At 35.9% G+C, this 60,948-nt stretch overlaps 2 protein-coding genes across 2 annotated transcripts; both read left to right on the top strand.

Moving 5' to 3' along the window:
* The first annotated feature begins 283 nt into the window (after positions 1 to 283).
* LOC306883799 (START domain-containing protein 10-like) lies at positions 284 to 8,739 on the top strand. The gene is made up of 6 exons (XM_079439287.1): positions 284 to 699; positions 2,985 to 3,132; positions 3,819 to 3,922; positions 5,636 to 5,753; positions 6,417 to 6,469; positions 7,997 to 8,739. The coding sequence occupies exons 1-6, from the start codon at positions 553 to 555 to the stop codon at positions 8,213 to 8,215; spliced, it is 789 nt and encodes a 262-aa protein (XP_079295413.1). The 5' UTR covers positions 284 to 552; the 3' UTR covers positions 8,216 to 8,739.
* A 2,217-nt stretch (positions 8,740 to 10,956) lies between these two features.
* Positions 10,957 to 45,017, top strand: LOC306883240 (arf-GAP with Rho-GAP domain, ANK repeat and PH domain-containing protein 3-like). The gene is made up of 34 exons (XM_079438364.1): positions 10,957 to 11,100; positions 20,143 to 21,149; positions 21,255 to 21,301; positions 22,440 to 22,531; positions 22,618 to 22,679; positions 24,085 to 24,303; positions 24,572 to 24,641; positions 25,822 to 25,942; positions 26,028 to 26,212; positions 26,479 to 26,585; positions 27,342 to 27,541; positions 27,882 to 27,967; positions 28,097 to 28,279; positions 29,688 to 29,829; positions 30,139 to 30,243; positions 33,138 to 33,294; positions 33,406 to 33,508; positions 33,604 to 33,802; positions 34,346 to 34,409; positions 35,607 to 35,770; positions 35,882 to 36,094; positions 36,881 to 36,986; positions 37,077 to 37,224; positions 37,478 to 37,546; positions 37,706 to 37,780; positions 37,992 to 38,109; positions 38,251 to 38,379; positions 40,161 to 40,297; positions 40,412 to 40,494; positions 40,572 to 40,607; positions 40,954 to 41,017; positions 41,100 to 41,243; positions 41,339 to 41,377; positions 44,081 to 45,017. The coding sequence occupies exons 2-34, from the start codon at positions 20,203 to 20,205 to the stop codon at positions 44,480 to 44,482; spliced, it is 5,016 nt and encodes a 1,671-aa protein (XP_079294490.1). The 5' UTR covers positions 10,957 to 11,100; positions 20,143 to 20,202; the 3' UTR covers positions 44,483 to 45,017.
* Positions 45,018 to 60,948: the final 15,931 nt, after the last annotated feature.

Here is a 60,948-nt window from a genome sequence, read left to right as displayed (position 1 = left end):
AAGAACACAAAAATAGTCCTTCTAGACTTCATTTGGGACGTTTTCCTACTAATCTGTACAAAGCAGACTTTTACTTTTCCCCAGCAAAATATGATAGTAAGGAGTGAGGCTGAGGGAAGGTGATAGGAAACAGTAGACGCTGGCTTCAGGCTACACACCTGCACAGGTTAAAGAAAAGAAATCCTTTGAATTGACAGACATGACACCTGATCCGTGCACCATCAGTCAGTCTGGCCCTTAGACTGCTCCACCTGAAAAACGACATGCAGTAACGTGATGCCTCACTTATATAATGCCTCTCTCCAGTATGGCACTGATACAGGACTGAAGAGGATGCTCAAATACACCTGCTCCAACATGCATTAGATACAACGATACAGAGGTGCAACAGTTAGATTAAACTGAAAACAAAACGCGTTTTATATCCTCTAGCTTTCCAAAACTAACTGGAAATCATCAATAAGTGGAGCAGACAACACAAACGAGCGGATCATTGATGCGAGGAGCTGTTAGCCCTGCAGACCTGTCTATTTCACAGCACCGGGAGGCAAGATGCCAGTCCAGATACCGGACGACACCGATTTCTTATCTTTCCGAGATCAATGTGAAAGTCAGGATGGCTGGGTCGCTCGTTATAGTAAAGGAGGAGTGACGGTTTGGTGTCGAGACGAGGAGTGCAAAACTCTGCAGAAACTCAAGGCAAGTGCGCTGCAATGCGGATCAATAGACGCACACACTCATTTGCTTTCAATCCTCCCTGCATTAGCGTCCAAAACAAGACCAAACTCTAGTATATTTAAATAATATATAAAAAATCACCAGTGTCTAATCGTCTATGAAAAATAGATTCTGTGTAATATTTCTTTGCTTAGTAAACAACCCCTTCATTTACTGGAGAACGCAGCATAATATGGCAAGCTGTTTTAACATGTATTTATAGAACTAACTATATATTTTTTAGCGTTACTTTTACTTTTTTAATGACTAGTAATCCAATAGAGACTAGTAGTCTATCGATTCAATTAGTCACTAGTATTAGGTCTAATTATTTATTTACTACCTGTGTACCTGTGAGCTAGTGTCTCACAAGTGAGTTATATAATAAATAAGTACTGGTAAATCTACTGTTAGCTAAGAAACACACATTAATGAATACTTGTTTATCTGGAATAGAGCTGCAACAATGACCAGCTAGAAACCAGTTGCTATGTCACAAAGCACCAAAGATGGATTTTCCAATATTATTAACATTTTAACAATACTGAGATAATGTTCTACTGGCTCGTGCATTTTAGGAAGCGATTCACTGTAATCACATTTTTGTGTCTAACAACCATTGTATATCGATTCCTAGTTTTATCTTACAGCTCATGCACCTGCATTATTATTATTGACATGTACAATGTTACAAAAGATTTCTATTTCAAATAATGGCTGTCCTTTTGAGCGTTGAGTGTATAGCGGTTTCCACAAAATCAACATAATTGACGTGAATTACATTTGAAAATATATTCAAAGAGTTTCCATAGTTTAAAACGTTTCAAAATATGACTGTTTTTACTGTATTTTTGTTTAAATAAATGCAGCTTTGGTGAGCATCAGAGACTTCCTTCAAAACAATGAAATTATTATTTAGTATTTGTTATATTTATTATTAGTAGTACAAAAAATGTATACAAAGATTCAGCATATGAGCCAAAGACTTGAATATACATTGCCTTTGGAACAGCAGTATAATCTTCGCTGTGCAAAAACAGTAGTACAGTATATCGTTTAAGCTCCTGAACAGTAGCTTTCCTCACAGACTCCAGACCGTTTCGGAGAAATCTTAAAGAAACAAACAGAGATATGGTTATGGGCCATTTGCCCAGGGGAACTCAGCGTACAGTGGAGCAGGCCAGGCCTGACGGCTTCATGATCCACAGTCTCTGAGATGAAAGAGCGGTCTCTCAGGGACGGACTGCACCCATGAGAGGTGCTGAAAAATTAAGAACGGAAAACCGTGGTAACAGCAGGCTCAGATGAGGAAACCTGAGCCCCTCCTGCTGTCTTACCAGAGTTGGGCCTTTCTCTGTGTTTTTTGTGTAAAAGCACTTCTGTTGACCTCTCTGACAATGGCTAAAAGCTGACCCGATGCGAGAACCTATGCATGAGGGCTGTTTCAGCAACGCTTCAGGCAGGTGTGGGGAAATTATTTAGACCTGTAACGCCTGCAAAAATGAAAGGAGATGACAGGTCTTCGTCAATAATTCATGCAGCTCTCCGGGCCACCGATGCGTTCTTTTCATGAATAATTGAGCTTAGGCTTTGACGACATTCCATTCATAGAGACTAAATAAAACTTGTTCCAAGGAACCCAATGGAAATGAGCAGCGACCGATCAAGCTGGGGTTGTAGGGGGTTGGGAATAAATTATTAAATGATGCCAGGGTAGAGTTGATTGGGTTACACGGTTTCTTGAGTCGTAGAGCCATACAATATCTGATCGCATTGCATCTGATGTATTCATGCTCACCTGACCCTCCTCGCAACCCAGGATAAGGTAGCTACAGTATACATGGAAAAAACATGTGAGCTTGAAACACAAATGCAAGCCAACATGCTTAAATCTAAAGCACCACTGTATCTCTCACCCCACCGAGGATCCTTTTATGCTCACTGTTTGCTGTGTCAACTTTGACTCTTTTTGACCTGATGTGTCTGAGTCACACAGAAGGCAGGGCTTTTAAAGATAAGGAAATGAATAGATCTATGTGTAATGGTAGCAGGCCTTTGTCAGCACAGTGAAAAGCTTTCATTTTTCATCTGCCCGGTAACAGAGTGCATTCAAAATCTGTCAGCACTTTATCACGGCTGCACTAGAAGGAAAACTACAGGAGATTTTTCACCGCTCTACATACTCTGTGAACTTTGTATTCAGCTGTAATGGAAAAGTTCTTGAGATTTGAATGACTCAGTGAGACAATGTCTGTTTTTTCTCTTAGATGAGAATCGTGTGCAAGGACGTGACGGCAGAGACTCTCTACGATGTCTTGCACGACACAAGCTACCGGAAAAAATGGGACACCAACATGATCGACACTTTCGATATTGGACGACTGACAGTTAATGCAGATGTGGGATATTACTCCTGTGAGTCACTCCTTTGTTTCTGTCTCAACTGAGCTGTTATTTCCACCGTGTTCCTGGCAAAGCACACAAACACACTTTTTTTTGTTTTTAATTAAGCCCATTTGTTCTTACTAAGAAGATGGTAGGTACAATATAAAAGTTGTGGGTGGCTGCAGTACATTTTATGATGGAGTGCAGTTTCTACAGTTAAATCATTGGGACGTTTATGGTTAAACGAGTGCCTTGTGGTGCTCTCAGATGTACTACGCATGGACATCAGCAATAAACTATAATATCATTGATGAGAGTCATTTAAAGTGACAGTACAAGAGAAGTTTCTTGCAAAATATCACAAAAGAGTGATGAGAGAAAAAATAGTAACCTAAAAATGGTCTTTAAGGTAACAATTGCGGGTTACCACTTTTTACAGTGTATTAAAATACAAAAGGCAGTTCTAATCAACATGCAAAACCATTTTTAAGGAATTTTCAATTAAAATAAGTAAGAAAACAAGGAGAAGATGTTTTAAGCTATGTCGTGAGAACATAAAGCTAAACATCTTGTGAGAGTTAGACTATTTATTTGTTACAGGTGTTTTACCTGTGTTTTGAATTTTATTGCATTGTTGTTTTAGAGTTTAGAAGGTTTTTTTTGCAGTGAGGCAAATTTATCTTCTGCCTCTAAAGCATGTCCTTGTTTATTTACAGGGAAATGTCCAAGTCCATTGAAGAACAGAGACTTTGTCACCATGCGGTCATGGCTTCCTCTTGGCAATGACTATCTGATAATCAACTACTCTGTCAAACACCCGGTATGTCTGTGTTTGGTCTGGATTGTTAGGTCTGTAGAAGCTCTGATTTTAAGAGACATTTTGGCAGAGGTAACAATATAGTCCAGCACAGTATGTCAGTTGGTATGTAGGTCGGCCTTGCAGGTCTTGAGGCGCTTGAAACAGAAGAGGCCTGATCAGTGGCAAACGTCTGACAGAGGTATCAAGTACGGCGTCGGGTGATCAATCCCCGTGTTATAATGAATGATTACATGTCTAGAGTAAACAGGCTTATGTCTTTCATTGTTTTCTCCATGGAAAATCTGACACAAGATGTCTTGAAATAAATCTGATATAAATCAGCTCATTGTAAGGCTCTTTGAAATACTTGATTCTGATTGGTCAGTCGCGGTCAGTGTTGTCCATGACAGTGCTATATATCTGTGTAACTGAAACTTGCATTTCATACAAAGCCAACTGGTGCTACCTTGTGTCTCAATTATTTATGTCTTATGAAATTACTGTGATATAGTTGCAGTAGATATATTTTATAAAGGCTGGAATGCACTACACAACCTTTAAAATCTGAACAGGTTTTAAAACACTACTGTCAACTTTGCAAATATTTAGATTGAAAAACTGGACATCATAAACATCTCTTGATCACTAACAGACTTTCAAGTTGTTCCGAACACAACAAACTCACACAGAAACATGCGCCTCGTTGCAAGGAAACGTATGACAAATAAAAACAAACTCTTGGCGAAACTCACATAGTGTATTCCATCCAGTTAATGTCCAGACACAGGTCAGAATATAAAAGAAACTGAACTCAAATCTATATTTTATGTTTACGTATTTATTTATTCGGTGCATAGCTGTGTAATATGATTCACTTTGGAGTTTATTTTGAGACAGTGATCAACTAGTTAAAGGGATAGTTCACTCAAAAATGAAAATTCTGTCATCATTAACTCGCCCTCATGTTGTTCCAATCCTGTATGAGTTTCTTTTATTCTGCTGAACAGAAAATGTGACCCTGGACCACAAAACCAGTCATAAGGGTCAATTTTTCGAAATTTAGATTTATACATCCATTGATGTATGGTTTGTTAGGATCGGACAATATTTGTCCGAGATACAACTATTTGAAAATCTGGAATCTGAGGGTGCAAAAAAATATAAATATTGAGAAAATCGCCTTTAAAGTTGTCCAAATGAAGTTCTTAGCAATGCATGTTACTAATCAAAAATTAAGTTTTGATATATTTACAATAGGAAATTTACTAAATATCTTCATGGAACGTGATCTTTACTTAATATCCTAATGATTTTTGGCATAAAATAAAAAACTAATTTTTTGACCCATATTTTTGGCTATTGCTACAAATATACCCCAGCGACTTAAGACTGGTTTTGTGGTCCAGGGTCACATATAACATATTTTAAAGAATGTGGGTGACCAGACAGTTGCTGTTCCCCATTGGCTTCCATAGTAAGGAAGTCAATGGAGACCAGCAACTGTTTGCTTCAAAAAAAACAACAACTTCTATTTTCAGCAGAAGAAAGAAACTCATACAGGTCTGGAACAACTTGAGGGTGAGTAAATGATGACAGGATTTCATTTTTGAGTGAACTATCCCTTTAACATCTCAGCTGTTTAGATCAGACTGTTTGTATATCTTATCCAATATCACCACTTTAAACACTGACTCATTCCTATGAAACTAAACACTCACTGTTGCTATTTTTCAGGAATACCCACCAAAGAAGGATTATGTCAGAGCTGTCTCATTACTCACTGGGTACTTGATCCAATCCAGCGGAGCAAACTGCTGCACTCTTTATTACTTGACGCAAGTGGATCCACGAGGTTTATCCATTATCACTATCATTTACAGTAAAATACCTAGATAAATAAAGGTGTCACCTTTAGATATTAGTATGCTGGAGTCACAGCATCAGACCGGCCCTTCTTTTGGTGAAAAAGTACACCACAAACAACATCGACTCTTAGACTGTACACTCTGTTTCAAAGAGCAGTGCCGTTTCATCTTGCTTTCTTAAAGTATGCAGAAATGCATGTGTTTAGACCGAATGTGTATTTCATGGTGTAATTTTATATAATATCTTGAAGGCCTAGCCATCTCTATTTTTCTTCGTGCTCTTGTGCTGTACAGAGTCGGGAAGTCTTTGAAACGCCTACTTTACACATATTTTATGAATTTGCTGAAGTCATGTTTTCCGTGCTGCTCAGAGCGATGGCTTTGATTATTAATGTCTTCCGTTGCTGTGATGCACCAGCTGTTTGTGACCTGTGGGATAGACACTTAGATTCAGTTTATTGCATTTGTACAGCAGACTCCAGGGTCAGAAAGGCAAAATTACAGTGCATAAAACCAGATTAAAAACATCCAAAAATTATTTTACTATTGCAGCTTCATTCAGGGGGTGAATACTTCTATTGCATTAATGGTGATTTTTGTTCTCTGAGCATATATTTAAAGCAATATATTTTTTACCTCCTGTTTTTTAGGGTCTTTACCCAAGTGGGTAGTGAACAGGGCCTCACAATTAGTGGCACCGAAGGTAAGCACATTTTCTTTCTTGATTTTTATTTTGATTTATTTACATAATATGTGTAAAGAAAATAACTTTTCAGCATTTTGAGATTCTAAACATGTTGTTTAAGAATGATACATTCGATATCATTAAAAAATGTGTGGTTGGTAAGATATCTGTAATGTTTTCCCACATGGAAATGTAATATATAGTGCCATATATGTTACCTACAAGGCAATATATAATTTTTACCTACACACATTTTGTGGTTAGATGAGGATATAAGTTTATAACATATATAAAATGCCCATAGTAAAATGTGTATATGTACATAATATTTATATAATGATTTTTATTCATATGGTAATATATGTTGCAACTATATATATGTCAACAATATATTTTTATGCAATTATATGAAACAACAATCAACAATATATTTTTTTATTTTTATTTAAACTTTATTAACAACATATACACAAAAATCTGTAAGTTTTTGTAATATTCTTTTAAAAATATCTGTCTATTTTTTATATTTACTTGTGTAATATCAAAATGTATTGATGGGGTTGTGGATGGATATACATGTACATGACATTTATGTCCAATACAATTATATAGGTTATGTTAATATATGAAATTGTTTCAATTTCTGCTAGATTTGGCATGTGACAATACATTTCATATATGGAAATTTAATATATAGCCTATTTGTGTATGGTTTTAAAAGAAGCCTCTTGTGCTCAAAAACAGTATTATTGTGAAATATTATTGAACTGAATTTTTATTTATATAACTTTTAATAATAATATTTTTTATAATGCAAATTATTCCTTTGATGACCCAAGTTACTCAAAACTCAGCAGCCAAGCTCATGTTGTCAACGGGGCGTCCTTTTTATTTATGAACTATTTATGCAAGAATTCTCTTTTCCAGTCACCCCAAGAGAATATGCCATGGTTTTTGGTGCAATTCCAAGCAACAATCAATCATTTGGTTTGGGACTGTGCTTATTGTAAAATGTTTTGGGTTGACTTTTCCAATTTTTATATCCAAATTTCTGTATAACCCCCAAAATTTAGTTTTTTTGGTTGAATTTAGACCCTTCTCACTGCAAATGTATTATTAAACTATTGCTATTTCTCGCTCAATTTTACATTCATAAATGCAAATTTTCAAAGAAAACTCCTTATTTTGTTATTTTCAGGAAAGATTTTGATGTGTGTGTAAACTCTTAAATAAACTCTAATAATTCTATTGCATGTAAGACTCTTTCATGGTGTAAGTCTTATAAACTAACATAGTATGCTTTGGGTTATTGTTTGTAACCCTCATTGTCTTTTGTTCTTTCTTAGTCTTTGTAATTGTATTTGTTGGTGTGTTATTGCATAATAATAATAATAATAATAAAAGCTCTTTTCCTCTGCTGCCATCCGGTGGTTAGAAACGTGCATCTCATACAAGATGTTTTATAGAAGCCACATGATGTTATGTTTGAAAATAAAAGCATCTGTAAAATGCATAGTCCAGATCTTTCAACATTTTTCTCCACAGGCCATGAAAAAGATTTACAAAGCCTGCCTAAAGTACCCAGAATGGAAGCGGAAACATGAGCCCAATCTGAAGCCGTGGAGATACCCAGAGCAGAACATGCTACCCTGCATCAACGTAGCTGACCTGACAGTGCAGAGAGCAGATTCCCTGGAGAACATCGACGAGAGCAGCGTGAGTGAGGAGAAAGCCCAGCACCACAGTGATGATGATGAGACCTAAGATAACTCACACTGACTCTCCTGTGTTCTGTGTGTATGTGAAAGCGACTCTGTATCATTCTCAGACGAGGATAGTTCCATTGCATACATTCTTTGGATTGAACAAACTAACAATATATTGTTTTGCAGAGATTTAAAGTCCTCCATTCTATGTCCATACACTGAGGAAGGGTCTGGTTAACGTTTCCAGTGCACAATACAGATGTATTGTATTATTGTGACCCATGTAACCTTATTAAATGACTTAAATGGCGCACAACTCATTCTGTGAAGCAGTAATGTAACTGATAAAACACCATCTTTCAGCCCCGCATTCTGAGGTGAAGATTTCCTGTGTGAGATTGCAAGGACTTCCACCCTTTTTTCTTTAAAGTGACAAAGTTCTGTGTATTTCACTGCCTTGAAAAAACCTCAGGGGCTGTAAAAATCAATGATGTGTAGTACATTTGGATCTGTCTGTGTGCTTTTAACTCAGTGGCATTTTTCTCAGTGTCTGAAGAATAAAAAGTTTGCTCTTGTATTTCTAAAACTAGCTTTTTGGAAGTATTATTTGTATATACGAAATAAAAATACAAATATAATGCAATATATTAAATAATACAATCCATAGGAAACAAGTGCTTATATTGTTCAATATCATGCAATATACGCATGTGACATGTACACTGTAAAAAAAAAAAAAATTGTTTCAAAAAGTTGAAACAACATTTTTTTTACAGTGTATGATTATACACTGAAACATAAAAAATATAAAAATGAAGAAAAACTACATTTATCCATGCAATAGCTTTATTGAAACACTCAATTAATTTATTTATTTTTCAAAGGTTTACATAAAGCTGAACACATATTAATACACATTTATTTCACTTTATTGTTTGCATAGTTGCACATTTCATATAAAATAAACAGTAGGTGATGGTATATAAAAAAGGTGTTTACTAAAACAAGTTTTAATCATGACAACATATATAACACAACATATCGTGTACATATATTACACATACATGTTCCCATATAAATGCATTTATAAACCCAGTATCATATTTTTATCACATATACATTACATTTTTTTTTAAGTATTATTGAACATAAAATTACATACAGTTTTATATAAATATAGTCACATCTTTTTTTGATACAGTACTAAAAGCGGCAATTCCTTGTCTATAATTGGATATATTGTAATAAAATTATGCAACACATTCTCTAGATTTTCTGTATACATTAAATAATTGAATATATTGATTGATATTATATAAGGAAATATATTTTCTTTGTGCAAGGGTAAACACTCTACTTTCAACAAATAAATTAATATATAATATTTCTACTAGTACTACTAATACAAATGATATAATAAGTCATGCTGGATATCATAAGTTGTACTCAGCATTTATATCCAACAAGTATTTTTATTTATGATGACCATTTAGAAATGAACTTTTGTACAGGGTTTTGTAGGATTTGTTTGAATAGAAATGCTTTCCTCTTTCTTTTGGCAGTGAGGAAAGTTTATTCACAATGGTATCCTTTTTCTTCATCCATAAACGTACAGCTGGGGACCACTCCTCAAAACCTCTATTGTCTCAGACACTTCCTGCTTCCCATTTGAAACAGTTCCTGCCTACATCAATCAGATTGGGCTGTAGGGGAGAAAAGGAAACTTCATAAGTGAACCCTCCGGCTTTCTCTCACAACAAAGTCCTATTGCTTTTGCAGCACAGACGCCTTTCTTCACATCATCTTCATTTTGAAACCCACACTTATAAACACACCCTACTGTGAACTTACCAGAATACTCATGACGTCACATAATATGACAGTATAAGATTTGCACTGTAGGATTTGCAAGAAATATTCAATAGTGCTATCTAGACACCTATCTAGCAAGGTGTCAGTCAATGTCAGTAAAAAGCACGCTTGGGATATAGCCTATGTGGTGTGTGTGTGTCATTTCAAGCCTTAATTTAATCAAAATATGAAAAGTTCAAATATTATTTAAACATGTCTTTAGGATACACAAAATGATAGCTATTAAACTAGCATTTAAAAGACAAATAGCTGCTATTTTATTCTAGTGCTGTAAAACACAATACATAGGCTAATATAAAGACATTGTGGGGAAAAAATAGGAAAAAAAACAACATTTCTTTTTTTTTTAATTAGCCTACACGATTAGCCTAAATAAAGTAGTAGCCTATTGGTTGTGTTCATATTCCAGAAGGGCCATGTACACATATTTAGAAACAATAATCAGGTAATGTGTAGCCTATTTTAAAAACTATCTATGCAGGCATATTTGTGTCGATTTGCAGGCCACACCATACAGCTAATTAGCTTAAGGACTACAATTGTTGTCTGGCTGATCAAGACGGTGAACTCACATGCTTGTGGTAGTTGTAGTCCTTATGTAGCAACTTGTTAATGACTGTGTGTTTATATTTCAGAACAAGTGAAAGTTACTTAATTCAAGCAGGCCTTATCATAAATTAACCATCAGTTTGAAAACCCATAGGAAATTCTGAGGGAAATGCTAATGTTTTTCAGGTTTTAGCACTACAACTGAACTGCTTACATGTAATTTGTCCATTTAAAGCGTGATTCTTTAATGTAGATGAGAGAAAACGATTCTTAACTTGGCTACTTGTGTGTGTTTTTAAACTGTTATTAGGTTTCTGTGGTCTGAATTGAGACTGAACTGTGTGCACTGTCTCTTTAAGAGGTCAGTTAATGCTCAGCAGCGCTGTGCTCGTCTGAAACATAACAAACACAACTATCAGCGGCTCAACACTTTCTCCTGCATATCTCACATTACTGGAGGTTAAAACGCTCCGCATCAACACAGCGCCATATAACGGGAATATTTAACGCCGATCAATTACGGTAAGATGCGATTTTTACATTCAAACTGACATTTGATTACATCTAATAAGTCTGTTAGATATGTACTGAAGGCTGTCCAGTGTGTAAAGTTTATTTTTTTTTAATTTTTTTTCATGATTATTTATTATTTTAACTCACTTTCCATAGTCTTAGTGATCTGAAATTATCCCAAAACCTTGTAAAAAAGGCAAAAGTGCGGTCAGGTGAAGCTTACTTTATAGTTAAGGTGGTGAGTTTAAGCAGAGTGTTGACTGTTCAGAAGGAATTCCATTGATTCTCATGTCAGGATCAGCTGCAGTGCATTGAATCCTCATGCATTTCACTGTAACATATACTGTAAGATTGGCTCTGTAGGGTGTTACTCACAGCCTCAGTTGAGTTTAATTTAGAAACACCCAGAGCTAATTTGCCAGTTCCTTACACAGACACAACAACTGTGGGAGTCACCGGGGAATTTGCAAGAATAACATGCCATTTCAGAGTCCTCTGCAGAAAACATTTCCATATTTTAAGTTTATATACCTGATAGGGAGAAGCTCTACAACTATCCCACACTTTTTGGGAGAAATTATTACTTTTAAAGTAGCCTACAGGTTTGTACATTTAAAAATAGTTCTTACACCCCTGTATATGCCATATGTCTAACTGAGCAAATTCTTAAATGCAGATTAAGTTCTCACAACACGGGCGAGTGTATTAATTGTGATAAATCTCTTGTTGCATAATCTGACCTGTATTTCGCTCGCTGCTCTTCGTGATACTTGGAGGATGGGGCATATTTTCAGGTTTGACCATTGGAATGACCCATATACGGGTTCTGGATGTGATTTTTAATTTTAAGTGTACAAGTGTTTTTATTATGTATGATAATTCTTCAAATATTTAGTTAATCTACTGTATTTTTTCTTATTCTGCAGCTCTGCTCATATCCTATGTAGTTTATTTAGTGGTTTATAACAGAAACACTCTTGCTACGTAATATAATATAATGTCTCTTATGCTCATCAAAGCTGCATTTATTTGATAAAAATACACTAATATTAAATATTATTGCAATTTAAAACAACTATTACCCCCTGTCCGACGCCCCTGATCACATGATCCTTCAAAAATCATTCTAATATGCTGATTTTAATGTTGAAAACAGTTGTGCTGCTTAATATTTTTGTGGAAACAGTCATCGAAAAAATTCAGGATTTTTTAAAATGAATTTAAAGTATATAATATAATGCATTATATTATAATATAATATAAAAGCAAGCAAAACAATCCAATTGCCAATGTCGATTGTACTGCAATGCAGGAAAAAAAAATAATGCAACAAATTATTCAAATAAACGTATTATGGAAAAAATAAAAAGAGAGGAAGTTTTTGATTAAATTTATATTTTCATTTTTTTTTTATATGTGTATGCATTGGCTGCTTCAATATTTGTGGTTTAGTTTGCATTTTCTCTTTGTTATTGTCTGTTTTTGTTGGGCATTATGTGATCTGATATGGCTTTAATGTGAAAGCGTAGGTTATCTTGCAGCAGTGTGGTTTCAATCAAGTTAGGGAACTGAGATCTCAATATGTGTTTGAGCAAGGGTCCAGCACATTAATACACAAGTGTGTTCTGTCATCTCAGCTACGCGGCCTCCACCAGTTGTGAACAATGACGTATTGTGGCACACAATAGTGCTTCACTGTTATTTATACACACCCCCCAGCACACTGCATCCCAAAAGCCTCCTTGATTCCTGCGTTTCACAAATTGCTTTTGACTCTACAGCTTCCACTAATTGTTCGTTCTGGAAGCCCAGGGATGTTTGAGTAGGATATGAGAGGGAAAGATGTTTGGAGATGATGTTCTCCTTTGGCTCCATCACAAACCAGTGCTATCAACAGGTCAAGAAGCATGCTTTTCCATGCATTAATAAAAATAAAAACCACAACAAATCATCATGCAAAAGAATAACAACAAACAGAAACAAAAGCACTTAAATAAAAGTTAGTCCTGCTCAATTAAACTGCATTCTTACTGTCCTCCCATGAGACTGAATTACATTAGCTGAGGCTTTATTTGATTTATGTGTTAGTCCGTGTTTGTGCCATTTATTGAATGGTGTGCTAATGTCTTCACTTCCTGTTGCATGTCGAGATGTAGAACCTCAAAAGTGGTGCTGTTTGAATCTCTCGGGAGTATGAAACATCATTTAAAATGCAAATAGTAATTTTCCTGCTGATAAAGATTACTGTTCAGATAGAAACCCAAGATCATTTAGGGATCATTCTGTCACTCAGTGTTTCTGTTCTGGGCAACTAGCCCATTCCATTATGGTTTGAGATTGTGTTGTTCTCATATGAATTTCCTATGATTAATCTGGGTGGAATTGAAACGCAGATTTTTAGTTTGTTCCCAAAAAGGGCTCACAGCATGATTGGCATCAGTGTGAATTAGTGCTTATGACTTATGGACTAAACAAAATAAATAAATCAAAATATTGCAAGCATGAACAACATAAGTGATTGAAAATTCAACACATTTTGCTCGAGTTACTTGATATTTGGAAGACCTGCCAAAAACGACTACAGACATAAAAATATAGGTTGCGGAAATACCAGATTAAGAGAGCTTAAAGGGTTAGTTTACCAAGAAAAAAAGAAAAATGGAACGTCTGTCATCAATTACACATCCTCATGTCATTCCAAACCCAGACTTATTTCATTTTTAAAACATAAATTAAGGTATGTTTTTAAAGAAACCTGAGAGATTTCTGTCCATCAATTGAAGGTCCATGCAAACCCAAACTTTGATGTACAAACAACATCATAAAAGTAATCCAATATGAACCGTTTAATTCAAGTCTTCTGAAGATGATTTGAACAATCAAGCACGGTTGATCTTCTGTGTTTATCATACAGTATTTAATATGCTCTTTGTATTTGCATTGATCAATGCTTATATATTAATGAAAGCTTACATGTCATGTTCATAAAGCAATTGTGTCTCGGATCAAACTGCTGATTACTTTTACAACATCTTTTGGTACTTTTTGAAGCATGAACATTTTGGTTGCCTAAATGGATTGGCAAAAATGATGGTAGACTATTAACAATATTTTCATTTGTGTTCCAAAGTTGAACAAAAATCTTATTGGTTAGAAAATGAAATGAAGGGTGTGTAAATGATGCCTGACTTTTAATTTTTGGGTGAACTATCCCTTTACCAGGACACTGTGTATGTGTTCAATGTGCATCATGTTTTAGCAGCTTTTAAATGTTTCAATTTTAAAGAATTGCACGCTAAAAGATGGCATGCAAATGAAACCGTTGTACTGTAAGCGAAACATGTGTGGTAACGTGTCATTTTCTGTATACAGTGGTTGCTTACGTTAGTATTAGCTCATATTAATGCAAGTCTTGTTTGCAAGAAAACTGGCTTCATATCATACGGTTCCAAAAATGTCTTATCACACAGTTGTCTCACTGAAATGAGTGGCTCTTTTATTGCGAAAACTCATGGTGATTGCTGATGTCCCTTTGCATGATTATCCCCCAGTTTCACAGACGAGGCTTAACCCTAGTCCCAGACTAAAATGTAAGTCTAAGCTGTTTCAACTGAAAGAAATGTGCACTGACTGATCTTAAAATATATCAGTGCCTTTGTTTTGTCTCAAGATGCACACCAGTAATGTTTTTTTCAAAGGGACATTTCTAAAAATTACTTAAAATGTCCTAATTGAACTATGGCCTAATCCTGGCTTAGTCTAAGCCCTGTTTGTGGAACCAAGCCTATCTTATATAAAAGGGTTCAGATTTCAGTTGTTTTGTGGCGGTTTTTAAGAATCAGAAGAGCTTGTCAAGGATTGTGTGAAAGTGCTTTCTAGGTTTTATATGTGGCGCCTCATTCAAATCAGTTTCATTTTATGCAACATTATCAATGTGTCCAAACTTTCTTATGGTTTCAGATGGCTGAGATGATCTCCAGTTCATCTGTGTATCACGCGCAGTATCTCTTTTCCTCTATAGCGCGGGAGAGAGGAGGAGGGTTTTGTTTCAGCGACAGCTGTATCCTGTGTATTCAGTAGCTCGGAGAAAACCCAGATTGGCCGTCAAGATAAATATAGTCGGGGTGGGGTGGACCGAGCAGGACAGGGCACAATTTTCCCAGCTAAATGCACGTTGATTGTTGTTTGAGATGGTAGCCATCTTGCTTTGAGTGTCTAGACCTTGATCTACGAGAACAGGCCTGCCTGAGACCGTCTCTTCAATCATCAAGGCTCTTATCTGCAAGTGTCCATTCCCCCGGCGGGATCCCAGGGCACTCGGTGGAGGGAATGTAGGGTGTTTGGGATGTTTACTTACTAGCCCAAATCATAAAATGATATTGTGATCTTTTTCTGCCCATTTTATTAAGCATTAGATAAAAATCATGTTCGCACTGTACTTGTACAGTCAGTTTAGTGAAGCAAATCCATAATTAGATGAAGGAAATGCCACTAATTGTGAGGAAGAAAGCAAAAGGGGTAAGCTTTTAAGTTTTGATTCTGGGTCAAAATTTTGGGGTCGGCAATAATTTTATTTTTGAAAGAAAGTTTTTGAAAGAAGTCTCTTTTGCTCACAGAGGCTGCATTTATTTGAACAAAAATCCAGTAAAATCTGTAATAATGTGAAATATTATTACAATTTAAACTAGCAATTTTCTGATTTAATATATTTTAAGATGTAATTTATTCCTGTGATGAAAAGCTGAATTTTCTGCATCATTACTCCAGTTGTCAGTGTCACATGATCCTTCAGAAATCATTCTAATATGCTGATTTACTGCTCAAGAAATATTTCATTGTTGAAAACAATTGTCCTGCTTAATATTTTTGCAGAAGCCGTTATACCTTTTTTAGGACTCTTAACAGAAAATACAAAAGGACAGCATTTATTTGAAATATAAATATTTTGTAACATGTCTTTACTGCCACCTTTGATCAGTTACCTGAAAAAAATGATTAATTTCTTTCAAAGAAAAAACTTTTCAACAGTAGTTTAAATGAAATGCTGATTCAGAGCCACTCTACAATACACTTTTAAACAAGAATCAACACACAGCCATCACTTTGCTGTGGAAAGTGGATGCAAAGAAGAAAAGACCAATCATAAGTCAGTATACAAACAGATGTAAGAGAGAAGAAATGTTCTAACTTTAATTCAAAATGTACAAAAAGCAAAAACAGGCTGAATGGAGTCTGTATATTAATGGCTTCAGGCTGAATTAACTGCAGATGTTTTGCCACTGGTTGGCTTGCTTGGTTCACGATGACAGTCTTGCATTCCTGCTAGGGGAAAAAGACAACACCCAGACCCGTTTCTCTCCTTTCCTCAGGTCACACTTTATCAGTCCACCTCACAAGCTTCCTGCCTCCCCCCTCACCATGGGATCTGGTGAATCAGAGTGGCCGAGCCAAAGGTTAGCATCCAGAGTCCAGACAAAGGAAGATGAGGATATGACTCATCAGCCTTTTTTTAACAGCCTTCCAACGTCTTCTTAGACGAGAGAGAACACTGTGCATCCTTTGTGGGTTGGAGATGTACACCCTGTGATGAGAGTTTATCCAATCATCACTCCCAGTCGTCAGGCTCCGCCCCTCCTGGAGGTCATGAAATCTAGCAGCTCTCTGTTCCTGGGTTTGGCCGTATGCCACTCGTAGCCTTGAGATTCCTCTCAGGCCACCGTTCTCGAGTGCTGTCAGTCTTTTGGACACACAGTCAGGAAAGTGTCAGGAATGTTTATAAAAAAGCGTCCGCACTTGGTCACTCCCAAAGTTATGCCATCCCCGCCAAACAAGCTTTGTCCCACCCACGTGGATTTTCTCCCAGGCCCACCCTGGTGGAGTCATTTTTTTTTTTTCGAGAATGGTTCCCTCGTGCACCACATTTTCAACAGCTTTCCCTCAATGAATGAAGGCTTCTAAAAATAGTCCTAAGAAATATGACCGTATTGCATGTGTGCCGTGTTACAGTTTATCATGGTTTGCGATACTGTAATATTCCCATTTGCGTTCATTCTGAATGCTCATTTTCAGATGGTACAAAGATTTGTTTTTGTTCGCTCAATGACTGTTTTGTTCCACTGCAGTGGTTTTAAGAGTCTATGAGCGGGGTCATGTCATCGTCTGCAAATGTCAGGGTGATTCAGTCTCAGGCAGAGGAAAAATACTGTCATAAAAGACCATTAACTTTTGTTTGTCAAATTTCCAAAGGTGGACATTAGTTATTTTGTAAGATTTAAATTACTGGTTGTCTTTGCATTTAGGCACAATTTTAGGATAATTGTATTATTATTATTATTAAAATGCATAGTGAAAATAATATGGATAATATTATTATATAAGAATATAGTTTTTTATTGCTAATTGTACAGCGCAAAACAGGGAAATTCCAACAACGTATAACACCATCACCAGGATGAATACACAATTAATATGCAAAAAAAAAACATGGAGCAAGACTTCAGGCAAATTATTGTTGTTTATTTTTTTAATTATGTAAAAATCTACTGTAATCTTTATTATTCCTTCTCCATTATTTTAATTACATTTTAACTGTGCACATGTACACGTGTTTGCATATAACAAAAAATAAGAACAAGTAACAAAACACACACACACACGTTTGTTTCTGTGAACTGTGGGGACTTCCCATAGACTTCTATTACTTTTATACTGACTAAACGATATTTTCTAGCCCCCAACCCAACCCTAACCCTAAACCTACCCCTTATAGAAAACGTGTGCATTGTTACACTTTCAGATAAACATCATTTACAATTTTTAATAATTCTTTTTCCCTCGTGGGGACCCCACAATGTCAACAATTTCAGGTTTTACTATCCTTGTGGGGGACATTTGGTCCCCACAATGTAGCATAAACAAGTACACACACACAAACATCTCTGTACCTCATTTTCAATGTAAAGTAATAAACTGTATTTTCCTGTCAAAATAACAGTTCCTTTAGAATTCTTTAGCTTTTAAGAACTGCTGGGTTTTCCGGTAGTGGGCGGGACTAATGCGCAAACTGCAATCTCATTGGCTGGCGGAGTAAACTAAAAAAAAATTACAAGCCAATGGAGATTCTATTGCCAAGTAGATGGTTGATAATATTTACAATAATCAATTAAATTTGATAGGTGCCTCACATTGTCCCACAGAAACATTAAAATAGTGTAGATTAGTGTACAATGTTTTATAATAATAATTTATTCTATTTAGTGACCATTTCGTTCATTTAATATATTTAAAATTGAGGGCATCCAAGTTATTTGACACATTTGAACATTTAAAAAAAAAAAAGTAACAATAGTTACTTTCTCTGGTTATTAGTTTCTTTTATAATGATGTAACTCAGTTACTGTTTGTGAGAAGTAACTAGTAATATTACTAATTACTGTTTTAAAGTAACGTGCCCAACACTGCATACTATACAATGATTTATTACTTGTCTTTAGGGATGTAACGGTATGAAAATTTCTAATCACGATTATAGTGACCAAAATTATCACGGTTATCAGTATTATCACGGTATTGTTAAAATGTGCTGGAGATGTTCAAAAAGTACCGAAACATAAATCACTTCACCAAGTTTCATACTTAAAAATCAACAAACAGCAAATAAAATGACTTTTTGTTTGCATAATCACTAAAACAATAACATTACCAATGAGGTCTGGATTTTAAATGACAATTTGACTGACAATTTGACAGTTTAATAGCATGTTCAAATAAATAATGTAAATGTTCAAATAAAGCTTTGAAAAAGTTTAACATAAAGGTAGACCACACATTTCAGCCTTTAAAGAAAAGGGTTAAATTAAAATGATAATTAATAAATGATTATATGTATTTTATCGGCTCCATAAATAATCCTATATAGCATATCTGAATTGTTTAAATGTACATAAGTTTGTTTTTCATCAACCGGTTAAAATTTACAGCAGGTCATACAAATTTGGTCAATTTTTTGGCCAGACAGAAACTGCACACAGACTGAATGTAAATAAGTGTCTGTAAATCCACTCTCTGGCAGCAGGTGGCGCTTTATACGGAAAAGCTGAATTACAGCTGATTCCTGTGAACTCCGCGAACACTTCCTTTAGGTATTACATGGAGCGAAGATGAAAACAAAATGCCATCAAATCGTTTCTGAAGACAGTCAGATCCTTCAGAGGTACATTCATATGATTAATTCATTGATATATTAATTTGTATAATTCCCTTAGCACTCTTTTAAAACCTCCCAGCTTTTCCGCCCTATTTTCACTCAGAACGAAACTACTGTGCTGCTGTGCGCACGTGGGACTGTTACTGAAAAATCTGCTTTATGCCGGACAGTATTTATTTATCGCGAGTTGTTTAAATCACGGTAATCGAATACGGTTTTAATGATAAGTAAAATATGAAACGGTAATACTAACCGCGGGGAATTTTATCATGATTTATCGTCAAACCGGTAATCGTTACATCCCTACTTGTCTTTGATGAATAATACAGAATATAAAAAGCTTTAAAAATAATCGCATATTAAATCGCAATATTGGTAAAAAAAATCGCAATTAGATTATTTTCAAAAATCGTTCAGCCCTAATATTTTCTGTCGTTTCTTTCTTTTTCACACTCTCATATGGAATGGAATGATTTGTTTATATAATATAATGCATTTTAATATATATTATTTATGTGCTGGACTGAGGGTAGATCAAATTATTGGTGGATTAGTGATAGTAAAAATGAAAATTATTTAGTCATTTACTCGATCTCAAGTTGTTCCAACACTATATGTGTGTCTTTCTTTTGTTGAACATAAAATAAGTATTTTGAATAATATTGGTAACCAAACAGTTGATGGTAACCATTGACTTCCATAGAATGGAAAAAATACTATGGAAGTCAATGGCTACCATCAACTATTTGATGTAAATGACAGAATTTGTATTTTTTGAACTATCCATTTAAAGAGGTGTTTCATCTTTGCAATGAAGCCTATATTTTCTTTGCCTGTTTCCTCAGATGAAGGACTGGAGTCGTCTTCTGCTCTTGGCTGTTTTGCATGCAGCCTAATGAGCACCCATGCATGCTATGGCAACAATCGGTCCATGCTCAGATGCAGAGGACCTGTTGGCTTCCATCCACCTCGAGAGGTATCTGGACCACTTCCGTCAGGCAGGCTTTCTCCTCGCCCGAGACTTCTGTCATGTGGACAATGTGGCTCTGAACAGGGTGGGAGTCACTGCCACCGGCCACAGGAAGCGTATCCTCAAACTGGTCGAGCACATTCAGCTGATCTGTCAACACCAAAGGAAAGAGCCCTTGCTAGATCGCTGTAATTCAGATTCTGCTATTCACGAGGTGATCCCTGTCAAAGCGGAGCCTCATTCTCCTTCAAAACATCCTGGCACCTCCTTAGAAGCCTTACGTAACAGCTCGGCCCCGAATCATTGTGCACAAGTGAAGCGCTCGTTCTCAGAGCGGAGCACCAGTGTAGTAAAGCCGGTACCAAAACCAAGAACTGTCTTCCACAGATTAAGAGCAGAGAGAATTTCTTTACCAACACAACATGAAGTGCAACCTTGCCAAAATTCATCTCAGGACCTGCTTTTAAAAGGTTCATCCTCCAGTACAGACACTGTTGAAACATCTACTGAATCAAAAAAGGGGCCTTGTGAACCAGGTGTGAGTAATACCACTTCGGCCCCAGAGACTAGTGATCCGTTACCCCCAGTGCCCCCTAGGTTAAATCGAGGAATTCCCCCTTCTACATTCAGGAGAATGTCGGACCAGGAGCGTCTGAGCACCCCACCCCTCTGCACCCCTCCTGACTCCCCCTCGACTTATCAGTGCTCTCCCTTCACTAACACACCCGGTTCACCTCCAAGTCCACCCTGCTCAGGGCTAGAGATGGTCTCTAATGAAATCTACTGTGGCACTTTACCAGGCACTCCACGTGTGTTTTGGAGTCGCTCTGTACCCGTTCCGCCTCCACGCCAGGAGGTCAGCCCATCCACTGAAAATCATAGGTAAACTCTTGTCAAATCTTGTCATTCTGTTGGATTGTGATTCTTACTACTGTGGCAAAGTTTTGTTTATATCTATACGGCTGACTATAGTTTCTCCTCCTATAGCACTTTAGAAAAGTCCAACTCAACTGAAACACCTAAAAGAACATCTGGTAGGTTTATCACTGACCCTTATTTTAAACTTTGTTGTGGAAAATGTTATTATTTACTCACCCTAAAGTTGTTCCTGATATTTATAACTTTCTTTCTTCCATCGAATAAATAATGTACAATTTTCTGTATGATGAAAATGAACGAAGTTGCTGTGCAAATTATTATTATTTTTTTTTCCCGAAAGATTGTTTTTCAGCAAGGATGCATTAAGTGACAGTAAAGACATTTATAATGTTTCAAATAAATGCTGGTTTTTTTTACTTTCTATTCATCAAAGAATCCTAAAAAAGTAGATCATGATTTGATTTCCACAAAAATATTTAGTAGCACAACAGTAAAAGTGTAGTAACCTTTTTTTTTTTTTTTTTTGCATAACCACAGTTTTGCGAACCCGCTCCGAAGCCCCGATCTCATATATTTAATTGTTTGATCAAAATTGTAGTCGCTGGATTTTGGTAGGGACATGTTCCTAGCATCCCGACAATGATAATGTACTGTTCTCCTCGCGTATGCAAATGCAATTTAACAGTCAGCCAAACTCCATCCATAAAGTACAGACGAGGCAGGATTCATCTTAGTCTTTGACGTTTTAATAAGATGGCATTGAGATGAATGATAATAAATCATCACTTTAGAATGATTTCTGAAGGATCATGTGACACTGAAGACCGGAGTAAACGGAAATCAGTAATGATGCTGAAAATTCAGCTTTGCAACACAGGAATCAATTACATTTCCAATATATTAAAACAGAACAGTTCGTTTAAATTGTAATAATATTTCGCAAAATTATTCTTATTGTATGTTTTTTAATAAATGCAGCATTGGTGATCATAAGAGACTTCTTTCAAAAAAACACAAAAAATCTTATCCAACCCCAAAATTTTGAGCAATAGTGAAACGTGCTAAAAACTTGCCATCCATTATTGACCTACTGCCTCACTTGTGTATATTTGCCTTTTTATGTTATGATTTGAGAGCTTTGCTGGATAGGAAGATTTCATTAAACATATTGGCTTTAATGTGCTTTACACACTATGCTGTCATATGGCTAAAGAAGACTTGAGTTTGATTTTTAGCATTTTAATAATTAATTTTGTCTTATGAATTTATGTAATGCTGCTATTTTCTCTTGAGGGGACACAGCATCTGCTGAGGATGAAGATGAAATGATCAACCCGTACTGTGAAACTGTTTTCCATAGCAGACGACAATATCAGCATTCAGAGGTGAGATACTTAAGTAAAAATTATCTCTTTTGTCTCACTTATTGTACTCCAATAGACGGAATTTATTTATGTTTGAATGTGTTTAGGTTGAGAGGACCAAAAGTGAGGAAAAGACTGCAAATAAAGAAGATAAACCAAGAGAACATGGGTAAGTCCAAGTGTTTCCACGAGAGTTCAAACTGACTGCAGAATGTTTGGTTTGCCCACAGCGTTATATCCAGCTGTTAATCACATAGTGACACCTAAAGCAATAGAATAAAGAGAGTCAGTGTGTTTACTTGGTTGAGCTCTAGTGTCTTCCAGCCTCTGTTGTCTAAATGTCCAGAGCTTCCAGTGCAAGAGTCTGGATCTGTGAGGCAAATATGGATATTTTTTAATAAACAGATTAGCTTTAATGTCTTAAAGGGATACTTCACCTGAAAATGAAAATTGCAAAATGCAAGTGGATGAAACCCTCAAAGCGACACCTAAAACTCCATGCAAAATGAACATGATAATAATTCATACAACCACAGCCTTATGGATTATCCTACCATTTTAAACTTTTTAAACAATAAACCATCGCTTCCAGTCAATTGTCGTACACAGTTTCATGATGCGCTACAACAGCACATTGTGAAGCTTGATGCAATCGCGTCCTGAAGCTTGTGCAAGAAGTGATGAAACACATTCTGAACACATTTAACTCTTTAAAATGTTAAAATATTTGAAAATGTTGGCATTTTTCTCACGCACCCCTATTTTTTCAATTCAGAAGACCGTTTCATCTAGTGGGATCTTTATCTTTCCATTTTCATATGAAATTAATTAATTAAAATTGCAGTAACAACTACAAAAAAAGAAATAATAATGATAATAGTAATTATGATATTTGAGAAAATCTTTCTTGAATGGTTTATTTCACAACAACAACAATAATAAAATATTAAAATAAAAAAAACATATTTTGAACAGTTAAATTTGCTTAATAATAATAATTATTATGGTAACACTTTATTTTAGGGTCTCTTAATTAGTTTCTAATTAGCATGCATATTTATAGAATATTAGCCATTTATTAGTAGTAATTAAGCATATATTAATGCCTTATTCTACATCCCTAATCCTACCTAATGCCTAAATCTAACAACTACCTTATTAACTATTAATAAGCAGCAAATTAGGAGTTTATTGAGGGAAAAGTCGTAGTTAATAGTTAATAAGTGTTCCCTATTCTAAAGTGTTACCATAATTATTATATTATATTCCATTACTTTTTTTGGCTACTGACAGTTTTGCTGTTTTTAGCATGAATCTCATTTATGCTTAAAGGGATAGTTCACCCAAAAGCGAGTAATTAATGACAGAATTAATTTTTGGGTGAACTATTCCTTTAATACAATAAAAAATACCCCCAAAATGTTAGAAAACTTACTGAAATATACATTTAGGCTTTTTATTATTTCACTTATTTTCAGGAGATTTCCATCATTTTACTGGAACATGAAACAGATTTTTTTTTCATGTAGTAATATTACTGTACAGGTTATATTTTTAACTTCCTCTTCTCACAGGCAGCACAATCACTCGTGGCTCAAGCGTCTTGATTCTCCAGGCTACTGCACTGTGGGTGAACCGTCTCCGGCCCGTCACTCCTTCTCCCTCCCTCATAACTTTGGCTCCAATGAAGCAGATGAGGACCACATCATCTCTCCCTACGCCAGCTTCACCTCGCTGTCCGAGCGGGCGGCACCCATCCTCAGCGGCTGGCTGGACAAGCTCTCTCCTCAAGGGTACGCCCCGTCGGGGCTGCTGCTCTCCTCTCATCTCTGCGTCTCCTGCACGCTCCTCAATGGCTGCTTCTGCTCCCTGTCTGTCCTCTCCGGCCGGTTTGTCCTTACTTCACATGTTGTGTCTCCTGCTGTTTGTTCCTGCCTCTGCTTGACGTCTTCCAGTGTCTAGATTCATTTCCTCCTTGAATAATTTGACAGTACTATATTAGATGTGACCTTTGTAGTGTAGATGTTTCTCTCTGATGTCACCTTTGTTCCTCTGTTATAGAAACTATGTGTTCCAGAAACGATATGTGAAGTTTGATGGGAAGAACTTGATGTACTATGGTAGTGAAAAGGTATGATTGCATGTGAACCACTCAATGCCATCCTTATGTTTTATGATTATCATACATTTATCACTCATTTCATCTCATATCATGTATTTTAGTTTTTTGCACTTTAACAATCATAATGTACAATGCTGTTCAAAAGTTTGGGGTCAGTACAAGGTTTTTGACAATTCTCTTATGCTCACCTGGGCTGATTGTATTTGATCAAAAATACAGGAAAAACAGCAATATTGTGAAATATTGTTACAATTTAAAATAACTGCTTTCATTTGAATGTAGTTACCTGTGATGCAACGCTGAATTTTCAGCATCATTACTGCAGTGTTCAGTGTCACATGATCCTTCAGAAATCATTATAATATGTTGATTTTCTGCACAGTATTATCAATAATGCAGTTGTGTTGCTTAATATTTTTGTGGAAACTGTGATGCTTTTCAGAATTGTTTTATGCAACAGAACAGCATTTATTTAAAATCGAACTCTTCGATCGAGTTGAATGTTTTCGCTGTCACTTTTGATCAGTGTAATGCTTCTTTGTTGAATAAAAGTATACATTTCTTATTGACCCCAAACATTTGATGCCAGTGTAGTTTTTCACCCTCTCTCTGAAATGCTTTGACATAAATCCCGGCTCTGTATGTGTGTCGGCAGAGGTTTACTGTCAAATGTAATTTTTAACCGTCCCTGCCATTATTGTCAACATTGAATAATGTGTTAAACAGGTGGACAACACTGAATAGATGATGTTGACGTGTAAAGGCCCTGTCACACCAAACATGAGACTAGAAATCTTAATGAATCGTTGATGAAAGCAATATTCATTGAGCTGAATGAAAAGCAAATTGCCAGAACAATAGATGGTGCTGATCAACAACCAAATGCATGTGTGTGTTAAACCTTTCAGCACAGCTGGTCTGGTCACAGCTTTAGTCATTTAAAGTTTACAAATTAGTTTCAATAAATGTTCTTTTTGGGCTGGGCAGGATGTTTTGTGTTCCCAAGGTTACAGCGCAGCATGTTTTCATAGCACAATCAACCGATTCATCATGATATATGATCCCTTTAATCACTTCAGGCTGCCTGAAGACTTTCAGAATCTAAACAATTCCCACGTTCCCTTGTGTTTCTGAAGTCTCACATGCTGGTACACTGCTATTCCTAACACAAATGGTCTCTTTCTCCCAGGATGCTTATCCCAAAGGTGTGATTCCCTTAGCTGCCATACAGATGGCCCGCGTAGCCAAAGACAATAAATTTGAGGTTGTCACAAGTCACAGGACATTTGTCTTCCGAGCTGATAATGATGGTAAGCACAGCGTTTCTATTCTATATATATATCTATATATATTTCTATTTAAAGCCTTATGATCCTGATTTATTTCTTTTCATAGTTCAGAGGAGCAAATGGTGCAGCACGTTGCAGGAGCGGGTCAAAGAACAGCTGGTTTTCGGCCGCCCACGTTTTGGCCCCGGCAGTCACTGCCAAAAGAGCGGCTTCCTGGAGCTCAAAGGAACCAAGTCTAAGATCTACACAGCCATTATAATGGAGCAGATCTGGTTGTACAAGAATGAGCAGGTGATTGGTTAATCACGTTATAGTTAATCGTGTTATAGCCATACTTCTCTAGATTTAGTGCCAATGATTTGCTTTGCTTTGCCTCTTTCATCTCTCAGTGTGATGCAATTTGAGTTTTTTGAACTTCCTTTCGCTACTGAAGTATTTTGAACTTCCTATAGCAGATGTGCAATTCATTCAAAAATAGCCTTAAAACATTTGCATCTTAGAGGTTTTACTACCAATTCTTGGTTTAAGGCTGACCCTTTGTGATATGTGTTCTGCAGTGCTTTAAAAATGGAATTGGAATTACTGTAATTGAGGCCAGAGGTGCTACAATTCGTGATGGGAAGGGCAAGAGCTTCGATCTCATTACACCTTATAAAACCTTCAGGTAAACAGTTCAAGTCGCGCTATGCTTCTGTTAAGTAGCTTGTACGTGTGTACCCTTTTAACTCATTTCCAACTCTCCAAATACGTCATTTAATCAGTGATTTGTCGATTCGTCTGGAATCGAAACAAGAAAAATCAATTGGCCAATAAGGCATATTCTCTAAAAACTCTGATTTTCTAATACGTCCTGTTATCATAATTTTAATTCTCAAGTAAATTGAATGAATTGTTTTAAGGATTGTTTTAAGTACTGGAAAACAAGACAAATATGCTGATTAAAAAAAAACATGAAATTAAAAATGTTATATCTTTAAAAATATATAATGCATAATAATATTTACTATATTTCTATATTTTAAAATAACATTTTAATTATGCTACCTTTCAAAAAATTGGGGTAGGTAAGATGTTTTGAAAAAAATTATCTTATATACCTATTTAATTGATCAGTAAAACTAATAATTCAAATAATTCAATGACTGATCAATTTAATGTGTCCTTGCTGAATAAGTGTTATTTTATTTAAAAAAATACTTACTGACCCCAAACTTTTGAATGCTAGTGTATATACTGTAACGCACACACATACATAGACAATATTGAAATAAAGGCAGTTTCATCATTTAAATTTAACCGCACACTTAAAGCAAGTATTGAAGTCAAACAGAGGCTCCCGCTAAGTAACCATGCCAGACTGGAGACAATTAATAGGATCCGTGATGGCAGAGCATTAAGAGGGTTGTGTGCATCCTTGCAGCTTTACGGCAGAGTCGGAGCGAGAGAAACGGGACTGGATGGAGGCCTTTCAGGAATCTATAGCAGAAACACTATCTGATTATGAGGTGGCAGAGAAGATCTGGTCCAACAGGTCCAACAAGATCTGCGCAGACTGCAAAGCCATCAATCCGGACTGGGCATCCATCAATCTCTGTGTGGTTATCTGCAAGAACTGCGCAGGTGTGTGCTCGATCAGCTTATCGACTTATCAGCTCGATGACTTTTATCATGCAAACTTGTGAATTCTGCTGAATTTAGCTAGAAATTCATCAAAACAGTTGTTTTGCGTTTTACAAACAGTGACTAGCTGGCATGGGGAAGAGCAGTGCGGTGTTAAGGTTGATACAGATGGTGCTAAGAGTTTCTAAGCTCATTTGAGAGTTCATGTGAGGTCCTCTGTGCCGTATACTACAGATAAAAGTGGCTCAGAGGCACCGTATCAGGAAGTCTTTGTGGGACAAACCGAATGAATGGTGTGTGGCGAGTGATGTGGTGCCTCTCTTGCTCTGTCTGCCTGCAGGCCAGCATCGAGGTCTCGGCACAATGGTGTCCAAAGTGCAGAGTCTGAAACTAGACACCAGCGTGTGGAGTAATGAGATCGTTCAGGTAGGGGTTGCTGTGTGTTACAAGGTTTTTTTAAAATCTTTTTTTATTCCAATTATCAGGATTTCTGATATCCCCAGTGATTTTACCACAAGGTTTTTCACAATTAGACCTTATCTTTGTATGTTCTAGCTCTTCATAATGCTTGGCAATGATAGAGCCAATGAATTTTGGGCGGCCAAACTTCCTGTGACTGAAGAGCTGGACTGTGACGCCTCCCCAGAGCAGCGGAGAGAGTTTATCACCCACAAATACAGAGAAGGCAGATATCGCCACCCTCATCCCAGTTTTAGCACCCAAGAGGAACTTCTTAAGGTAAAGGTTAAGCCATTCACACCTACAGGGGAGAGATCATGAAAACCAATGGTAACTTGTTTACCAATCATTAAGATTATTCATTAATTATTTAAGATTATTTATTTAAAAATATTTAGGAGTGTTGAACATGGCTTCTTTAATGTCAGATTTTTTTTTTTTTATCTCACAGCGTTTATTTTTAAACCACATAGTAAAAAAAAAAAAAAAATGAATATCTGGGAATTTTAAAATTGAGTTTTCTGGCCTGGAAAATATATAAAATAATATATAAAATTATCTTTGGTCCACCAGCAATTTAATCTGCTCTTGGTGTAGTAAAATAATAATATGTAAAACACATTAAATAATCATTATATTAGTTAATAATAATACAAATTTAGTTAATTTAAGTTAATATAGTTAAAGTATATAAGTTGTTAATAATAATAATAATAATACTATTAGTATTATTGTTATTACTACTTCTATTGTTATTTTGTTTTTAAATACACAAAATAAATAAGTTAATAATAACAATAATAGTAATAATGTAAAAAATTTATAATATTACTACTAATTTATTACAACAACAATAATACTATTAGTTTTTTTTGTTTTTAAATGCACAATAAGTCAATAATAATAATAATAATAATAATAATTTCTATTATTATTGTAAATAATTATACTATTATTGTTATTATTTTGGTTTTAAATACACAATTAATAATAATAATTATTAAGTGAATTTAAAACCTTTAATTCATGGACATTTCTATGGTAAATCTACATTATTCGTAGTAATGCTCAGTAGTCATGAAGAGTAAGAAAGGCCATGGAAAATCAAGGTAATTCATTGTTCAACAAAATGGAAACTTTATATTGCTAAACCTTGTGCAGATTTATATAGGTCTTTTGCATATAACGATGAATATTTGCATGGTTGTCTTCAGAGCCACATAACTTCAACACTTTTGCACAATAAGTGCATTTCCCTTTCCTCTTCTGCAACACACTGAATTTTGAAATACCCTGAATACTTCCTCAAATAAGAACCACAGTGAACTATTGGGGTGGACATTTCTCTGTGTATTTGCTTTGCTTTAAAATAAAACTTTTAGATCAGTCTCCCCTGGGGCAGTGAGGACATCCTGTCTTAATATAGCTATAGCTAAGTATTATGTCAGCGGTCAAGCCAAGATTAAGATGTATTATTCTTTCTCAGGACTTTCCCAAGGCTATCATTTGTGCTACCTATGAAACCCCGAATGAGCCGATGGCTGTGTTGTGAATTGTAAATAATGAAGAGCACTAATAAAAGGACTGCAAAAAATAGAGGGATTTTTAGAAGAAGCTTTGAAAGTCCGCTGGCTAAATATGCTATTAGTGGTGTATGTGATTGTGTGTGTATGTGGTCACCCTGCAGGCGCTGTGCACCGCTGTGACTGAGCAGAACCTGCTAAAAACGGTCACTCTGATTTTTGCGGAGGCTGAGGCCGCTCGACTCGCTGACGCTAATGGAAACGATAAGCGTGTATCTCCGCATTACTCATACACACAGCCTGCAGGTATGTTAGTAGTCCAGTACGCTCCAGTACTTCACTACAGCAGTGTTTCTTAAAGGTGAAGTTTGAAATTTAACAGGCACCTAGTCAGAACTGGAAAAAATCAACTAAATCACAGTTCTCTTAAAATTCTCCATCTTGAACATGGTGAATAATGTTTTTTTTTATTGTATGTTTTGCTACGTTCTTTAATTCTCTATACTGTAACATCAATAAAATTGCATACTTCACCTTTAGCATGTAGAAATTGTAATATATGTCATCCTTAATACAAGAGGTGTGAAGTATCTCACTGTAATTCTCTGGATTCAGATTCCTGTGTCTATGATGAGATCATGCAGCCCATCCTGTACTCCGGCTACCTCTACAAGTCAAGCTCCTTGAACAAAGGGACATTATCCCGCAGAACCAGAGACGGTAGGCGACTATGTGCCATAAACAAGCCTTGGCAGTGATTTAGGAGCAGACTGTACCTCTTCAGTAAAAATAAAGCTATTCAGTGCCATGCAACTACAGTGGGGAAAAAAAAATTATTTGATCAAATAATTTTTTCCCCCACTGTACTTCATACTCATCAGTAGTGTTGGGGGTAATGCATTACAAGTAACACAAGATACATAATCAGATTACCTTTTTTTCCAAGTAACTAGTAAAGTAATGCATTACTTTTTAATCAAATAAATTAAATTAACAATTTACTTGTTTTTCCATGTATTCCCTGACATTTCTCCTGTCCCCATGTTGAGAGAAATTAGGAGTGAGGTGCAGAGACACTTCTTTCAGTCTGTGGCTTATTAATTTCACTTTTGGTGTAAAAGGGCCTTTACAGTTGCCTAAAATATAACTTTTTTCTGTTTTTATTATTATTAAAAAACAAATAACCAAGCCCAGCCCAGGTGATTAAAAAGTAATGCAAAATTAACATAATACACTACATTACTTACTACCACAATTAGTTACTTTTTATGGAATAATGCAATAATGTAATGCTTTCCCCAACACTGCTTGTGCAAGTATGAAATTAAATAAAATGGCATTAAATGAAAAATTATTATTACAATATTAAAATGATTGCATCAAAAGGTTCAGTAAGAAGGTTCTATTTTTCATAGAAATGAATTTTAATTAAACAAAAATGCATTCAGTTTATCAAAGGTGACAGTAAAAACTTTTTATAATGTTACGAAAGATTTCCATTTCAAATAAATGCTGTCCTTTAAACTTTATATTCATCAAAAAATCCTGAAAAATGTATTGTTTCCTCAAAAATATTAAGCAGCAAAACTATTTTCAACAATAAGAAATCAGCATATTAGATTAATTTCGGAAGGATCATGTGACACTGACGACTGGAGTAATGATAATGAAAATTCAACTTTGCATCACAGGAATAAATTACATTTTAAAATATATTTCAATAGAAAATAGTTATTTCAAATTGTAATAACATTTCAAAATATTGCTATTTTTACTGTAATATTTACATTTTCACTGTATTTTTATCAAATACAGTCATGACCATATCGGCACCCTTGGTAAATATGATCGACGAAGGCTGTGAAAATTAATCTGCATTGTTAATCCTTTTGATCTTTTATTTTAAAAATTCACAAAAATCTTTAAAATGAGAGGAAATATCATTATGAAATAAATGTTTTTCTCTAATACACATCGGCCACAATTAACGGCACCCTTTTATTCAATACTTTTTGAAACCTCCATTTGCCAGTTTAACAGCTCTGAGTTTTCTCCTATAATGCCTGAAGAGGTTAGAGAACACCTGACAAGAGATCAGAGACCATTCCTTCATCCAGAATCACTCCAGATCCTTCAGATTCACAGATCCATGACGGTGCTTCTTCTCTTCAGTTCACCTCACTCATTTTCTACAAGGTTCAGGTCAGAGGACTGGAATGGCCAGCAGAAGCTTGGTTTTGTGCTCTGTGACTAATTTTTGTGTTGTTTTTGAGGTTTGTGTTTGGATTATTGTACGGTTGGAAGATCCAAACATGGCCCGTTATAAGATTTCTAACAGAGTCAGTCACTTATTGATTTTTTATCTGTAGGTATTTGATAGAATCCATGATGCCATGCGTCTAAACAAGATATCCAGGACCACCAGCAGAAATATAGGCCCACAACATCAAACATACAGCAGTATATTTCATTGTACACATGGGGTACTTTTTTATCCCTGTGTGCACCAAACACATCTTGAATGTTTGCTGCTAAAAAGCTCATTTTTTAGTTTCATCTGACCATAGAAGCCAGTCCCATTTGAAGTTCCAGTCGTGTCTGATAACTGAATATGCTGAAGTTTGTTTTTGGATGAGCTAGGAGAATTTTTCTTGAAACCCTCCCGAACAACATGTGGTGATGTAGGTGCTGTTTGACCATTTAAAAAAAAAGTTTTCTGACCCCGAGACTCAACTATTTTGTACAATTCTCCAGCTGAAGGAGAGTTTGAGTGGCTAAAGACTCTCCAATCTTTAGCCACTCAAACTCTCCTTCTCACCGTGCATTAGGACTATATAGACCCACGTCCTCTTCCAGGCAGTTTCGTAACATTTTCTTAATTATTGGCCTGATTATAAATTCTTAATTATTGGCCTGATGATGGAAATGGGAATTTTCACTGCTCTAGCTCTTTTCTTAAAGCCACTTCACTAATTTGTGAAGCTCAATTATCTTTTGCTGCAATATATTCTTTGGTTTTTCTCATTGTGATGGATGATTAAGGCAATTTCGGCTTTTGGGCTATTTATATTTCTGTGAAACAGGAAGCCATGGCTGGATAATTTCATGTTCATAATCACCCTGGAGTGCTCAAAATTGTGAATATGAATGGGAATATACTTCAGAGATATTTTACTCATAAGAATTTCTAGGGGTGCCAATAATTGTGTCCAACGTGTATTTGAGAAAAACATTTATTTCATAATGATATTTCCCCCATTTTAAATTCTTATTATCCAATGAAAGGTTAGATTTTTGTGATTTTTTTTTTTTTTTTTTATTTATTTATTTATTTTTAATAAAAGATCAAAAGGATTAACAATGCAGATTAATTATCACAGCCTTCTTTGTTCATATTTACCAAGGGTGCCAATATTTTTGGCCATGGCTGTAAATGCAGCCTTGGTGCGCAGAAGAGCACTTTAAAAATGAGTGTAAATCATGACCATCTGATTACTACTCACTTCAAAATGGCGGTGGACTTAGACTTTAATATTTGACATCTGATATGAAACATACAGAAAAAATTATTGTTTTTACCTATAATAATTACCTTTTTGATTTTATTTATTCAGCAGATTTTCAAAAGTACTGGTGTTCGGTGGAGAAGTCTATTCTCTTCTATGAGTCTGACAGATGTCATGAGCCCAGTATGAAGATCGATGTTAAAGACATCATCTGTTTAGGAGTTAGCAGGCCAGACTCCAGCAACAACAGCGGCTTTTTTGACAAGTGGGTGCCACTGCATAACACAACATCCTTCAGGACATAATCAGATTTAGAAATGTCATAGTATCTTAATCATAACATTATAACAATATGATTCTTTGTTGTTCCCTTCAGATTTCGATACACTTTTGAAGTTTACCTAACATCTGATAAACTGATCCAGTTTGGCTTGGAGACTCCAGATGCGTTGCACAGTTGGGCGCGAGCAATAGGGAAGGTAAATATTAATCAGTCGAGCTGTGCTCTGTGTACACAGATAATAGCTTGTCACATCAGTGCATTAGATCTCACCTCGGTTTTGATCTCTGGCAGGCCACCACCCCTCTCAGCTGTCACTGCCTGCTGGCGCGAGAGTTCGAGCGAGTGGGTGTCCTGCGCTATAAGGCCATGCGAGACCCGCAGCAGTGGAAAGAAGGCTTCTTTGTTCTGCAGAAGTCCAACCTGTTCATATGCCCTGGAAATGATGGCGCCGCAGAGGATATTATAAACCTGAAACGCCTACAGGAGCTCAGTGAGTCTGTTAGCTCAATCACTGTGAATCTGATATGTGACCCTGGGCCACAAAACCAGTCTTAAGTCGCTGGGGTATATTTATAACAATAGCCAAAAATTACATTGTATGGGTCAAAATTATTGATTTTTCTTTAATGCCAAACATCATTAGGATATTAAGTAAAGATCATGTTCCATGAAGATATTTAGTAAATTTCCTACTGTATATATATCAAAACTTAATTTTTGATTAGTAATACGCATTGCTAAGAACTTAATTTGGACAACTTTAAAGGCGATTTTCTCAGTATTTAGATTTTTTTGCACCCTCAGATTCCAGATTTTCAAATAGTTGTATCTCGGCCAAATATTGTCCGATCCTAACAAACCATATATCAATGGAAAGCTTATATTCAATTTCAATTTCAAAAATTGACCCTTATGACTGGTTTTGTGGTCCAGTGTCACATATTTCAGAGAAAATAGTGCTGCTAAATTTACCCTCGGGGATTAATAAATGAGCTATGTACTTATCTGTCTTTGTCTTGGGTTAAAAATCAAGGCATTGCATCCGAAATAGAGAACCATGAGAAGAAGGACATCCTGGTTCTTGTTGAGAAAGGAAGGTGGGTCTTTGACTTTATAAATACACATGTTTTAGCCAAAATTAAAACTCTTTCCCCCGGTTTCACAGACAAGGCTTAAGCTAAACTAAAGCTAAACTAAAATGCAAGTCTGAGCTGTTTCAACTGAAAGAAACTTGCAATGACTGATCTTAAAATATATCATTGCCTTTGTTTTGTCTCAAGATGCACACCAGTAATGTTTTTTTCCTAAGCACGTTTATAAAAATGACTTAAATGTCCTAATTGAACTATGGACTAATCCTGGCTTAGTCTAAGCCCTGTCTGTGAAACCGGGCCTTTACTTTCTTAAAGGAATAATTTGCCCATAAATTAAAATTAGCTAAATATGTACTCATCCTCAGGCCAAGATGTAGATGACTTTGTTTCTTCTTCTGAGAAATTTTGCATTACATCACTTGCTCAGCAATGGATCCTCTGCAGTGAATGGGTGCCGTCAGAATTAGAGTCCAAACATCTGATAAAAACATCACAATAATCCACACCACTCCAGTTATCCATCAATTAATATCTTATGAAGTGAAAAGCTGTGTATTTATAAGAAACAAATCCATCATTATGATGTTTTTAATTTCAAACCATTTCGCTAAAATCCATTTTTTTTCTCTCTCCAGTGAAATAGTCATCTCATCTGATTCAGGAGAGAAATATGTACAGATCAAGCACCATTTACAAGTTAAAACAGTCTAAAACAATTATAATCAAATATGGCAGTGTATTGGGACTATAGGGGATGGACTTTTTTACTGGAGGAAACGTTATTATGGATTATGGACTCATATTTTGATCAGAAGTTACCGTTTTAAGTTAAAACACCTTAATGATGGATGTGTTTCTTACACATATTCAGTACCCAAGACATTAATTGATGGACTGGGGTGGTGTGGATTACTTGTTAATTATTGTGATGTTTTTATCAGCTGTTTGGACTCTCATTCTGACGGCACCCATTCACTACAGAGGATCCATTGCTGAGCAAGATATGGAATGCAAAATTTCTCAGACGAAGAAACAAACCAATCTACATCTTGCCCTGGTTGTGACTAAATTTGTAGCAAATTTAAATTTTTAGGTGAACTATTCCTTTAATACATCTCCCTACTCCTATTGCAAATGCAAATTACAATGCAGAAAAAGTCCCAGTAATCTTTCATCAAAATATAATGCCTCTGTCTGCAGGACTCTGCATCTGCAGGGCATGGGCAGGACCGATTTCTCCCTGTGGTACGCAGACATTCAGAAGGCCGCAGGAGGGAAAGGAAACACCCTGAAAGACCAGCAGCTCAGCAGAAATGACATCCCCATCATCGTTGACAGCTGCATTGCCTTTATAACTCAGTATGGTGAGAACACAGACTTCTCGTTTCCCTGTGCTTTGTACTGAAGACAGTCCACCCTGCCTAAATCTGTAACACTAACACTGCAATCCGAATGATCGAATCTCTCTTACACAGGTCTGGGCCATGAGGGTATATACAGGAAGAATGGTGCAAAGTCAAGAATCAAGCTTTTGATGGAGGAGTTTCGTAAGGACGCCCGCAACGTGAAACTCCGTATTGGAGATAACTTCATAGAGGATGTGACTGATGTACTGAAAAGATTCTTTCGGGAGATCGATGATCATATATTCATGGTTGATCTCCACCCCTTCTGGAGGGAAGCTGCCAGTTAGTACACTACGCTTTCTTTGAATGTTTATATGCAGTTTAATGAAATATTGTGGGTTATTTTCTGCATAATGTCTATGAAATGCATCTGCGGCATGCTTACTATTGCAAACAATAATTTTGATAGAACATACACTGCTGTTCAAAAGTTTTGGATTTTTAAAATGTTTTTGAAAGCAGATTCTTCTGCTCACCAAGGATGCATTTATTTGATCAAAAATACAGTAATACTGTGAAATATGATTAGAATTTAAAATAACTGTTTTCTATTTGAATATATTTGAAAATGTAATTTATTCCTGTGATGGTTTTCAGCATCATTACTCCAGTCGTCAGTGTCACATATAATGTTACAATATAATGCTACAAATATTATGTAACATTATAAAAGTCTTTACTGTTACTTTTGATCAATTTAATGCATCCTTTCCAAAAACAAAAATTATAAAATTATAATCCAAATCACAATTGGGCAGTCCAAATTGTATCATTATGATTTTTGAAAGTACAAAAATTGCTTTGGTATCACAACCAGATATCCTTCCACTTGAAAAAGACAAATGAGACATGTTACATTATATTTACTGAGGAATTGAAGTGGTTTAACAATAATACAGTAAGTTTCACACTGCACGTATATTATTTAATGTAGATAACAAAAACTGGATTTTACAACCATAAACATGAAGTTGAAAACAACCCAGAATATTTGTATAACTGAACAAACATGTTGGATTTTGGCTAGTTTAAGTTGTCTTTAAGTTTATTTTTCATACTATTATGCAGAGATACCTCAAAAGCCACAGCGTTTGGACCGATACAAAGAGCTGATTCGAGGTTTGCCTCGGGTCAACAGAACGACTTTAGCAGCGCTCATCAGTCATCTCTACAGGCGAGTCTTCATTCTGATTCTGATTCGGCCACGTCTGGTTTTTTTTCATTTATAGCAGCTCTCACACGGCTTTCTCTTCCTCTCTCTTAGGGTGCAGAAGTGTGCTGATCTCAATCAGATGTGCACCAAGAACCTGTCCCTGCTGTTCGCTCCCAGCCTGTTTCAGACTGATGGGAAAGGGGAACATGAGGTCAAAATCATAGAAGACCTCATCGATAACTACCTGTATATATTTGATGTAAGTGAATAACCTCCTAACATGATATTATAGCAAAAACATTGCTGTGGTGGCATTGTGGTGAAGTTATGATATCAGGTGATGATATGATAGTACTTGGAGATACCATGTCCTATGCAACTTATTTCTGCATACCATGCAAATCATTGAATACTATGATACAAAAATGTATTGTATTTTTTTTTTTTTGTGGAATGCAGTTTTATGTAAATTTGAATCATTTTTTATACATTCTCTTTTTATGTTTGATCAGATTGATGAAGAGCATCAAACTCAGATTGAACTGGAAATCAGTTTGATAACCACTTGGAGAGACACACAGGTAGAGTAAAAAAAGTTTTTATTTATGCTTTTATTTTTTTTTTATCTATTTATTATTTAATAATAATTGTTTATTAAATTTGTTTGTGTTATTAATATTTTATTTGTTTATAGAATTATATTTTAAATTTTATTTTAATATTGTTTGTGTTTATTGTAGCTCTCGCAGGCAGGGGACTTGATTATTGAAGTTTATCTAGAAGAAAAGATACCAGACTGCTGCATCACTCTGAAAGCAAGTAGATCATATTTGAGAAAAAAAAAAAAAAAATTATATATATATATATATATATATATAATTTTTTTTTTTTTTTTTTTTATATAAATGCAATTTTCTGTATTTCCTACTGTATTTTATGTTTGATGGAGAGTTGTTGTTGCACAACATTACCACATGGTGGCAGATTCAAATCATTAATGCAAACCTCTGTTGTGGCTTCTCACAGGTGTCTCCCATGATGTGTGCTGAGGAGCTGACCAATCAGGTGCTGTATATGAGAAATATTCCTGCTGGGGAAAAAGACGTGTGGATGACCTTTGAGGCCATCGAGGAAGGAGAGCTTGGTAAAAACAAAATGCAAACTAATGAATTCAAACACAATTTCACTTCAGTCACTACTGAAGTGAATCAGACACTGTAGTGCAAACGGTGTTTTTTTAGGACTGGGAGAAACAATAGATAAATGCAGCATGTAATTTCCGCAGAACGACCACTTCACCCTAAAGAGAAGGTTCTGGAACAAGCGCTACAGTGGTGTAAAATGTCTGATCCCAGCTCAGCGTATCTGGTGGTGAAGAAGGTACCTAGAGGAGAAGCTATAGACATTTTCACAGGTGAAAGCATATTCATTTCAACAGATGAACTCACTTTTAGAGAATAGAATGATGTGTTGAATATTTTAAAGTATTTGAACCCATTTTTCACTTCAGTGGTACTGCATTGTCACAAAAACATTTTTATAAGATACTGTAGTCTCTCCACTAACCTGAGGTAATAAAATGCATAAAAATTACAGTACTGTTCAAAAGATTTAGTTTTTTTTAAAGGAAGTTTTATGCTAAGTCTGCATGTATTTGACCAAAAATACAGTAATATTGTGAAATATTATTAAAATTTCAAACAAAGGTTTTCTATTTGAATGCATTTTAAAATGTCATTTATTCCTGTGATCAAAGCTGACTTTTCGGCATCATTACTCCAGTCTTCAGTGGTGCTTCAGAAATCATTCTAACATACTAATTTGCTGGTCAAGAAACATTTCTTATTATCAATGTTGAAAACAGGATTTTTTCCCCTCAGGATTATTTGATGAATAATTCAAAAGATCAGCATTTATTTGAAAAATAAATCTTTTGAAACATTTTTAAATGTCTTTACCATCACCTTCTGTTAATAATAAAAAAAAAAATCCAAACTTGGAAACAGTAGTGTCAGGGTTTGGCAAGGGAAGACCCAGGCGCAGAATGAGCAGGGGGGTGATATTTATTGAAACAAAGTGACTGCACAAGAAAGGTGAGGTGGGGACACAGTCCAAACAATAGGGCAGCTTGGTCGAGAGCACACAACTGAACAACAGTTTGGTCCGAGTTGAGACCGTTCCAGACTTTACAGCAACAGGGCTTGACACTTGGAGCAATCATAGAAGCACCAGAGGCGTCCAGGTCAGGAGAGTCAGCAACCAGGAGGGACACAGAGAGCAGGGCAGGAACCAACACTACACACACACACACACACACCGCAAGACAAGACAACAAGGGAGAAGAAAACAAGAGCAACAAAAACTGGCCAAAAAAAAAAAAAAAGGGCAAAGAAATCCAATAACTAGAAAGAGAAAAGAAACAAAATATATAAAAGAAATAGGAGTTCTAAAGATGACCTAAACTAGCTACTGAGAGAAAAGAAAATAAATACTAAAAGAAAAATTGACTAGGCCAAAAGGAGAATAAAAAACTAAAGTAAAAAAAAAAAAGAATGCAACCTTGCAGAGAAATAAAGAGGGAAAAATGAGAACTACTAAACTAGAGAGAAACAAAATAAAAAACCTAGAGAAGCCAGAAAATAAGGCTAGGGAAAGAAATACAACAAAACTTATCTTGACTAGCTCAAAAACTATCAAGAAGATAATTACAGGACAAGCCTGATAAGCACAAAACGAACCAGCAAAGACGACAGGGAAAAAGAGCACAGTATAAAGGGAGCAGAGCACATAAGGATCAGGTGAACACACTCAAGTAAACGAGGACTAAACGAGGAGGCGTGGTAACTGGAAATGAGGGGGCAGGACAAGGGGAGCACATGGCCAACACAAACAAACACAGCCATGTGCTCAGGCACAAAATGAACAAAGATGCATTAAACAAAGACAGGACAGACAAGAATGTCAGGGCAGGATCCTGACAAGTAGAGTATATAAGAATGAGAAAAAAAGATAAGAAAATACAGTATGCCACATTGATTTATTACTACACATCTATTACTATACAACTCTAACATTTTTGTCTCATGAAAAACACCAACTGTATACTTTGTTACAAAATTGTATAAAATGACACAGCTGTATTGTTATTGGGTTTTTGACCTTGTATCTGTTGTATCTGTGTGTTGTGGGCTGCAGCCTATAAGAGTGAGATCGTGAAATCTGGAGTGCTGAAGTGTCGGGAAGAGCCGCCCAAGCTCTTGCAAGGAAACAAATTCCAGGAGCGATCTTTCCAAATTAAAGACCACAGATTAATCCTGATGAAAGACAAAAAAGTATGTATATAGTTCATAATCACCTTCTACATTACAGCACATTAGAGGTTTCTGTGTAAATAAGACAACACTGAACTGAAAGGAAAAACTAAAATCAGCTTTTCTGCATCACAGAGCAACAAACCTGAGAAAGAGTGGCAACTGAAAACCTTGAAGATTTACATGGGGATCAGAAAGAAGTTAAAACCACCAACAAAGTGAGATGCACGTTCCACAATAAGCTTCTTTACATCAGTGGACTTGATAGAACTATAACAAGTGTGTTTACTTGCAGATGGGGATTAACAGTGATGCTGGATAAACAGCAATTGTAAGTGGTATTTATATGTGTTATATTTATATGTGTATTGTGTGTGTGTGTGTGTGTGTGTGTGTGTGTATATGTATGTATACGTATGTGTGTGTGTGTGTGTATATATGTGTGTGTATATATGTGTCAGTTTCTTATAACATGTTATACAGCATGTTATATGTGTGTTGTTATGCATTATACTCTTTAAAGGTATCTTGAAAAAGTAAATAATTATGCAACAATAATGAGTATTATAGGACATGAATATGAATACATTTTCTTTACAATGCTTTATACAAGCTTTATAGAAAGTGTCTATTTATAGCTACATAGTGAACAGTAATCACTCTCCTTGACTGCACAGGTACCTCAGCTGTTCCTGTGAGACTGAATTATGGGACTGGATGACTAATTTACTAAAAGCACAGGTGCAGCACATTTTAAATTGAACAAGTCTGAACGTTTATTGACATTTCAGAGGTGTAAATTAACAGTAACGTCCTCCCTCAGAATGATGATCTGCGCCCACCTGTGATGAGGCGGCACTCTTCCTCTGACATTTCCAAGCAGAAGTTTGGCACCATGCCGCTCGTGCCCATCAGAGGAGAGGAGAGCAATACCAACTCCACCATGCTCTCCGCCAATCAGACTCTGGTACAACACTGTGGCGTGCTCTAGTGGTTCAGTGCATGTAACGCTCACTTGGTATTTGCTTTGAGACTTAACTCGTTGTCTGTGTATTTTTGCAGAGAAAGCTCCACACGAGAAGGGCTCTCTCAATGTTCTTTGTAAGTATTTCTTTTTATCTGCAGATCAATCCAATGCATTTTATATAAGAATTACTTTAAAAGAATAGTTAAACCGAAAAAAGAGTATTTGCTAAATATTTACTCACCCTCAGTCCATGCAAGATGTAGATGAGTTTGTTTGTTCATCAGGACAGATTTGGAGAAATGTAGCGTTACATCACTTGCTCACCAATAGATCCTCTGCAGTGAATGGGTGCCGTCAGAATGAGAGTCTAAACAGCCGATAAAAACATCACAATAATCCTCAAGTAATCAACATGACTCCAGTCCATCAATGAACATCTTTTGAGGCAAAAAGCTGCGTGTTTGTAATAACATTTTTAACTTCAAATCCTTACTAGTCTTCTATCCATAATATTGCGTTCTCCAGTGAAAAAGTTGTCTTGTCTGAATCAGGTGGGATATATGCACAGATCAAGCACCATTTATTAATGAAAAAATACAAAAACATATCTACACAAATATTTGGGTGGATTTTGATGTGAGAGAACAACAGGGGATTAACTTTTTCCACTGGAGAAAGCATTATTATGGATTATTGACTAGTATTTTGGACAGAAGTGATGGTTTAATGTGAAAAAAAACCTTTATTTATGGATTTGTTTATTACAAGACATTAATTGATGCACTGGAGTGGTGTGGATTACTTTTGAGATGTTGTTTGGACTCATTCTGACGGCACCCATTCACAATGATGCAATGCTACATTTCTCTAAATCTGTTCAGATGAACAAACAAACTCATCTACATCTTAGATGGCCTGAAGCTGAGTACATTTTCAACAAATTTTCATTTTTGGGTGAGCTATTACCCAACTTAATATTCAGTTTCACACCTTTGCATACAAGTTTTGTTGCCATTTCTTTAACACAATCAGTCACAATTACTCTGATTACAGTGGCTGGTCAAAATGTAAAAGTAGGAGGTTTGGAAAGTATCAGATGACTTCTGGGTCTAACAAACGCTCAAAAATTTAAGGGTGTGTTTAACAAAAGAGCCTGTACTTAATTGAGGAATTCCCTTTGACTTCCTCGGTCCTTCCCCCCATTCCTGTTGGGAACCAGGGTTTCCTGATATGACAGGATGCATTTGGAGGAAGAATGCTTCTGCTGCATTGTTCTGCAACTGTAGCCTTGAGGGAGGGCAGGGAGCTCGCTTCACCTCTTGTGTTTTGGGAAAATGCCGCAGCTTCTGGTGTGTCCCGGCCCAAAAGCTTTCGCAAGCAAATTGTCTTGCTTTTGTCCTCAATGTATTCGACAATTATCTTGATGTTGTCGCTCTGATACTGAGACAAAAGTTTCAACTCAGAAAAGGAAGTAATTTGTTTTGAACATTGTTGAGGAGCGAATCCCTTTCTGTGTATGTCCCGCTAACCACAAATACTTCTATTGTTAGCATAACGGTAGATCATCTAATCAGGTATCTAGTAGATTAGGTATTTTCATGAGATAATAGTCACTGTGTTCGAAACCTAACACCCGTATGGATGAGATGTAGCTTTTATGATCTTAGTTCAGGAGACTGATTTGCTTTGGACACACACATTTGTGTACGCAAGTACACCAGCTCATAAGCTCATAAGATTACTGGTATTTTATAAACACATGGCATTATAGGTTGGACTGATTTGATTGGTTGAGCTATACAATCAATATTTATGACATTTATTGTTATTATTTATATGTATGTAATTTAAAATGAAAAGAAATCACATTATTATTCACTATTTTATTATAGCAAATTTTTTTGTAGTTATTAAAAATTTAATGCCATACTACAACAACAACAACAATAAATAATAATAAACACACAACATAGTAATAGTAGTATATAAAAAAATATTATTATTATTAATTATTATAAGGTTCTTATAATAGTATATTGCTGTGTAATATAAGGTTTATGTAATAGTGTATTCACTATATAGTTAATAATAACATATGTCATACAACAACAAAAATATAATAATAATAATCATCATCATAATCAATTCAAGTTTATTTGTTTAGCGTTTTTTTACGATACAAATCGTTGCAAAGCAGCTTTACAGGAAATTAAGTTTCTACAATATATTTATATATTGTAGAAACTTAATATAGTTAACTTATGGCAAACTTTATGTGTAATATTATAAGATTTATATAATAGTATATTCACTATATTATTCCTGTTATATATAGTTGCATAAAAATGTAATGTCATAAAACAACAATAATAATAATAATAATAATAATAATTATTATTGTTTACTAAAACTATTATTATTATTATAACACAATATAGTTATAGTATATAATAATGATGATAATAATAATACATTAACAATATAACAAACTATTAATTGGCTATAACTTAATTAATTTATTACTATTATTATTGTTATTATTATTATTATCAAGGTTAAAATTATATTATTTGTGACAAGGTTAATATGATTATTATCACTAGATTTATTTATTGAATATTGGGTTTCTTATATTAATGTTGTTTTGATTGATATTCAGTCTTTTTGTAGTGTTTTCATAACTCTTTCATAACTGTGGTGAGGTCACTGTAATGGATGGCTTATTGGTTTGTAGACCTAGGCCAGTGTAATGAAGTGTTGTAATCTGAAATCCACTACAGATATCTTTTTGACCTCCTGGTATGTCTTGCTATTGTCTGTTTTGTTTTTCTGCTCAGCCCATGAAGGTGCAGCAGGACTCTTTTGAGGAGCACATTGAAAGCCCCGAGCCTTTGTATGAGGAGGTGGGCGACTTCGGTTTGCAGGTGCTCAAATCTTTGGAAACTAGCTTCCTGTCCAGTGCTCACGCAGAGACACAGGAGGTGCCAGCACGGCCCGTCAGCCTCGGACAGAGGAAGGCCGCCTCCCTGGATCGCATGGTTGGGTCAAACCCAGTGCACTCTCTCTTATCCTCTGGAGAATCAATAGACACTCTAGGCCAGGAGGACTCCCTGCACGTCCCAGGTAGGCACAGGTCCCACAGATCATGTAGCCCCCAACAGGAACTGCTGTTACAGGAACTCTCCACCATGTTCTGCAAGAAACCAGAGTCTGAAGAGCAGCATGAGCACCTCACCTGAGCTTAGAGACTAGATCAACCTCAAGAGCAATTTACTTCGGAACTTGAAATTGCTGTTATTAAATGTGTCTGTATGAAATTGGCTAGTAAGAATCCAGTATTAAATCGATCAGTTTATTAACGTGAAGTTTTGTGCCAAAGCAGTCATTGAAATTAAAATATGTGAATCTGTGCTATAATTGTTTTGTATAAATTGGGTAAATCTGTTTTGGCATGTGCATTTGTTGACTTGTTACACTAAAACTGAAAAATTCACTTTTTTATCGTTATTGTATTTTTATATACATTTGAGTTCCTTTTCGTAACTGTTTTTAAAAAACATTTCTTGGCTCAGTAACATTACATGCTTAGTATAACAGTAAGAAATGCATGGAAAGCAAAGCATGCACAGTCTATGATACATAATCGGTGAAAACATTTACATTGATATTCCTGGACTGCAGACTGATTAAATGACTACTGTATGGATGCATTTGACTTTTTTGATCTTTTTTATGTATACAGTGTATTATATTTATTAAATTATTTATATAGACTATTTGAATCATTCTCATATTTCTCAGTGTTTGGTGACATTATCAGATGGATGAAGGTAGTTTGTTGAGTTTGTACTGTAACAGTAGAGGGCAGTATAGATACAGCACATGATGTCCTGACAATCTAAAGCAGTTTCACTCCTCAACACAGGCATTTATTAAAGGCATGTACAGTTCTATAAAATAAATCTGTTCTTACCTTGGTTTTTTATTCTTTGGTTCTTTGTGTTTTAGTAAAAAAAAAATTATGCATTGGATAAAGTATAATTTGGGCCTCTTTTTTAAAATCGATCATCCAGATATGAAACATAAAGCAACTGTACTGAATTCTTTACTGCTGCCTTATAAAACTGTCTATTTTATTCAATGCTAAAATGGGTTTTGGTAGTGTTATGGCATGTTTTCCATCACTAACAGATACTTAAAATACAGATAGCATAAAAAGTCTTGCATTTTGATTAATTTCGCTCGTGTGTGCTTTGCCCCTGGTTTCACAGACAAGGCTTAAGCCTAGTCCCAGACTAAAGTGTAAATCTGAGCTGTTTTAACTGAAAGAAACTTTGAAACACTGACTGATCTTAAAATAAATCAGTGCCTTTGTTTTGTCTGAAGATGCACACCATAATGTTTTTTTCTAAGGCATGTAAATAAAAACTTACTTACATTTCCTAATTGAACAAGGGCCTAATCCTGGTTTAGTCTAAGCCCTGTCTGTGAAACCGGGCCTAAGTGTTTTAATTTAATTGTGTTTTTAGCTAAATGAGATTTTCACCTGTTTATACAGAATCCCTGTGTGTAAAAATGAATGCAGAGGCATCTTTATCAAGATTGTTAGTGGTCAAATTAGGTATCATAATATATATTTAGGGTAAATTACTATATTAATAGGTTTGGGTGTTGACTTGAGTCTTCAGGTGTGGTTAAGAAACGGTTGGAGTAAAACAGGATTATGTTTGGTTATGAGAGCAAGCATGTAGGCCTGGCTGAGGATCAGTCAATCACAAGAGTCTTCTGGGGAGATTTGACTTTAAAAGTAATCTTATTATCCATGCTTTTAACTGGACACCTCTGAAGTAACCTTGTCATGGAGATGCCTCTCATTTCCTTCAGTATAATCTCGCTCTTTATGTCCAAATCAGTCAAATATCGGTTATATTTGTAGCAATTATTTGTTCCTTTTAGGTAAATGAAAAAAAAAGGTATTATTGTCATCATGATGTCTGATGATATGGGTTTGATTATGTATTTGGGAAATGGCTGAGACTTATAAAAAAGGTTTTGAGGACCATTTTCCCGAATAACTAAAAGCTGAAGCTGGGTTTTCATGAAGTTGTGAGACACTGAACTCTTTTATGAGAATACTAACAATTAAATGTCACCAATTTCATGGAAAATACAATCTTTGTGATATTTGAATGTTCCTCTATAAATCAAACGCTTGACTAAGATTTGGCAATATCACACACTTTCCATGACCGCTGATTTTTTTTTTAAGCATTAGAAGCACAAATCCCATATATTTGGTACAAGAATTATTAGTTATGTTTTACTAAATTGTTGCAGTAACTCATTTTGGCAACATTTTATTTTAAGGACCAATTTTCCCTATTAACTAGCATGCATATTACAGCATATTGCCTGTTTGTTAGTAGGCTACTTATAAAGCACTTGCATAATAATGCCTTATTCTGCATGACCATATTGTAGATCCCTTAATCCTGAATTTAACAACTACCATAATAACCATTAATAAGCAGCAAATTAGGGGTTTATTGAGGCAAATGTGAATAGATAGTTAATAGTGAGAATTGGACCAAGTGTGACCCGCATTATATCAATAACTACTGACCAACATTTGGTCCCATACTAGCAAACCACTATTGAGTGAGCTTAATTTATGGTACATTTGCAATCCTGTTACCCATTATTTTATTTTATTATTTTATTTTTAAATATTTGAAATTATTATTATTATTATTTTGTTATAAATGTATATTTTGCTGCACAAATCAGGGTTCTTAACTATATTTAAACATGTCCCAAAAATGGTAAACGTTTTGAGGTTGATAATCAACATTTATTGTTACATCTGGAGGCTTACGTACCTCTTTCACCTGTTGAAGAAAATCTGAATTTATTAAACTTTTTTTTTTTTTTTATTATTATTCCTGGAGCTGGTTTGTGTTAAGTTTGTGGAAGTATTTACATATTATGCATTAAGTTTTGACCGTTTTTTTTTCCAACACTTCCAAATCTGACAGAAAAAATGCAGCTGCAAGCTCATTCCCCACACAGTTGGCAGAACACACAGATATGTACCAGGAGCTTCTTTTTTTTTTTTTTTCAGTGAGCATTCAGCAGGCTCCGAGTGGGAACTCTTGTTTGAGTTGCTTTGTACGTTCTGGGTTTTTTCTAGGGAAGAAGGGACAGCAAAGACAAGCCCCAACAAGAGCTTAGGGGATTAAGTTCATTCTCACTGCCAATTCGTCACCTTCCCTGTGCCCTCTGCTAGTGGTCTCAATGTGCTGCAGTGTTTTGTGGTGGCTGATTCACTTCAGTGAACAATTATAAGAAACATCAGCTCCTCCAAAAGCAGGAGGAAAAATATCCTCGGGGTTTTAGTCCTTCATCGAGTACAAGAGGACAAAAAAAGCTCTAAATCATGAAGTTGTATGCAAGCTGCTCGGGCCGCAAGCAGAACAATGTTGGAGTCTAGAAGATCCTTAGTGAGCCTTTGTTCCAAAGTGTCACTTCTGTACTTCCTTCTGTACAAAAAAGGCAGATTATATGAGGATTTGTTGGGAAGATTGTCAATCTAATGCTCATGTGACCGAGAAATCATGGTAATATCTCTATATCTGGATGCAATGAAGTCAAACCGTTTAAATGGTCGACTAGTCTCAGATTTTCAAGTATTTCTTTCTCTTTGAAAGCAAATGTTGAGATGATGGACAGTTGTCGAGTGATGACACGGTTCGGTCTTCTTGCACTGGGTACTCTCTTGTGAGCAAACACTTATTGTTGAGTCTGTCTGTGTATGAGTACCCCACTCTGAAAGGATTCATTGAGTCCATGGATGAGTAACCTCGGGCCGCTCGCTCTTCAAAAGGATCCTCTAGTGTGTCTTTGAAAGCAGACTCCTTCGGTGTGAATCTGAAGGAGGACTCTATACCCATTTAACACTGTTTTTGGAGTAAGCCTCGCACTCGGGGTGTCTGACCCAATGGAGAGATAGAAGCTACAAAAAGGTGAAGAAACCGCAGGCTTACCGCAGAACGGGATCTCGTTTCAGTCTCGAGGACACGCTCCCTGTTTCCGAGCCCCAGGACAATTGGGTGTAATTGGGACTTTTGTCTGAGTAGCATTTCTTCAAAGACAAGGGAGCCTCTCGGATAACCGCCATTATAGTTGTCCTTTGGCCTGGCAATTAGGATTTGAATCGGACGGTCACAATCCAAACCCTTAACACTCGTTTAATATGACCCTGGAGTACAGTCGGGCTGATTTTGGGCGACAATGATCATAACTACAAAATACAATGGGGTCCATAACTCTGAGAGCACTAGTGAAAATGCTTCTGTTTTAAAATGTTTCATTACGGTAACACTTTACAATAAGGTCCCCTTAGTTCAGTTTAATGCATTAATTAACTTAGTAACAGTGAGCTGTACATTTCTTACAGTATTTATACTTTATCTTAACTGTTAATTGTTGGTTCATTTTATGCCAGGTCCATTAAATAATATTAACAGACACAACTTTGGATTTTAACAATGTATTAGAAAATCTTAGGGCATAGGTATGATTTTGACATTGGTGGGGACATAGCGGCAGACAACCATTACACAATTTTGATTATGTAAAACCAACAACACAGCAGCAGTTTTAAAGAAGTTTTCTTTGGATTGTTTGACTACTCGAAAGAGAATATAGCAAAATAGAACTAACATGGGGGAAGTCGTGGCCTAATGGTTAGAGAGTCGGACTCGTAATCGAAAGGTTGCGGGTTCGAGTCCCCGGCCGGCAGGGATTGTAGGTGGGGGGAGTGAATGTCCAGTGCTCTCTCCACCCTCAATACCACGACTGAGGTGCCCTTGAGCAAGGCACCGAACCCCCAATTGCTCCCCGGGCGCCGCAGCATGGCTGCCCACTGCTCCGGGTGTGTGTTCACGGTGTGTGTGTGTGTGTGTGTGTGTGTGTGTGTGTGTGTGCGTGTGTGTGTGCGTGTGTGCATTTGTTCACTACTCACTGCTGTGTGTGTGCACTTGGATGGGTTAAACGCAGAGCACCAATTTCGAGTATGGGTCACCATACTTGACAATATGTCACGACTTTAATATATAATTATGTTTCCTGCTAGCTAAATTTCACAGACATAAACAAAATGCTCTAAAAAGGGCTCTAAATCTCTCTTTATTCAAAGTTGATATAGACAATATAGAAACCATTCGAAGTTCTGTTAATCCTAAAGCAGTAAAAACTGCATCTCTATATTCATCCTATGTGTCCTTAAGGTGTAAACTTGACTATTTTTTTGTTAACCTGGCAACACATCCCTTACTAAAATTACTACAAAACAACAAGAAAAACATGGTAAGCACAAATTAACCATGGTACACGAACCACAGTAACATGATATTTGAAGTCAAACTGTGGTTATACAAAAACAAAAACAAACATGGCGATAGGCTATAGTAAAAAAAGTTTATATACATTTATTTGAATAAAACCATGGTTAATTTTCTTAAGGGATTTATATTAGTGTATTCTTTGTTTTGTGTTTGTGAATTCTTTTTGTTTTTATACGTACTGCCTTAATGGTTTGTTCTGTAGGCCTACTGTTTAATAATAAAAAAGCGCCCCTAAGTCCCGATCTGAATCGAAAGATTCACAAACGCACGCTGAAAAAATTGTGTACCCGTACTGAAGTTCCGTTCTAATCAAATGATTCGCGATCCACGACATCCCAATGTAATTGAAAAGATTTGCAAACCTACTGTGGCCGAGAGAGCTCACCGCGCTGCATATAGATAAAACACCAGCAAATCAAGAAAACATATTCATCAATTTTGCAACGCACACGCTGCAAATACTCACAACACAACCAAACAAAGAAACGCACTGCAGATTTATTTGGTTGTGTTGTGAGCATTTGCACAACCTGCTGTCAAATTGAAGAATATGTTTTCTTGATTTGCTGGTGTTTTTTCTATTTGCATGTGTTTTCTGAAGTTGCAGCGCGTTGAGCTCTCTCGGCCACCGTACAAACCCACTCCGAAGTTACAACCTGAATCAAATGATTGGTGGTCTGTTGGAGTGCTTCGAAACTGAATCATTTTGGCTTAATTGATTCTGAGTTTCGAAAAGCTCTGTTTGACCTATCAATAAGTGCTTTTTAAAATCATTACAATGTTGAAACTCGAAAACGAAAGGCTCTGTTGATCTGTTTTCTACGGTGGCCCAGAAGTGCAAAACAAATCACGATTCAGAAAACACAACGACAAATCAGACAAACCGGTAGAGGTAGGTATAGTTTGAGACAACGCCATTGGTTTGGGAATAGATTACTCACCGCTGACTGGACGAGACATCTGTCAATCAAGGTGTGCAGGAAGAACCAGAAGAAGAACAGTAGGGTCAACTGAAATACTTTTTATTTTATTTTATTTTTTATCAGAAGTTGCTATGAAGTTTCACAAATAATTACAAAGAAACAGCAAGTAGCACATTGAATTAAACATGACATTTTTGAAGTGGAAATACTGAAATAGTATTTTCTTGTAAAATAGTCTTTGCAAAAAAAGAGCGTAGATTTTTATATTTTTGATTTATTATTATGTTATGTTTTTTAAAAAAAAGAAGCCTTAGAGTGTGATGTCATATCATGACCGTTTCTTAACAATCAAACAAGTGAATTTGATCACTATCCGTATGTGACTATGAAAAATCAGAGCACCTGCACATTTTTCACGATCACGGCATGCGTGCACGCTAATGAGAGTACGATTCGTCTTTAGTTACCCGAAGACCGAACCTCCCCCACAAAACAATTGCATCCTGTTAGTTGCCCCAGTTATTTAAAACAACTTGAGCCTGTTTAGATGCGCCCGAGTTATGCAAATCTGCATGCGGACGGCATTGTTGCACACGTATATCCCTGGAGGGATGAGCCTGTAAACACCACGCTGGCATTCTTCCCTAGGCCCGAATTTCCCCCTCAGCACCCAGTTGATAAATAAAGGCAACGTTAAAGGGGTCTAATCCCAGGGATGACCCCGCTTTGTCACGTCACCTCTCCAGAGCTGAAGGGGGACGGGTGGGGAGAAAAATGGGCGAAAACGCTCCACATTAAATCCACAACAGTGCACGTCTAAGCTGTCACCTCTGTAAATGACCTCAGGCCTCGAATGGGGAAGACAGCAGAAAAGGACACACTTTATAACTCGGGCTCAATTCAGCCCCGAAGGCCCCACCTCTTATTTTGGCTGCACAAAGTGTTGTTGCCGGCTTCTCCGTACATTAATCTTCAACCCCCCGCTCGTCCCCCCATCTCCACTTGGACGGCTCCCTCTATTGTAGTCCGGCTCATTGTAATGTGAGCCTGACTTCATCTCTATGCACCGGCAGGCAGAACTGTCTTTTCCTCTGTCCTGCACTCCCCCCTCCTTTGCCTCGTACCCCTGCCTTAATTGCCTCGGACCACCAGTATGTTGAGGCTGCAGATGTCTCTCTCCTTAATTTGCGTAGGGAGCACAATCAGCCCCATCTGCTGCAGTTTTTGCTTTCCACCAGCGGCCCCCCTCCCCGAAGAAATCACCTCTGCTCTCCCTTAAGTCTCTGCGGTAAGCCCCCCTACCCCAGAGCCAAAAAAAGCCACAACTCCTACTCCTCCTAAAGAAAACCTTGTCAGTGGGGCTGGGATTGAAAGCCTATCAAAAAGCTATAGAAGAGTGCTTTGCTTCGGAAGGGCACAATCGAGGGTTGGTGTGAAATGAGGGCCCCCTACCAGTTTACTTTTTTTCCAGCGCTACTCCCTGTCAGGCCTCTGAAAGAGGCTCGGGCTGCAGAATCGGGGACAGATGGGAGGACTTTAGGGAGGAATAATCAGAACACGCCGCGGCCGATAAAGGTAGTGCGTAGCGCCGTTGTTTATACAAAACAAAATAAAGTACACAAGCATAAATCCTCTCAATGGGCCGTGTGACAGTCGGCCAAAAGCGAGCGGGCGGGCGGGCTTTCGGGCGAACGGCCTCCTCCCGGACTTGCACCGATTCTGCATTGTAGGGGAGCAAATGCAGATGGCGTGTTACAAGGTGGGCTTTTCATTTTTTTATTCTTTCAGAGATGACATATTAAAAAGTTGTCAAAAAGAACGCAAAAGTAGACAGACAGGGCCATTACTCTTAAAGTGACAGATGAACAGAACGGACACTTTGACTGACATCTCCACTCCCAAATGCCCATAGATTGCAGTGGAATGGACACTGAGAGTTGCATGATTGATGGTGCATTGGAAGAGAAGGGAACTCCCTTTTTTGTGCATTTTCATAATTTCCAGAGACGACTTTTGTTGTATCAAACAAAGCTCTTTCTTTTTTTTTTTCCTCAGCTAAAATGAGGGTGTGAGATGAGCGGAGCCACTGTCACCCGTGCAAACCCTTATTATGGAGGGTTCAGTGAGCATTTGTGTCAGTTCATGTGTGCAAATGATTCTCTTTTCTTAGTTTTATTTAAACTCTAATTCAAAAGATATTGAGGACGTTTGCACCAATTCTTGCAAATGACCTGTTTGAATCACGTCTGAGGACTCGGGAGTTCTGCTTGTGGATTTATGTACTGATGGACAATTTGTATGTAAAACAAACTTGTTGCACAGCATATTGGACACAAAGCAGTTCCTGAAATCATATGCATCCTAATTTAATAAATCACTTTATTTGATAGTCCACCTTAGACATTCTACTGACTATAAGAAACTATGATGCTCCCCAACAGACATTCTACTGACTTTAAGTTTGCAACTACTTATTCTGCTAACCCTAACCTAACAGCCTACTAATAGTCTAATGAGAATTAGTTGACATGTAGTTGCACAGTTACTTACAGTCAGTTGAATGTATAAGGTCGACAGTGCTGCGTAGATTACTTACAAATTGTAGTCCATTACTGATTCAAAATTACAAGACAAAAATGATTGCGTTTCACATTTTAGGTAACATAATCATGATCATAATCAACTGCTTTTTGATTACTTTTAGATAACTTGTTTACCACATTGAATTAACTAGGATGACCTTGTACCACATTAATATAAAAATAAAAAGAGAAGGTTAAATATTTGTTCATCTGCATGTCATGTGACCATTATAGCCAATGTCAGAGAACTGTGAAAATATAAATGTGTTAATTATTAACCAATTACCATAAAATCTCAGGGGGTACTTCAATCAAATGTATTAGGTGAAAGAGGTTCGGACACTTTTGTGTAACTATAGCCTCCTCACCAGTGACTGGTCTTTTAGTGAATATCCACAAAACTGGAAGACATTCTGAATGCATACAAGCGATAGGCTATTTTAGAAAGGAAAATTTAAAAGATGAAACCAATAAATAAATTATGAATAATTTATTGCTATTGTGTGAGTAATATGTATGTAATCATTAAAAAAGTAACTGTAGTCTGATTACGAGTATTTTAAAATGTAATGTAATATAATTATGAGTACTTTTTTTTTTTTTTATCTAATCGTGTAATCCAGATTACATGTAATCAGTAACTAAAGGTGGGCTCATATATATATGTGACCCTGGACCGCAAAACCAGTCTTATATCGCTGGGATATATTTATAGCAATAGCCAAAAATACGTTGTATGGGTCAAAATTATCAATTTTTATTTTATGCCAAAAATCATTAGGACATTAAGTAAAGATCATGTTCCATGAAGATATTTTGTAAATTTCTTACCATAAATATGTCAAAACGTAATTTTTGATTAGTAATATGCATTGCTAAGAACTTCATTTGAACAACTTTAAAGGCGATTTTCTCAATATTTATATTTTTTTGCACCCTCAGATTCCAGATTTTCAAATAGTTGTATCTCGGACAAATATTGTCCGATCCTAACAAACCATACATCAATGGAAAACTTATTTATTCAGCGTTCAGATTATGCATAAATCTCAATTTTGAAAAACTGACACAGTGTCACATATATCTCATATATATCATCATATATAACACTGCATATATTTTTTCATTTTTGAAACATTTTTCACACTTCAGGAACATGTAAAACTCAAAAATAGAATGTCTTTGGGAGAGGTTTATAGTGTTTGCTATGTAGTTGCTAGGGTGTTCCGGGTGGTTGCTAGGTGGGTGGTTATTAGCTCATGTCAAAACAGCAATGGTGCTGCTGTACTTCCTTGTTTCCAGCCACACATGCAGGAACAGGAGTTCGGTCGCTTCTAAATCAGTTCGTTCTCAATTAGATGGCTTCGTATAAAGGTGAATGACTTTTTTGCAAAATTTATCTCTGCCATCTGTGGAGGGTTTTCATTTGTGTAAAAGACATTGCATCTATTTCATGATTTCAAAGATCAGCTTCTTTTCCCCCTTCAAGCTTTGTTAAAACTTTGGCAAATCATCTTTGCAATGCTTAAAATGTTTACAACTTGCAGTGTTTATAATTACATTCTAAATCATGCTTAATATGTCCAGAAATCTTCATATATCATTAGCTATCTTTAGCTGCACTTCAAACATGCCTGTGCATATGCCTGTCTGTGGTCACATGATTTTTTCCTGGCACTCATATGTGTGATTTTCACCACTCTGGCACCAGCACCAGATGGCACAGCCTAGTCCCCTGACATTGGTTCAATAATGTAATTGACAAATAAAGGCTTCATAACTATATACTAGCTGCATGCTCAACCCCCACATGTAGCATCGTAATCTCTTTAAATGGTGATATGATAGAAGGAGTGATATGATAGAAGCGGCCTAAGGCAAGGCTAATGACATTTGTGCTTGTTCCTCAACTTGCTAAGGGCTGAATGCAGTTTTGATGAAATAAAAACCCTGAAACGAATGCAATTCATAGGAACCTGTAGCCTGTCTAATAACAATAGCTTCCATATAATTAGCTTCTAGTAAGTATAGCATCATCACATTAATGAACAGTGACACCAAACAGTGATTTCTTTATTTTATTTTGTAATATACTATAAAATCTCTTCTCAACAAGGCTGCATTTTTTTATTCATCTATTATTTATTCATGTAAATTAAAATGCAATTGATTCCTGTAATCAAAGCTGTATTTTCAGCATCATTACTCACATGATCCTTCAGAAATCAATCTAATATGATTTGCTGCTCAAGAAACATTTCTGATTATTATCAATGTTGGAAATAGTTGTGCTGCTTAATATTTCTGTAAAATCCGTAATAGATTTTTTCACGATTCTTTGATGAATAAAACAATTCTCAAGAGCAGCATTTATTTGAAACATTTTGTTATATTATGTTATTACTTTGATGAAAAATCAGAAGTGTGGATCACATTAAAACTTTTTATATCATTTATATTTTTATATACCCTTTCAATCATAAACTATGAAAATCCATCATAAAATTGTTTTGAATTGTTTATATCAATTTTAAAAAATAATGATATACCACAGTTTTGTTATACTGAACATTGTTAATATTAATATTTTTATGTTTTCAAATGTTGGTGTTCTTGTTTACCAATAAGAAAACTGTGTCAGCGAAGAGCTTGAGGCTAAATATATTTCATAATGTTTTTATGTGTTATTATCAAATTAGAATTTAGTCAAATTATGCAAAAGTATTTAGATATTATTTAATTAGGGTATATAAAAAGTAATGCTGGGCAACAATTAATCACGATTAATCGCATCCAAAATAAACGTTTTTGTGTACATAATATAGGCCTATGTATGTGTGCTGTGTATATTTATTATGTATATATAAAGACACAAACAAACAGTATATATTTTTTAAATATTTACATGTATAATATATATTTAAATATATTTAATATATAAACATAACATATTTTTCTTAAATATATACATGCATGTGTGTGTATTTATATATACATACCAAATATACACAGTACACACACACATATTATGTACACAAAAACTTTTATTTTGGATGCGATTAATCACGATTAATCGTTGCCCGGCACTAATGAAAAGCTATCTTCTTTAGCCATTTGAAACAAAGCAATCAGCCATTTTAATCAGTCATTTCCTTCACAGAGTATTATTAATCACAATATAGATATAAATATAAATTATTGAGACGTTTTGGTTTTCAAATATTAGTGGATCATGATCATTGTGATGAACTGCACCTTTAAAAATAAAAAATGAGCTTAAGTCCAGTTGATCAAAGGTGAGCCACTTGTTGAGTCACTGTTTTGCAGATGAAACTTAGTTTGATATTTTGCGTCTAATGCATTGACATTCAAAAACTACTTTGTATATACCAAATGGTCTAAGGATCATGATAAGCATTTTTTGAGCTGTATTCCTCCAGGTGCTGCTATCAGGGGAGTACAGTGCTAATTGTGCCGTTTTCCATGCTGGAGCCCGTGTGTCAGTCGATGTCTGGCGAGGGACGGCGGGGACATGCAGCGCTCATAGGTGCGAGTGACACTGGCACTCATAATGGAGGCTCAGGCCTCGGCCCGTGAACCCCCCACAGAGCCCGCTTTGCTGTGAAGCACCGCCTTTTGTTTGCCATTTATTTACCTTGCTTACCCAAGCCATAGTGGTGAGAACAATGAGGTCTAGATCAACAGCTCCTTGAATGGCTGTGGCTTCTTTATCCTTCGCCTCTGAACACTGGTTACCTCCGAAAGCCAGTGATTAAGATCCCAACGGGCTATCTGCAGTTCAAAAGCACAAAGGAACTCCACTTATCCAATAAAGAGTCCCACATTCTGCATCCGTAGCTTGTTGCAGTTAGATATGGTACTGTCAATGCCACATGAGTCTTAACACACTTCAGACACAATTGTTATGTTCAACTTTGGGTGCTTTTATGTTTTTTTTGTTGTTGTTGTTTTTATTTTATTTTATTATACTTTCTTAAACTATGAAAATCCATCATAAAAACTGGTTTGACATGAATTTTAAATTTCTGGCTATACCACAGTTTTGTTATATGCTTGGTAACACTTTACTTAAAGCCTTTATGTATAATGCATCATAAAGGATTATTAAACTATATAATGCATTAAAATTATTCATAATGTGCGTTGTCGTCAATAAATATAACCGAATTTAAAATGCATTGTGTAACAATGAATTGAAAGTGTTATAATGTATTAACTGTGGTTACAATTATTCATGAGATTGTACTATGCATTATAAGGTGCATTACAAAGCATAATAAATGCATTCAAACTACTTTTATAATGCATTATACATAAAATAAAGTGTTACCACATTTTTTTTCCACTCCAAGAGCTTTAAAGAGCTTAAATTAAGAAAAATCATTACAGCATATTTTTTGTGTCATTTCCAAATTGTAACTTTGTCAAATTATGCAAAAAGTATTTTGATATTATGTAGTTGTATTTAAGATGCATAAAATGCTTTTATGAGCCATTTTAGTTCATAAATGTTAAATATGTAATTTCCTTCACAGAATTTTATTAAACACAATGTATAGCCAATAATTTGAAATGTACATGATGGAAATATTTTTAAATAATATATATATTTAGAGAGAGAGAGATATTATCATAAAATGATCTATTGGATATTGAATGATGCCTTTGTGTTTTACCATTGATCTCCACAAGGTTTGTTAACGCAGCACAAGTTTTTCTGATGGCTGAATATTGGAGGTTGGTTTGACTGCATGGGGTAGAAGGGAGGTTTGGGAACTGGCGGTCTCAACCAGCTGCATGGCAAAACGCCGCCCATTCCCTGCTCAACAACAAAAGATGAAAGCGTGTCCTGCTGGGTGGCAAAGACACCAGGTGACTAGAGCAACCTGAAGGGTGAAGCCCAATGTTCCCTAATGCAGAAAAAAGCAGGATCCCATTCTATGGCCACCATTTAAGCATTTTGCAAAGGGGAGTTGTTTCCCCAGCTTTTTAAACATGACCACATAATCCTTCCCCTCTCTAAACACACAATAGAATGGTAAGAAGGTGGCACCACTGAAGCCTTCCATAATGAAACCAAGCATTCTGGACCAATGCACACAGGTCGGGTTTCACAAGAGGAACTGGGATCGCCAAAGACTGGCCTGCACTTAGAAACATCCTCCTTTCCATTGTTTATTTTATCGATTTGTTCTTGATGTCCAGTGACAAACAAGTGCTGTATATGAAGTAAAAAAGGAAAACGCAGCAAGTCACTATACGTGTGCTTACCTTAGATAATGATCAGGTAAAACCAATTGAAATGTACATATAATGGAAAAATGTTCCATGTTTCCATGTCTTTTATAGGCCTGCATCACAAGCAGTAGAGCTCTGGGTTTTAATATTATAAAGTATTAGAAAAATTGGCATCTGATTCAGTGGATATTATGTTTAGCACAGCACTAGTCAGATTTAATTCCAACATTCTATCATAATACATGTTAAAATATTTAACTATTCTTAATGCAAGTATTTTTAATGTCTCAAAAATATTAATAACACAAAAATAAACGTTTCAATAAAAAAGTAAAAACATCATGCAAAATGAATAACACTGTGATCTTTTTTTTTTATATAAAAGCTTAGTTTCTTTTTCGCTTTTTCACTTTTTCTTTTTGAAGTTTGATTTACTGAATACAAAATCATTTTACTTTTTGTTTTCTATCATTTATAGTTATTATAAACAAATTTTGCTTGTGTAATAAATATAATTTAATTTAATAATATAATACATCTATTAGGCTATAATAGACAAAGTTGTACTGTATTTGGTGATGAGAAGTTTGTTGTATACAGAATGTGCTTGTATTGACTTACATTTTGAAATATAATAGACTCTAAATTATAGTAGGTAATGCCTTAAAAAAATGTTTATAAAAATTTCACCTCACATTTTTGTCTGGTATTCCAGTTTTGAATACCTCTCATTGCTACCAGTTAATTCAAGACCAAATGAGAACAATTATGCTGTTTTTTTAGACATTACATAACCAATATTGCTGTTTCCATGGTATCAGAATTGTTTGCAGGTTGTGTTTACACAGTGCTCAAAATAATGGGTTCAGAAGTTCACCCGATAAACTCGACATGGAACGGGCGTCCACAATTGTTTCCGGGAGTAAAAGGCAATCATAAATGTGACACTCTCCTTTTCTCCATAATATATTTCTTGCATGTCCACATATTGACTATGCTGTTTCTTGGCCTTTATAATAAATAGCATTTTCTTAGATGTTATAAAAATACTTCAATCGGAGGTACGATAGGAGGTGAACTGAAATAAACGATTAAGCAAAATGATAAATTACTAAAGTGTGACAGAACAAAAAACACCGGCTTCATAATCAAACATTCATTTAAACTATCCAAACTACATTAATGACATTCTATGTGAAATATATTATAGTAGATTATAAGTAGATAACTGTGAAATTAAGCCCTCAGGGGAAATAAGAAAATAATAATTTAATGAGCAAAGAGACACATTTACAGATATTATTTTACTGGTGTCAGTATAATGTGCACATTATCATCACTGTCTTTGTTTTTAATATGTATTTTATGTTGGCATTTATTGTTGTTAATTGATATACTGTATTTAATAGCTGATGCATTAGAGGTGGCATTTCTATTCTTTAGGGAGAACCTTTTAAATTGAGTTAATTGTGTTATGGTATTGCACGGTGGAAATATCTAAATGAACTGTTAAATATATCTATGACTAAATTAACCTCACTTTATCAAGTTGCACCAATATTTTTTTTTCATTTCATATCAGAAAGAAATAGGCCCTTACACTCTTAAAAATAAAGGTTCTTTATAGGCATTGATGGTTCCGTGAAGAACCTATAGCCTTTGAATTCAATAGAAGGTTCTTTAAAGTGAAAAAAGCTTGCTTTTAAAAATGCTCTTCACACTAAGAAAGGGTTCTTTTAAGAACTTCTTCCTGAAAGTTCAAAATGGTTCTTTCATTTCATTTTTGGAACCTTTATTTGTAAGAGTGCAGAGAAGCATGTGTCCTCTTTTGATGTGTTTGTAGATGAACTACAAGCAGGTTGAGGTCAATTTACAGTAATTTGTTGTCATGCACTTTATATAAAACTTTTGAGTCACACTTAATGGTGCTTCACAGCAAACTGTCATCTTGTCAGTGTGTCAGCAGAAGGGATGACTCCTGAGCATTACCCTGTGAATGAGAGGTGGCAGGTCTAGTTAGGTAGTGAAGGGTATTTGGTAGTATGTTAATCATTCTCGTGACAGAGTACTGGCAAGAACCCATCAAAAGCCTGAGTGTCGGGTCCTCAGGGCGAGTGACGGATGCTCGCCCCAGTCTGAGCCTCCAGAGGAGTGATCCACAGTCTCCTTTGGCTTTACAATAATGAGGACAGGAAGCCCATTTTGCAAAAGAAGTGCTACGTTAAGAGTGGAGTGGGATCCTCAGTGCTGAATAAGAAAAAGAGAGGGCACGATTGATCAGCAGCTTTATTGATCTCCCAATCTGGAGGTGGAAGCGGGACAGCTGAGGCGTCGCACGAGCGTCACACCCCGGGTCCCGTCCTCTCTCTGCATTATTCCTCTGACAGAACACTCTTTAGTATACACTGGAAATACTAGGGCTGAACAAACATTACAACATAAAATTTATGAAATTAAATCAGAATTACAGGGTTGGACAAAGCAACACAAACATTTAACAAAATATTAACTGGAAAAGTATTTTGTCTCTTAGTAC

This window comes from Barbus barbus (genome assembly GCF_936440315.1).
Source record: "Barbus barbus genome assembly, chromosome: 17".
Lineage (NCBI taxonomy): Eukaryota > Metazoa > Chordata > Actinopteri > Cypriniformes > Cyprinidae > Barbus > Barbus barbus.
This window is presented reverse-complemented; position numbering and strand designations above follow the sequence as displayed.

Excerpts from the sequence above, each read along its gene's own strand:
- LOC306883799 (XM_079439287.1), top strand. The coding sequence starts at position 553 with ATGCCAGTCCAGATACCGGACGACACCGATTTCTTATCTTTCCGAGAT. Across the intron at positions 3,923-5,635 it reads ACTACTCTGTCAAACACCCG|GAATACCCACCAAAGAAGGA; the intron begins GTATGTCTGTGT and ends GCTATTTTTCAG. Across the intron at positions 6,470-7,996 it reads CACAATTAGTGGCACCGAAG|GCCATGAAAAAGATTTACAA; the intron begins GTAAGCACATTT and ends TTTTCTCCACAG.
- LOC306883240 (XM_079438364.1), top strand. The coding sequence starts at position 20,203 with ATGCATGCTATGGCAACAATCGGTCCATGCTCAGATGCAGAGGACCTG. Across the intron at positions 30,244-33,137 it reads ATCCCGCAGAACCAGAGACG|CAGATTTTCAAAAGTACTGG; the intron begins GTAGGCGACTAT and ends TTATTTATTCAG. Across the intron at positions 38,110-38,250 it reads CATCGAGGAAGGAGAGCTTG|AACGACCACTTCACCCTAAA; the intron begins GTAAAAACAAAA and ends TAATTTCCGCAG.